Below are 61,465 nucleotides of genomic sequence, written 5' to 3'. Positions count from 1 at the left end.
GGCATGCTCCAACCAAAACTGGACCACCTGTTGGCTAAGTGGGCCCTGTGGCTCCAGAGACACGGACTGGTCCTAATGCACGTCTGTACTACAGTCCAGATCTAGACCTGCAGGTGATATTGATCTTATATGGTGTATAGACCTAAATTATTTGTGTTTAATCAAATTACTTGACATTAAACCTGGAGAATTACAGTGGTCCCACATTTAAAACTGCACACACTGATCATAGAGATGAACTGGGGGGTTAATAGGGGCCTAGTAGTATCTATTTGCTCTTGGCTCCAGAGAAGTTTAATCTGGCCATAAACTGGGAGCTATAGTGATTGGTTTCTCTGTTTTGGATTGGTTTCTTCCTCCTGTTTGAGTAACAGTTGCTACAATTCCCAGATGTTTGAGGAATTGTCAGCCTCTTTCTAAAATCAAGGTTTATATTTGTGATTTATTTCCTTCAGTAGGAACCAATGAATGAATGACACCAAGAGCAGAAGACAATCTGGGAAACCAGAAAGTATTGTGAGCTGGACGAATAGGTTATTAGGTTTGGTCTTTATAGATTTTTGACTATAAGATAAAGATAGAATATCACCAGCCTTTTCCTTTAAGTCATTGCTTGTTTATTGGAAATTTCAAATCAAGATTTTTGCGTAGCTCAGTGCCATAAACAGTTGTCTCACACGTATCCCACGTATCCACTCCTGCACACCAGCAAAATGTGTCATTTATCACATTTTCTCTGTCAGTTACTCAGAAGAAAAATACGGTGTGACGTTGAAACAGTTGCTGGGTGCTGTGTCACTCAGCCGTTTTTTTTTTTTTTTCTGCAACCATGTTCTCAGTGGCAGAAACTATGTATGAACACAGAAACATACAACATGTACAGTGCGATTTTAAGCACTCGTGTGCTCCAGATCAATTAAAACGCGAAACGCTAATGCTTTGTATTTCTGATCAGTCAAATGAGAAGCGTACAAAGAGACTGATTGATGTTTTCTCTGAATCGTCTGTGGACTCAACAGCGTGGGAATGTCCCCCCCTCCTCCATTCCCCCCTCCCCCCTCCCTCTCCAGCCGCTGCTTGGCACTGTAACAAATGTGTCTTCAATTGCTCTGAAGCGAACCTGTCTCCTAAATTAATGATAATGATAACGCTGCATGAAAAATCCATTTGGAGAGGAGAGCCAGAGGAGAAGAGTGGGGACTGTGTGTGTGTGTGTGTGTGTGTGTGTGTGTGTGTGTGTGTGTGTGTGTGTGTGTGTGTGTGTGTGTGTGTGTGTGTGTGTGTGTGTGTGTGTGTGTGTGTGTGTGTGTGTGTGTGTGTGTGTGTGTGCGCACAGTGAGTCCATGTATGTCTGTGGGGAAGTTTGTGTGTGTAGGGATGTGTGTGTGCATTTGAGCGAGGAGAATGAATCTACAGGTTTCTCATTCATTCACTCTCCTTTAAAAACAATATAACAGGAGTATATCAAACCATATTAGGGGCTGATGGACGTGAAGGATTGTAGGTCTGTTTGAAGAGAGACAACAGAAAGTGTGGAAGATCAGGTTATAGCAGTCGTTTCCAAACTGAGGTCCAAAGGCCTCGAAGGGTCCTTACAGTAAACTGATGGGTCCTATTCCAATGCACACACAAATAAAAGACAACATGTATGTATTTTTAGTCTCAAAAATGACTAATATCATTCTCAGTAACAGAATGATGGAAAAGTGTTTCAGTGGTCAGCACTGTGGCTTCATCACAAGAGGATTGGTTTGACTTCTTGCCGTCTCGGGTCCTTTCTTTGTAGTGCTTGCATGTTCTCCCCTGGCTTCCTTCCACCATCAGAGACAAGTGTGTGTTCGGATTAATACTAATAATATTAGTGACCACCTTATTAGCGAGTAGCCCGGTAACACTCCAAAGCATGTGTAGGTTGCCGGTTCGATCCCTGGCTCCTCTTGTCCACATGCCCAAGTGTCCATGGGCATGACACTGAACACCAAGTTGCTCCCAGTGGTGTACGATTGGTGTGTGAATGTATTCCTGATGGCGGGCACGTGGCAGCTCAGCCTCAGTGCCTGAATGGGCAAAGGGGAACAGTGTAAAGAGCTTTGAGACTGCTAACGTGATAAAGTTTTGTATAAATGCAGACCATTGACCATTTACAGGTGTATCAGTGATGGCTGCGTTCCATACAGGGGGAGGTCCTGCCTTTGTGCATGTTGGTTCACTTCATGGTACCGAGACATTTTTAATTCCATCTGTACTTTCCAGATTGAAACAAAATGTCTATTGTGAAAAAGATACATTATTAGTTATGATTTAATCCACACACATTTAATGACTAATGCCGTGAGACTGCAGCCTGGGTAGCAGCTCTATCAGTGGCGCCCTGAGATAGATGTTAACAACAGCAGGGTAACAATGCTGGAAATTGTAATGCTAACAATCAAAGGTTTAGCAGGTATAATGTTTACCATGCTCACCATCTTAACTTATCAAAGTAATATTTGTTAATTAGCACACAAAAAAAAGTGCAGCTGAGGTGGAGGAGGGTGGAATTAATTTTGCAGGTATAAGCAAAGTATTGGACTAATTCAAAATCTGACATGATGATGGTGCTAAAGGGGAAAACTTAATGAATGTGTACCAAATTTCACTCCATCTAATAACTGATGAGATGAATGATACTTTCATGATTTCCATAAAGTCTTGGTATTGTGTAGAAATGCTTTTGAGACTTTTTAATCAGAAACATTACAAATCTTCCCCGAAACCCAAAGTAATTCTATTTTAAAATAGTTTACTGGTCTTTCAGTCGTCCTGATATTTCAGCCATATGAACGACAAATACATGGAGAATGTGCCTACAACCATGGCTTGATTAATCCAGGCCCATTTTAACCTCCTGATCCTTTGAAGCATGAGTAAATCTTCATGTCCCCAAATCTGTAAATTGGTGGTAATTTGAACAATATGAACTATTATTTACTAATATAAACTATACAAGCACCATAAACCTAAAATAGAAAAGGTCATGATTTTTGCTCCTCTACAAGACAGGCCCACAGCATTAGACGATAATGAAAGCCCTTCTTATGCTGACATTGCACTTTTAATGTTGAATTCCCCAAAAAAACTGCAGTAGATCAAAAACCTCACTGATGGTGAAAACGGAAACTCTTCAGGACTCTGGGTGTCAGGGGTCGTGGGGGAGTTTAAGTGGTAACTCAGCCTTGGTCATTTCAAACTGAAGTTTAGACCTCAATGGATTCATATTCATTGTAATGAAGGTCCTCTTCATTACAATGAATGACATTAAAAAATAATTTTAATTGAAAGTTTCATCTCCAGGTGAAACGTTGTGTTAAGCAAGTGCACTTTAGTTTCTTACCTCTGTTGTGTACTTCCTGTCTCAGGTGTTCATGCCAAAAGAGTCCCGGGCAGCTTGAGCCTGGGAGAAACCAAGTGGCTAACTGATGAGGGGTGACATGTTTCTGCTGACTTAAACTTGAAATGATACCTTTATATCTGGAATGTAAAATTGTTTGGATAAAATGATCAATGTAATGTAATGTGTGTATATGCAAATATCTTGATGGCTGTAATGTGTGTAGTTGGTTTTGTTGGATTGTGTGGACCAGTCTACCCTGTGGATTGGTAGGGTCTGTGGTGGTAATTAGTAAGAGCCTATAAAAGGCTGCCAGTTAAGCTCAGGAGGGCTGATGGTGGTGCTGGGACCTTGTGCCACCTGGTCGGCAGTGGTTTTTGGAGCACCATGTTGGTTTTGCTGTATTATATTGTGGGAGAATAAACACTTGCTTGGTCTGCATCTCAATATACCTCAAGCCTTTTGCTTTATTCCAGCTGCTACTGGTAATCTTAACAATTTACCATTATATTGTTCACAGTAAAGAAATCATTAAACATTGGACATGTGTACGGTCCTGCAGTTCTTTGTCAGTGGGCTCTGTTTGATGCACTTGTTCATTCAAACCTTTCTATTTTATTTCTTACAAAACATACATTCCATACATTCATGCTACATGTGATTAAATGCACAACATCAGGAAACAGCATAAACAAGAAATAGTTGAATACTTGAATGCCTTCCAGTGACTCAGCAAATCCATCCAGAAACATCTACCTTTTGGTCCTCCCAGAGATTTTCAGGACATTATTACTTGTACCTGATTGAGGTTAATCCAATTGGACACACTTTTTCTATTAATACAGTGAGAAATTTAGATTAGGGTGATTTTTTGTCTGACAGGGTTATCAGCCATCTGAATAAAGCATTGTCAGCTTATTTCCGGAAACATCCCTCTGGCACTTCTGCTGCTTATCTTTCACATTTTATCCTCCACAGACCAGCTCCAGATTGAACCGTTTGATGAAGTGGTAACGCTGCACGTTGTTAGTTCTCTGGCTCGTAGATTTAAGGGTGAGTCGGTCACTGTAATTTAGCATTCGAATGTAACGTGATGCCTTAAGATGAGTTGACGCTGATGAAGAGTACATTTGAAATGAACGCTGTCGATGAGAGTCTTTAACGACTCATCATTTACTCACCTTTATTTGTCTTTTCAATCTTTGAAGCTTGCTGTATATTTTGGCTTTTTGCAGAGATGAAAGAGAATGTCTAACTTTTCAGGCTTTGTCGAACAGTCAAAGAGCAAAACACAGCAAGTAGAGGAGAAGATTAGCCACAGCATTATCAACCCTGTAGCAGACAAGCTCACGCACTCTCATCTCTCCCCCCTCTGACTGATTTCATTCTTAATTAAACTTCAGAGGGAAGGTGGGGGGCCGGTGGAACTGAGGGAGGAGAGGAGAGCAGGGGTGAGCTGTGAAACAGTGATGAGGCAAAAAAAACAACAACAACAAACAACAGGTATGTGAAAAAAACAGAAAGAAATGTGCAAAAAAAAAAAAATCGACTGAGACAGACATATGACATCAGAGAGGACGAGAGGCACAACACATTTAAATGTATATACTGTATATATATTTATAGATATATATACAGTGAATATATATATAAATATATATATTTTTTATCTCTATCTATATAGATATTTACATGTGTATATATATATTTTCACTGTATATTTATCTATACATAATACATAAACACAGAATCAGTGTATGAAGTGAAGGAGGGCAGGATGAGATGAAGCCAGTCAGCCAGGCTGAGTGGTTCAGTGTGGGGGAGGGCGCTGCAGCAGCAGCCTTGCTGTGACTCAGCACTAAAATCTGCCTCTCTCTCTCTCCTCTCCCTCAAATATCAGTCCTTAGTCATCCTACCAAACACACTGTTAGACCTCTTTTTCATCGTTCTTTGGAGAGCCTGTCAGCAGTGTGTTTCATGTGGTTCGGCTGTTGTGTTGAAATGTTCCATCGGATTAAGGTTACATTTATTTCACGGCGCAGATTCAACCGTGTATAAAGAAGCCATGAGTGCATTTAAAAGTATCTTGGTTTCTGTATTTGTTCTGGATATTTGGTAAAATATACTGGTGCAAATGCAACAGCTTAATTTGTTCTTTCACTTTAAGATTTAAGACACATATTATAGCTTTTAAAATGATTTAATTTGTTGCTTTCCAGCAAATCGCCAAGTGAAATATAAAGATGTAAAACAGTCTAGTTTTGCTACTTTCTGAAGATCTGAATATTCTTTCCCTCAGTTGAAACTTTAGTCACAAAAAGCTTTTTGTACATTATGGGCCTGACTTACTAATGGTTTGCGTGTGTAAAATCACGTGCAAACGCCACACCGCCCGCAAGCAAATCTACTAACGACGTGCAGTGAGGATTGCTTCTTTGAAATGTGCTATTTAACACACGTTGTCCATTTTGCGTGTTTGCCTGCATGCATATGTAATATTGGGCGTGTCTGCTTGAAGGTGCAAAATACTGGGGGTGGGGGCATGCAACATACAACATGCGAATAGAACAATCTAGCACCCGCAACGATATTTACTACACCTGAAAGTAGAAACAGGAGAAGTGTTTGCGTGTGTATTTTAGGACGACTGAATCAGATCCCTCAAATCTGGAGAGACGGCTGCTGTTATTATTGTGGTGAGAAGGAGACGCAGGGAAACTAAAGAATAGGTTGAGAACGTGTTTTACACCCGTGGAAACATTTGAGATGACAGAGGGAGAGATTATTCAGACATATCGTCTGTCCAGCGATGACATTTCTGAGTTATTGTATGAAATGAATGCTGCTTGACAGCCAATAACAAGGAGGAGCCACGAAATACTAGCAATGTCAAAACTTCTTACGACTCAGCATTTTCCTGCCTCTGGGTCATTCCTGCGTATCGCTGCTTGGATATCCCGCCAGTCCTGTTATTCAAGGTGAGCTGTCACAGGTCCTGAATGAAAAGTCACCTGCTCATCACAGAAATATCTAGACCTGCTGATCGGTGTTTGTTAGAGGATCTCATCCACCGTCCCTCCTCTTTTATTGCCGACGTTTTATTATGATGACTTTTTTTTTCGCCTTTTTATTTTTCCCACAGTATTGACTTTCTTGCTAATAATCTCCTTATAGCGTTTTGTTCTTGTTATATTTCTATTTCTTAATTTCAATGGCATCAGATTTCCTTTTGCTTTTGCGATGGCTGTTTTCTATTGCTGGAATCACTTCAACACACGCAAACACCTCATTTAAATACAGCGATTTGCACCTGATTTCAATGACGCAATTACTCTTAGTAAATTACCCGCAAAACGGGTGCAAAAAAAAAAAAAAAAGTGTAAACTTTTAGAAGGAACACGCAATTTATTACCCTTTATTTGAGATCTTAGTAAATCAGTCCCTGAGTGTATGGGTACCTGATTAAATGACACCAAAATAAAAGTTTTGTTCTGTTAAATGTACTTCCTCAGAAGTGTACCTCTATCCTGGCTAACAGCAGAACTCAGAAGAAGTCATCATCCTTTACACAAGATAAACAAAACAAGAGCAAAACCACAACGTACAAATACTCTAAATTAAGATATGAGTGCAGAAATTTAGCAAAAGTAAAACTACCTATAAAGAAGGAAGAATGATATGATATGATGATATGGATATATTAATATTGGGTTTGCATCAACATGCGAGTTAAAATTTGAAAGGAACACTATATATTTTTGACCACTAGCAGTGCTGTGAAGGAATGTTTTTAAGAGTGACCCCCATTTTGGTTGTATTATGCATAAAACTGGTGAAGGTGTCACCGTATTCCTCCAATCAACGATCGGAGGTGGTAATCGCAGAGCAGTGTGTCAGCAGGGCAGGTAGGAAGATGACTGGCAGCAGACGTTTCTGTAAACAGTGCAGGTTTTTCGGAGGAGGAAAAAACAGCCAACACGTTAGATTAGGTACAGCTTATCTGAGCAACTTTTGAGCAGTTTAATGTATTGCATAAACAATCAATCACATTTATTTTTCAATACATTTTGCACATTGCAAGTGTTTTTTTTAATCTAAATCTATAATTTGAATGTAGCTGTAAAATTAATGCAGTACAATAAGAAGTATGATATTTCCTTCTGATAAAATTGAAATACGTAAAAGTAAAAATACTATAAGTAGTGAAGTACAGTACTCAAGAGTAAATGTACTTTACACTGCAGATTAGTGGTGTTTATTTATGTATTTTAACATTAAACTGTTTTATATGTTACAGACTCGATCTCAGCATCGTCCACGGTTCATGTTCAGCGGTTGGATCCTCAGTGCGGTTACCTGTAGGCCTGTTGTGTTGCTTTGTCTTTACAGAGGCGCTGAACTGTGAGCGACTGCACGCCAACAAAGACGTGCATGAAGAATAGCTCTCGGTCTCATCAGGCCCACTGGAGAGAGTGATATTCAATCTGATAATTGAGGTATTGATAGATCGGGAGTGAGTGGTGACATTGATAAGTGTGGGACTGAAGGTCTTGCATGCGACGGTGAGGATGGTTGTCGGAGCCAGAATGGATTTGCATCGACCCGCGGCTCTACGCCTCACTGCCCTCTTTTTTCTTCTCTTTTCCATCTTTGGCTTTTCTATTTTCTTTCTTCTGTTTGCTCCAGTGCTCGCTTACTTTCCCCCTGCTATCAATTTACAGCCCTCCTCTCTCCTCTTCTCCTTTCTGTCTTCCTTCAGTTGTATTTTTTTGTAAGTAGTATTTGTGAATGAAGTGAAGGTTTGATTCATTGAGTGTAAACAGCTGAGCTCAAGAGAGCAGAGGAGAACAGACGATAAGAGGACAGAGCAGAAAAACACAGCTCCAGATGATGCAACAGAAAGGTTACGTAAGTTATCAAGTATCCTCATCCAACACCATAAAACATACACACATCCTGGAGAGTGTCATGTCAAGTAACAAGGTAATGTAACATAATGTAAGTCAAGGTAATGCAACAATAGAGCAGAGAGCAGAGGAGGAAAGGGAAACCAAAACAGAGCAGAAGTGGCGAGTGTGCACTGGCCCAGAACCTAACATCCCTCCTGGCTAGCTCGAAGGAAGTGGAACATTACTGCCGACTGAAATCCAAATGTGCGTACTCCCAATCTCCCGTATGGGCACATGTGCGTAGATAAAGCTCCACATAAATGTGCGTTTGAATGTTTGAACAGCTGACACCGTGCTTCTGCATGACTAGGGTTAAAATGCCCAGTGAGCAGAGAAATGTCATGAGCTTTGTTTCAGGATAAGAGAAATAAGATATTTAGTTTTACTTGTACGGTAATGAGAGATGAATAAACGTGCTAAAAATAAATGAATATTTCCATCATCTCTCCCTCAGAAGGGCCTTTTCCAATTTAATTTGTTTGCTCAAATTTAGGAGACAAAAAGACAAAAGGAGCTGCTTTACAAATGCTAACACTGGAAAATTAGGTCCATGTAAATAAATACATTAAAGCCAATAAATAGTTGGACATCATTTGACTGTCCAACAATCCCACTGATGTCTCAGATATACGCACGCGTTAGGTTTAGGCACCAAAAACCACATGGGGATCATGTTTCGGTTAAAATAAGTTAACTTATGTACATAAGTGGATTACATTTGTTTACTTGCTTGCGTTATAAAAAAAAAAAAAAAAAATCCACATGAATTTTTGTTCTCTCAGACTTGAACACATCTCTCCTGGGGAAAAGTCTGAACCTTTGAATTCCACAGATACTGTCACCATTTCTACTCGGTCACATGACCTCCCTCTGTCTTATGCGATTTTAAAACTAATACTGTATGTTTTGCAATGTAGCGTTTTGGTGTGAGACTGGGCTGCAATGGTTGCATGAAAAGAGACATGAATCGCTCTATAGGTAGGGTAGGATGGAGCGCGAGATTGAGAGGTGGATCAGTTTGGTGTCAGCAGTGGATGTACCAAATTGCAGTTGTTGGAGAGGTGGCTGTCTAAGCTTTTGATTTACTGTTCAATCTACGGTCCGACCCTCACCTCTTGTCATGAGCTTTGGGTCGTGACCGGAAGGAAGAGATTATGGATACAAGTGACTGAAATGAGTTTCTCTTGTAAGATGGCTGTGCTGGGCCTCAGAGGTAGGTTGAGGGGCTCCGACATCCAGATAAAACTCAAAGAGACCCGCTGCTCCTTGAGTTGAGGTGGTTCAGGCATCTGATTAGGATGCTTCCTGGAAGCCTTCCAGTGGAGCTTTTCCGTAGATGTCCAACTGGGAGGAGACCCCAGGATAGACCCAGAACATTCTGGAGAGATTGTATCTCTCATCTGGCCTGGAAGCCCCTCGGGATCTCCCAGGAGGAGCTGGAAAATGTCATCGCTGGGCAGAGGAACATCCGGGCTAACGTGCTCATCCTGCTGCCACCACAACTGGACCTCAGATGAGAAGCAGAAAATGACTGGATATATAACACACTCATTGCCATTAAACTTGCCACAGACATTCATCTTTCTCTCGGGTTAAATTGAATAACTTTAAAAAAAAACTTCACTTTTTCCTCTACTTTGTTTTTGAAACCAAACACTTGAATAATAACAGTACATTCCCACCAGCCACAATGTACTTTGTGTTTAGTGCTAATCAGCACATTTTCCAATGTCAGCATGCTAAATTAAGATGTTGAACAGTAAACATTGTACCTGCTAAAAATCAGCCTTTTAACATTGTTACTGTGAGCACGTTAGCACGCTGATGCTAGCGTTTTGCTAAAAGCGCCGCTGTGCTTCAGATACAACCTCACAGAGCAGCTAGTATGGCTGTAGCTGCCTGCATGCTTCATTGGACCTGCTTGTTTGATGCCTTCAGAAATCCTTCACCTATCTGACCTCTGAATGGATCGTTTTCCCCCAAACTGACATTTATGCAAACTAGATGCAGTGACTGTGTCAGTTCCAGTAGTGGGTAGGTGAGGACATCAGCAGGGCTCAAACGTAGAACTGCAGTTTCATCAAATAACTACTACGTTATTGTTTCATTTCAGCTTAGTTTGAGAGTCGACCATGCATTTCGCCGAGTAGAGAGTTATTTAAATTTGATGACAACGACGCTCGTTATGTAACTGTAAAACTATTTTAAATGCAGCCATGAATGGACAAACTTTGACCGCAAGCTGCTGAAACCAGACAAAAATATTAGCACTTTTCAAACGCACCCTACCTGTATGTACTGAAAATAGTGAGGATACCAACATTACCCCACCTTTAGAAGAACAGCTACTGTAAAAGTGGCTTTAAATCAGAACCAGAAAACATTATATCACCACACAATGAGAGCTGGTAAAATATAAATATTTTTGTCCAATATTTCTGCACCAAACATTGCATATAACTACTTTTACTTTCCTCAACTTTCTGTCCTTCTCACCTCTTCATCACATCACCTCCCTCTCTTCTCAGTTGCTTTCTTCTCCTTCCCTCTCTCCTCACCAGGCAATAACAACCCCACCCCAGCACTCCCCCTCTGTGTCTCTTCCTTCCTCTTCATCATGTAACGCACCTCCAGGGTACAGATCAACACTCCCATCCCTGAGCTCCCCTTCCCCTTTTATCTCTTTCTCCTTCTTCCTCCCTCCTCTCCTCCTCTCCCCTTCGTGTCTTCTCCCCTTTCATCCTCCTCTCATCCCTCCACATCGTCAATGCGTCAGGCGTTTCCTATTATATGTGTATGTAGGGTCAGCAAAGTCAGCGTCCCAGCTGGCCAATCACATCTTCTCTATTTCTGATTCCATGTCACACGTGTGTGTATGTGTCTTCACATCTTGTGTGTGTGTGTGTGTGTGTGTGTGTGTGTGTGTGTGTGTTGTGTGTGTGTGTTTGTGTGTGTGTGTGTGTGTGTGTGTGTGTGTGTGTGTGTGTGTGTGTGTGTGTGTGTGTGTGTGTGTGTGTGTGTGTGTGTGTGTGTGTGTGTGTGTGTGTGTTTTGTGATTCCCCCTACGGATCGAGCTGTGTCTTTGTGTTTGTGTACATTTCGCGTGTGTGTGTGTGTGTGTGTGTGTGTGTGTGTGTGTGTGTGTGTGTGTGTGTGTGTGTGTGTGTGTGTGTGTGTGTGTGTGTGTGTGTGCGAATTGGGCTAATCACACTGTGATGTGCATGCAAATGTTTCACCTCAGCAGATCGAAAAGCGAGCTCCCAGTGTCTTGCACCTGCCTGTTGCTATGGAAACTGGGTATCCTCTGTGCGTCACCTGTGCCCATGTTTGGTCTGGTTTCCTGCTCCTTTCTATCAGCTTCTCACTTGCTCTCTCTCTCGCTCTCGCCATAATTTACTGTCTGTCTCTCTCCCTCTCTCTGGAGTCCAAATCGCGCTCACTGAAAGAGACACACACACACACACACACACACACACACACACACACACACACACACACACACACACACACACACACACACACACACACACACACACACACACACACACACACACACACACACACACACACAACTAAAGTACTGGACTCAAACCACAGCCCTTAAGTCTGTTAACCACATGAATTATTATGATTCGAATAAGCTACACACAGACCACAATTCACGCTGTACACACACAAACAAAACCAGAAACACACCATACACATCACTTTAACACAGACAAGACAAAATAGATTTGAAACTAATGACAACACGTTGCTCTGTGATGCTCTTAAACAGAATTAGCCAAGCTTTGATCAGCGGCTGTTGATGGTTCAAACAGATGTGTCGTTCTTTATGAATCAGCGATGAGCCAGCGTGTGGCTCAGACCAAAAGCAAAGTGATTACTCATCATCAAACCCTGACTGGCACAATACAGCACAGAGAGTGGGGTGCACCTTCAGGATTTGTCTCCCCTGATACCAGTTCTGAAGAACCAGTCTGACATCAGGGCATCTGTCCAAATTTAAAAACATAGAGTTTACTTCTTTCTGAGAAACATCAGAAAGATGCCCTTTTTTTTTTCTCAGGTGAGACTGAAGCTACGTTAGAAAAGAAGATCAACATCACTCTCATATCTCCTTGATGTAAAAGACGACAGCTTGGAGACAGTTAGCATAAAGACAGGGGTTCCTCAGGCTAGCTAGCTGGGCTTCGTCTGAAGGTAAAAATATATTTTTTTAAACAGCAGCATTAAAGCTAGTTATTTTATATGTTATTTATTTTTTTGTTTCATCTACCAAAAAATTTAAAAAAAAGTAAAAATGAGATTTACATATCAGGTGCAGTTTAGGAAGTCATTGCAAAGGTCTGGTCGATGCCAGTCAGCATAGTTAATACGAATGATCAGTTCTCGTTCCCTGAGTCATTCTCCTCTGTCTGGTGTTGCTCCATCACTAACCTCTCACTAACTCGGGTCAATTGAGAATTGTCTATACTTGAGACCAGAGAATTACCTTTTCGTTTCCTCGCGCTGGCAAAGAAAAGAAATGCAGGGGGGAGTGAATGAACAGCGCACTCCTCCAGATGTGTGTTTGTGTTCACTGCTTCCCGATGGATTACATGCGGAGGTTATGCTCGTGTGTGTAAAAGCACGTTACGTGTGCATCCCGGCAACATAAAGTGATTCCTCTTACCTAACTGCAAACATCAAACATTTCACTTTCATAGCATTTATTGTGAAACACAGGAAGAAGTTTAGATTTAAAGGTACGTTGTTTTGGTAGTGGTCCAAATAAGGACATGGACAAATTAGGTCATTTTTGTGTTTTCAGGTTTCAGGTTTCCATGACAGCATCACGAAGGCACAAACCCAACATGGTAAACATTAAAATAAATACTTTGTATTGTTGGGTTTTGCTATTTGTGTTAAAATGACAAAGTTGAGGTTAGGGAACCATCATATTATGCTTGCAATAATAAACATAATGGTGAGGGACCACTGTAGTCATACTTTAAAAAAAAAAAGAGTTGACTTGTTGGCCCTAAAAAAGGAAACAAACAGCCGTGTCCCCTGTTAAAGGTGTGCTGACCCCTCCGTCCACCCTGACCTCCTCCTCAAGCAAACACTGTTGCTCTGTAATAACGTCACCTGCCCTATTTCTTGGCTCCCACCACAACTAATACAGCAAGCTTTGTGAATTGAATGTGAACACAATTTGGTGCACTTTCTAACACGACAGTCTCCCAAACTTGTCTTAAGGTTTGATTAACAGCGCAGTGTGTTTATTGTGTATTATCACATCAAGTCATTTCCCTGTGTTTGTAAATCCCTGCTGAAAGACAACCACCCACCTCCATACACACTGGACCTCATCAAACTGCCTCGTAAACAAACTCAAAACGACTCCGTTTTGTGCAATTGTCCTAAGTTACTATTTGGAAGACGCTGATACAGCTAAAAAGGAAAAGTGTGTTTTGGCGAGCTGTGCACCGTCTGCACACTGCGGGACTCGGGGACAACTTCCGCCAAGGTTGCCAGATCAGTTTTGGACAATGGGGCGCCAGGTATCGGAAAGCAGGGTCTGCCTGGAGGAAAAGGAGGAGAGGGACAGAAAGAGACGGCGTGTCAAGCGAAGGCAGACAGATGAGACATCAGTTAGAATGACAGCAGGGAACAGAGAGAGACAGAGAGACAGAGACGGGGTCTATCAACGTGAGGCAAAGTAAGGGAGGACAGAAAGCCTCCACTGCAGTGAAACAACAGTAGACCAGGCTGACCCTCCTCCCCTTTCTCCTCTCCTCTCTCCTCTCTCCTCTTTCCTCCTCATCGATTCAGTGGTGCAGCAGCATAACAAAACTCTTTCTAAAAAAAAAAAAAAAAAAAAAAAAAACCTCCTCGGCTTCGGGCTCTGCAGTGGCTGCCCGGCTTCGGGAAAACACCCCTGTTATGTCTCCCACTGCCGAGTCCTCGTGTCTTCGCCCTTGTGCTCCAACTATTATGACCTCCAGCTTTCACCTGTATTTGGAAAAACAGCATCACCACTCTGATTGCTCCAGATACAGCAATGACTAGCCAGTTTTTTGGAAGACACCCTTTTACCACTCCTCTCTAACACACACACACACACACACACACACACACACACACACACACACACACACACACACACACACACACACACACACACACACACACACACACACACACACACACACACACACACACACACACACACACACACACACACACACACACACACACACACGCACATTTAAAAAATGTTCCCCTCGGGGATTAGTAAAGTAAATACCTACCTACCTACCATATAAACACAATCTCCCTTCTGAATCTCACCTCATCTTCCACTGCAAACAACACGTTCCTCTTTCTTGACCTACTTTAACCCGGCTGCAGATCTCGTCTTTCCTTCACCTCACTCTCCTCTTTCTGCTCTGTTGCTCACTTTAACTCCTCTTCATCATCCACTGGCTGCTGTGGAACAAACCCTCACCTACTTTCTCCTCTCCCTCCCTGCAGCGTGTTTCTCTTGTACATGATAAAATCAGGATCGTATGAATATTCAGAGGATGTTTGGTGTTCGGTTAAATGTTCTCTCTCGGCATCCTTTCCTCTTCCGGCTACGGCGAACCGCAGCTACAGATACATCATTACTATGGAGTGTGAGAATACACTGACACTGATAAGTTTGCGTTCCGGAGCTTTAAGGGAAATAACGCTAACGAGAAACATAATCACAAGTGACGAAAACTTCTCAGACCCCTCATTATGTCCCATGATATTAAATGCATCACAAAAAAAGAAGTTCTTTTCCCCCAAAATAAAATATGCCTAATTAGATTTTCAGAATGAAATGAATGTTTACATGACGGTAAAACTCTCCAGAGACTTGAGAATGAGTGTTGGAATTATCCTGGAAGTTAAAAGTCGCTACAAGCCACGTCTTGAGTTGTTCTGTCTTCTTGTCACCTTCCGCTTTTACATAACATTATTTTTTTTTTTAAATTTTTTGGTATTTGTAGACTTATCAGAAGGCGCTGCCGACAATTCCTTATATAACATGCATATTTTATGACCGTGTTGCCTGGTTGAAGTTTGATTAAATCGTCCCCCCTTGCTCAGGAATCCAACCATTGCTGAGCAATTGGCCACTGAGGAGGCCTTAATCAGTCGGGAGTGTGTGTGAGAGTGTGTGAGTGTATGAGTGTGACAGTGAGTGTGTCTGTGGCAGTGTGAGTGTGTGTGAGAGAGAGAGAGAGAGAGAGAGAGAGAGAGAGAGAGAGAGAGAGAGAGAGAGAGTGGGAGAGAGAATGTGAGAAAAGACCGAGCCCATCTCTCCTTTCGTTTTTTTTTTTTTTTTCCAAAGGACTGAGGGAGACAGTTTGGGTGGGTGCAGACGATGCTGCAGTATAAAACGGAGCCAAATGCAAAGACATTACAACGGCTTTGAAACTTTTCTGGAACAGTGAACAAAGTCGGTCAAGAGTTTAACAAAACAAAATGAGACCCGCAGGCACCAAATACAACGTCCTAAACTATTTATCTGTTCGGTTCAAACACCACATTGACGTCAGCCCTTTATTAAGTTAAACGTGCCTATATACACAACTACTTTGAAATGGGGTTGTGTTCACTAGGAGAGTCCATATGAACTTCAAAAAGCCTCTAAATTTACCAGGAGGAAAATGCTGACGTTACCAACGTCGTTTCCCTCTGTCATTATTTCGTGCGTTGCGTTGCCGCCTGCTGGCATGCTAAATTTGTAGCCTCTCGTTGCTTAGCGACAGTGTTTACATGACTTACCTACTTGAATGCCGAGCATCAGCTACTGTTCACACGACATGTCATAACCACGTGCTCACCATCTCCACTCGGAGGCAGCAGTGGAGCAACACCACACAGTTAGATTTGGAGTCATGTTATTAGCTATTAAATACGTACATGAACCAGCCAGTTGCAATGATGACAAATTGTAGTCAAGCATGTTTTGACTTAAATGTATTTTCTTCCATTAAACCTCTCATGTCAGCTGGGCTTCCATTTAAGTTTCAGTGTGCCAATTTTTTTTAATTTTTTTTAAATGCTATATTTTAGGTTACAATGGAAAATATAGGATTATTAGCATTTCATTGAAGAATGATCATGCTAACGTGATCAGCTGCACTGATTATTTGTCCTCATCGGTCAACAATCGTTGCTTGTCCACCACTGCTGCCCAGAACTCTCATAACGTTTGCTCCATGTACGTGTTAAGTATAACTTCACTGTTTTATTTCTAATTTAGAAATTTATAAAAATGTTTAAATTAGGTGATACTTCTTCACTTTGTGAGTGTGTTTCTTAAATGTTATTTGTGTTGTATCTGAGATTTGGATCTTTGTATTGATGTTGTAGGAAGATACTGAAACAATTTCTCCACCAAAAGAAAAAGTAGAATGAGGCAGAAACTCCCGAAGTCTCATTCTGATGCCCCCCTCTGGTTTTCATGAAGCCAGCAACACTGATGAGATGGTATTAGGGCAGAGGAAATGTATGTTCCTACAATTAGAGGGAAGCAAGTGAAGGAAAGCTCAGGAATGGCAATGCACAGAAAACACTGTAATATACGACCACATGAAGGGCAAATATAGGGCTGGGAAATATATAAATATTGTGATATAAAACTAGATATCGATATCTTTTTCTGGTTTTAAAGGCTGAATTACAGTTAGCAGACTGTTCTTTTCTATTATTTGGTGCTTTTTTTTCTTCCATAAAGTCATTTCAGAATATCCACAACAAATCTCAGTGTACAAATATTTTGTGGAAGCACCAATAGTCACCCCTCAAATACAGTTGCAATACAAATATTGAGCTGTTTGGTCAAAAATACTGCGATAATTGCATTTGTCCATATGGTCCAGCCGTAAGAGGAGGGGGTTCAGTATCGTACGTGCGATGCTGCTTCTGGAATATGTATTAAAATCACATGATGGATTTTGGAGATCATGTGATGCTTGACATTCTTGTGGTTTGATTCTTATTCTTTTAGAGACATTTCTTGAGTCACTTCAAAGCAAAACAGATAAAGTCAAACTAAATGCATTCACTGATCTTTAAAAAGGAATGGCTCTTTAAATCTTTCTTTTTTTTTTTTTTTAACAGAGGAAGTGTAGTCAGTAAAACGCTGCAGCTGTAGCCTTTCCTCAGAGGTATTTATTATATCGGTTTTTGGTCGCTTTCCTAGGAATTGCTGTGTTTATGTGAGCCGAGGGCCAGTCCTCTGTTTACCATCCGGCATTATTGGTCTCACTATGAAATTCAAATCAATATCTTCATAATAAAAGTTGCAGTCCTGCAGCATATTGGAATCTATAGCTTAGAAAGCTAAAGAGATCTATGGCACTGCCACGGCTGCACTAATGAATGATGAATCACTGCAACACACACGCACGCACACACACACACACACACACTTAAGTATTTCACCCACTGCTTAACCCTGTGCAGGTACTTAACATAAACACAGATAAAAAAAATGCTTACACACACACACACACACACACACACACACACACACACACACACACACACACACACACACACACACACACACACACACACACACACACACACACACACACACACACACACACTTTCTCCTGGTGTCACACACGGTCAGTCAGACTAGCTTGAAACTTGACTCCCTTATTAATTATGGATGGTAAACCAGGAACTGTACAATGCTGCCATTGTTTTGCTAGACACAGCATTTCCATACCGCTGCTACTGTGTTTACAGTTAGTGGCTCTTTTGGAAACAGACACTGAATCCATCACAGCATGAAATTACAGGACATTGATTTTCTAAAACTTGTGAAAAATATTTTGTCATCTGACTTTTAAAGGTGTAAACATTCTAGATAATTTTAATTATTAATTAAAGTAATTCAAATTCAAAGGGAATAAGCTGTACCTTTGGGACTTCTGTAATCTAGAAATCACTCATGTTCTGCATAATGAATGTCTGCATATATTCATGTTATTTATGGGCTCAGGAAGCTGCAGGCAGAAGCACACAATGTGTTTATCCCGGTGTATGTGTGTGTGTGTGTGTGTGTGTGTGTGTGTGTGTGTGTGTGTGCGTGCGTGCGTGCGTGCGTGCGTGTGTCCGTGTGTGTGTGTGATGTCCAGAGTGTCTGTCTGTGTATGCTTCCTCGGCTCAAGTACGTCATTATTGGATTAAATGCATGTTTGAGCACATCTGTGTCTGGGTGAGTGCATGTTTAATGTAAGTAATGCTAAAACAGATGAAGTAATAACACCAAACTATAATGTGGTAAACAACAATAATATATTGTGTGTGCGTGTGTGCGTGTCCCAGAGGGATGTTTTGGGAAGTGAAGGGTTGGAGTGCTGAGTAAGCAGTGCAGGGACAGAGCTGGGAGACTGCAGTGCTGCTGGCTGCAACACACACTGATTGGAGCTCAGACTGATACACAGCGGGGGGGAGGGGGGCGGGGGGAGGAGAGGACGGGAGAGGAGAGGAGAGGAGAGGAGAGGAGAGGAGAGGAGAGAGGAGAGGAGAGGAGAGGAGAGGAGAGGAGAGGAGATGACGGGAGAGGAGAGGAGACTGGAAAATACAAAAAAAAAAGGAAGGGGACCCCCCCCCCTCCGCCCCCACTAACACTTATTGCAATGCTTTCCTCATATGAGCCACAGCAGAACCCGTATAACCTCGACTTCCATACATAAATATTCCCTAATTGACAGTCACACAGACCTGCACATGCTCACATGTGATGCATAAACATGCTATATTCATATGGTGTAACAAATATCTCTTTATGTTCAAAAGCATTTATTTTGACATCCTAAATATTTGAATTGCTGCAAGTATAACGTGTTCCATGTGTCTCTGCACAGTTTTAAAATAGACCCATGCTCATATCACAGGAATACACCCCAGCACACACACACACACACACACACACACACACACACACACACACACACACACACACACACACACACACACACACACACACACACACACACACACACACACACACACAAATTGACAAGCACACACTGCATGACCATAAAAGCCGTCGCCCACGCCCTGACAGACACACTGCGTCACGGCCGACAGTCAGAGCCGGCAGCCTTGTTTACTCCCTTTAACCTGTGTGCCACTGATTGTGCTAGAAAAGCCCTCATCTTCTCCACCCGCCCACGCCCCCCTCCCCCCCCCCGCTGTCGTGCTCCCTCTTCTGAGTCACCTTCCGCCGCTCTCTCTCTCGCTCTCTCTCTCCTCCACCTCCGTCTCCTCTTGTCCTTTCGTCTTCCCTCTCCTCACTGTCAGACCCTGATCTTCCTAGGTCTCATTATGAATGACTCTGTTGGGCTTTCAGGGATGTTTTTCACTCTCTATATTCACTGTCTTCATCTCTCTTCTTGTGTATCATCATGTGTGTGTGTGTGTGTGTGTGTGTTTCTGCCTCCTCTCTCTGCTTTCACTGCTCTCTAACCTAATCTGCTTCTCTCTCAGCGCTCTCATCCATTTGCCTCTTTACTCTTCCCGTCCTTGTCTTGGTATTGTGACTGTGTATATTCAAACAATCCCGGCCGTGCATCATGAACCTCAAAGCCGCTGCCCCTCCAACCCCCGACACCCTCTTCCTGTATATTTGATTATATAACTGTGTCCCCGTGGACCTTGAGGACAATCTCATTTTATCTGGCGATGGTTGGTGGTGGTGGTGGTGGTGGTGATGGGAGTGAGCCTCTGCGACATTTAATGCAACAAACGATGTCGTTTTGGTAATTTATTTCTGAGATGAACATCAGAAACTAAAATAAGAGCTCCAGAATCACAGCCGTAATCAAGGGTAAAATAAAGAGGGTGAAGGTGAAGCTCTTGAGCATCTTCATCTTAATCAGTTTTATTAATGTACAATTTGTAAGTTCTTGATGCAAATTGATCTGAGTGGATAATATTAGGACAGTAAATATACATGGCTGCCATTTTGATGTGTTTCTGTGCTAGAAACACAAGAGCTCCCTCCAAGTTTTCTGTTTCTCCCAGCTTCATAATCGACCAAAACCCTTCAGTGCTAAATATGCCAAACAGCGCAGTGTGCTGGTAAAAAAGTGGAATTACACCTGTTTGGGGAGCAAAACATTGTCGGCCAGCAGTTTGATGTTTTGCAGTCAGTTCCAGCAACACGGAGGAGAACCAGTAGTGAAACCAAATACCACAGCATGGAGGAGGCAAGAGGCCAATCACAGACTAACTGAGTATCTGGTTCAGTGGAGGGTGTCTGACTTCTACTCGGAGTTAATTATCTGATGAGTGTTTGTGTGATGGTATATGTGAGTGAGAAAGAAAGAAAAAGAAGGAAGGAAAGAAGAAAAGAAAGATGTAAGAAAAATAAGGAAAGAAAGAAAAAGAAAAAAGAAAGAAAGAAAGAAAGAAAGAAAGAAAGAAAGAAAGAAGGAAAGAAGGAAAGAAAGAAAAAAGAAAGAAAAAGAAAGAAAGAAAGACATAGTGAGAAGCCAGTCTCAGTCATCTTTTTTATTCCTACCAGACTCTTCCTGTCTCTCCCTGTAGCTGCAGACACTGCAGAGTCAGCAGTATTTTAACAAACGACTGCATTATGTACACATCTGCCTCCGTCCCCGGCTGCCAACTGTCTTACTTCAGTTATTAGATAATGCAACTTCCTTTCAGGATGTGATTTCACACAAGCAGAATGTTTCTGGTTGAGAACCAGACTGAATGTAGAGAAACTACAGAACCATTAATTCTGTATTGATTTGTATGTTCCAGTTTATTGACAGACATTTACCTGTTGGATGTGTTTGGCAGTTCCCTGCTGAACATTGTGAATATACAGAAACAGAAAGGTGTGTGCACATTATCTTCAACCGATAATTCATATTATTATTATCTGTGTGGCTTCATCATTCGATTATCAAAAACAAAAACAGATTCTACCGTAACCTCGGGAACTTTACATGATGAAATCATACATGTGCTATTGTATGTGTTTTCTCAAACTGAGCGACAAGATTAAAAAAATGTCACATGATGTCAACGATGCGGACAAAAGAAGCTGATGTGAAAAAATATGAATCTAAATGAAATCCAATCGTTACAGTTTCCAGAACATCTGCGCGTCTCCTCCCGCCTGACCTTCCTCCACTTCACTCAGTGTTTTTTGTGAGCGCGACCGTCGTCCTCTGGATGTTGTGGCTGAAAGGCATCATGAAGTCTTCCGTGTCCAAGCCGAGGGACAAGCGCTCCTTCCGTCTTTCTATCTTTGACATCAGCATGCTGGTGGTGGGCGGCTGCCCCCAAACCTGAGACACAAAGACGGGGCAGGATGAAGACTGCATGTAAGGACCCAGTCAGCTTCTCATAGAACTTAGTGTGCAGCTTCTTGCATGCTGGGACTTCCTACAGCAGCAAAAACATTTACAACTCGTGACGTCAGAATTTCCCCGAGCACTCTTTTGATAGCGTGGTAGCTGGTACGTTATGTCCTCCGTCATATGGGAGATATTTATTGCCGTGTTAAGACACAAAATCGTAACTTGCAAGCAGATGCGGCACGGAGGTAGACGGTGATGAGGCCTACCGTTTTTGGCACGAAGGAGATATCCACAGTGTTGGTTCTCCCTGTGGTGATGCTGGTGTTCTGCAGGATGACGCTCTTTGAGTCCATCTGCGGAGGAGTCCTCCCTGCTGTTAACGTCTCTGAGCGCACTGCAGCTTCTGCAGAGACGCCCTGCGGGGAATACCAACATTTACAAATTCTCTGTATCTTGTCCAAAAACTTTGCACAAACTGAGACAAAGCAAAGTTTCCCCGAGTGTCAGATTCAGTGTGGAAGGGTTGAAGCTGCATGAGGCGGCCAGAGATAACAAGAATAACACAGCAATTTACAAACAGAAACGGTTCCAGTTTGAGGATTAAAACTAACGTTCCAATATCCATAAGACCATTTAGTATGCCGGAAAAAGATTTTGTATGTCTCAATACATAGTATGTGAAGTTTAATGCCAAAATCACCGGTGCTGTGTTCCAGATGTTGTACTTGTGTACTAACACTCACTGTTTTGAGTGCTACAAGTACCAGGATGATGCACTCAAAACAATCCAAAAAAGAAGTGTGAAACTCTGGACACTTTTCACCCTGAGCGGTTGCCATCTTGGCTCCGTAGAGGAAAGGGGCGGGGCCACCGGTGTAAAGGATTTTTTTTTTTTTTTTTTTTTAATTAAGGTGTCTGAGGAAGGAATAACAACAAAAACAATAGAACAAGAAGAAGAAGAAGAAGGAGGAGAACAAGGAGAACAATAAGAAGAAGAAGAAGAACAATAATAATAAGAAGAACAAGAAGAACAAGAAGAACAAGAAGGAGAAGAAGAAGAAGAAGAAGAAGGAGAACAAAAAGAACAAGAAGAACAAGGAAAACAAGAAGAACAAGAACAAGAAGAAGGGGAAAAAGAAGGAGAACAAGAACAAGAAGGAGAAGAAGAAGAACAAGAAGAAGAAGGAAAACAAGAAGAAAAACAAGGAGAACAAGAAGAAGAAGAAGAGGCATTAACTCATTCCAAATCGCATCATTTCTCTTTTTCCTTCAAATACGGATGCTGATGGATCTGACCAAGAGGGTCAAAGTTCAAGGAGCATTTTCATGTTGAATTGGTATGTCTCAATAGTATACAAAGTACATGCAACAGCACATATTTTTTTTAAGGGTAGGTGCAGTACGTACTAAAAGTAAATGGACAAAGTATGTAAGTGAGGTGCAGGACAGAGAGAGAGAGAACTTCCACATGCCACACAGAAGACAGAGAAGCACAGTGTCAATCATTAAAGAACCATGAAAAGCACAAGATTTTTACTTTGGACAAAGAAAATCTTTCCTCTCTGAAGTAATCAATCACAGGATCATGTGTGACTACATTCATTTTGCAGGTTTAAAATACAAGATTTAAAACATACATGGTGTATGCACTGGATATTATAGTTTTCTTGCCGCAGCTGAAGTTTCTGCGAATCTGCAGTTATGTACATTCTCTGCCTGGCTTTCATTATTTTACATCTGTTCCACTGAGCTCTTGTTTCAACTATTCTCTCCTTTAAAATTAATCCATGTGTTCATGCTGACAGCGTCTCCATGCTGAAGAAGGCGACTGACCGCTGAAATCAAATATAAAAGAAATTAAACTTGTGTCTGTCTCATTAACGGGATCCTTTTTTTGACCAACTTATAATAAGTACCCGGTAGGTGTTGATGAGTTTACTGCAGGACTTATTATTTCACTGCGTCACTGACTCGGCTATGAGGGAGTATGACACTGTGAAGAGAAGCACTACTTTGTTGAGGCTGCATGTATTATTTGTAGTGACTGATTAGCTCATAAGTCACAGTAGAAGGAAGTTTGACAGGCTTGAGGGTTATCAGATATTTCAGACACCTGACTGTGACATGCTTGGCAGGAGTAGGAAACAGGAAGTGGGTGTTATTACCTTCATATAAAGCGTTATAAAAGCTCAGTGGTCAATCAGCTCTTTGTTGTGCAATTTATAGTTTTTTTGGACTTTTTCTTGCCTCCAAGAACTGCTGCGTTCCGCTTCACTGAATTATGAATATTCCTGATTAATTTCTGCCACAGGACCACCTGCTGCTTTCAGAGCTTTAATAATGAAATCAATACGTTTTGTTGGATTGCGGCCCGGTTACCAGAAAGGCAAAGCGAAACACCAGCGTGGTCTAGTTGTAACATAATACATCTGGTGTACAAGTTCCTTGCTTACAGTAGTCACATCCTTTTACAGGATTGGGTTTGATTCAGTTTGACTTTAACATGGTTTAAAGGTCACAATATGCTTAATCTTTTTATATAACACTGAACTCTTTAGGAAATGGCCTTTTCATGTTTATAGCTTCAGAAAAAGGCAGCCATGAAAGTTTCCTTCCAATGACAACGGAGGACAGAGTGAAACACACAGTATACACACACGCAAAGAGAGCCGGAAAGGTTTGATACAAAACGTTTTAATATGCAGATATTTGCAGCGGGCTGGTAAAAAGATTTGAAAGAGGTTACTTGACTACCTTCGGTTTCGCAGGTTTAGGTTTTTGACCTTTTCCCCCCTTTCCCTTTCCCTTGTCCTTCGGTTTAGGCAGAGAGTCCATCTTTTCTTTGACCATGTCAATTACTTGGGGGTCTGCGAAAGCTCTGGCAACATCGAGGCAGTTGTTTCCTTCAGGGAAATAAAACACAGTCAGTCAAATAACAGCAGGAACTGCAGTGTATCTGTTCAATTATACCAACAACTTTAATATTTATAACAAACAAATGGTATGAACTTAAACAACATCTATTGGCTCTCATTATTTATCTTATTCCCTTTTGGCTTTTTTTTTAATAAACTGTGAAATATTTCCGATGTACAATCGAACCTTTCTTGTCCTCTGCGTTCACATTGGCTCCTGCCTTGATGAGGAAGTCCACGCAGGAGGGTTTGGAGCTCTCGATGGCCCTCATGAGGGCCGTGCCTCCGCTGAGAGCCGGGGCATCTATGACGGCCCCGGCATCCACCAGAAGTTCGATGATCTCCACCTGCCCGGCGCTCGCCGCGTGGTGGAGGGGTGTCCAGAAGAACTGGTCACACAGGTTCACCTCCGCCCTGTCACAAACAGTTGTTTGTTTGACTCATCGATGGAGAGCTTCTTTTTTTTTTTTTTTGTCACGTTGAATGTCTCAGAGTATATCGGCCTATTCTCTGTCTTCCTGCTTTGAGTTTTGTTATATGGTTTGAAAAAATGCTGAAAACAAGAAGCACACATATTCAAACAAGCCAATGCAGAAATCTAAACTCACAAAGAAAACATGAGCTTTCTCACCCCTTGTTGAGAAGGTAGTGAACCACCTCATAGTTGCCACTGCAGCAGGCCACCATCAGTGGAGTCTTGTAAAACTGATCTTTAACATCCACGGGAACGCCCTGACTGAATGCCAGGTCCAGACTCTCCAGATCGGCACTCTTCACGCAGTAGTTGATACTCATGTAAACCTTCTCCGGCTTCTCCATGTACCATCCTGAGTCGTTCACGATGGGGTGTTCTGGCGGCTGATCGTGGCTGAATCTGCTGGTGTCTGAGCGGTTGGTGTATGTTTCGATCATGAAGTGGGGGGGGCCTCCGTCCTGTCGTCGGGGCATGGACTCCGGTTGGAGGGTGCAAATGGGCAAGGGGATGACAAATTGACCCTTCTTCCGACCGCCTTTGCCTCCCTTTTCCCCCTTCTTCTTTTTAGGCATGTAGGAGGACATGAGGAACGACTCCTTGATATACTTGACACCTTTGATGAACTCATTGACGTTCACATATCCGCTTCGACCCTTTTCGTGGGCTGAGATGACCGCATGGAGCTGGTCCAGTTCAACTGGAGCGTTTAGGTCCTCTAACACGGAGATGAATATCTCTGTGGTAACTGTGTCCAATTCGTCCCCGAAGGCTTTCCGGAGTTCAGTCTGGAACTCGTGTGACCAGTCGTGGAGGGTCATGGCCCAGCCACTCGACAAGTTGGTACGGCTGGACTTATTGCCTTCACCCTGCTGCTTCTCCGCCTTCCTCAGCTCTTTGGTCACTGCCTTGTTGCCAGACTCTTTGGCAATCTGACGTGGCCGCAAACCCTTCAGGTTCTTCAGTTTAGGGTTACAACCTGAACACGGAGCACAGTTTTAGGACAAACATAAACACATGGTAGAATTACCTCATTTGATTTTGCGGCTGCACGTTCTTCCATTTGATTTAATTTACTTGCTCCACATGTATCACGGCATCTTGGCTGTCTTGGCATCATTAGCCCCAAAAACAAGCTGAAATTCCCTGTGCTGACATCAGGATGTCTTGCAGTGTTTGTCTCTCTCACAGTACCTCTCTGTGCCAGGAATTTGCAGCAGTTAGCGTTGCCCGCTGCAGCGGCGTAGTGTAAAGGATTGCAGTTATCATGGTTGATGACGCCCATGTCGGCCGAGCACGCAGACAACACCTGAACCACCTGCAAGAGGCAAAACACCAGAGGAACAGAATCCTAAATCTAGAGGACGGTCTACACTGATTGGAGAAAAACTCTCATTTGAGTGAGTGCTGCCATCACAAATGTAAATAATTCAAAATCACTCTTAAAATGCTTGAATCGAATGGTTCAAACCTTAAATTATCCCAGCATCTCTGTCACTTTAATAACTTTATATATTTAGACACAATTCAAACACAACTTAATTTTTTTCATGAAATAAAAGTTGGATTGTGTGTCTGAGCAGGCACTACACCTCAACAAAGCCTCCCATGGCGGCGTAGTGTACCGCCGTGAAGTGCTTTTGGTCCAGGGCGTTGGGGTTCCCTCCGCTCCTCAGAATGGCTCTGACCAGCTGCAAGGAGCCCGCCTTGGCCGCCTCCATCAACGCTGTGACACCAGTTTTCTAAGGTAAAGAAAGCGTGCTCATACTTCATGTGTTCAAAGTACAGTTCCCATAATTCCTCGGCTTTGTCTCTGAACATATTTTACCTGATTGGTTGCGTTGGGGTCTGCTCCAGCGTCAAGCATCATGAGACAGAGGGAGGTGTACTCCCGGGCTTTTTCACACATCACCTGGAAGACATGAGTCCCATGTGACGACACGTTGTTGACGTCCGCCTGGCACTTCAGCGCCGCCTGCAGGCAGCGGCTGTGGCGCTTGGTGGGGTAGATGCAGTAGAACAGCACGCCTACGTCACAAAACGGAGACGTGCATGGGTACAAACGTTCCTTGAGTGTGTGATGTCTGAGACCTGCCGGTCTGACAGGTGTTGACTGCTTTGTTTCGCTCGTGATATGCAGAGTAACATATGAAAAGCACCGCGTCAACGTGTTACAAGGTTAAAGAGTCTTTAGTAAAACAGGTAGACATAACGATGACAGCAAATGGGAGGGAGCTCTGATATTTAACTTCTGAGTTTCAAGAAAAAAAATCTTAATATGAACATAATCAAAATCATTTTGGACAGGAGTGGTCTGGTAGCTGAGTGGTTAAGACACATGCTATGTAAACAAAACAGTTCCAAGTCTGAATAAGTTGTGGTCAAATCCCGTCCTTGTATCCTGTCTGTCACAGATACAATATAAACTGCCTTATTAATTCAAAATGATCATATCATTTCATACACTCAGACATAGACACTCATAAATTTCAGATACTTTAAGGGAAATTTATGTCTGTCTGTCTGTCTGTCTCTCTATCTCTATCTATCCATCTAGCTCTCTCTATCTATCCATCTAGCTCTCTCTCTCTATCTCTCCATCTATCTCTCTATCTCTCTCTATCTCTGTCTATCCATCTCTCTCTCTCTCTCTATCTATCCATCTATCTCTCTATCTCTACCTCTCCATCTATCTCTCCATCTCTCAATCCATCTATCCATCTATCTCTCTATGGATGGAGGGTCAGATGCTGTCTCCACTAAACCGAATCCCCTTGTACACATCTAACTGGTGTCCTGTAACTTTCAAGCCAACATGGTGGATAATACAAACAAGTGTGTGACTACTGAAGCTGAGCCTGCTGGGGGAAAGGCCTGGCTGTGAGTACTGAGACTAAGCCGAGCAAGTCTTTGTGGAGAGCAGGGTGATATCAGGTTACCCAGCATGCTTCACAGGAGAGGATCGCCTAGAGGACTTGATCTGTAATTAGATGTACCTCTGTGACCTGACATGCACACCCACACACACGTATAGTCATGCACGCATGCATACAACACACAGGACATCAATTATATAAAACCATCTACTATATTCATTCATACAAGCACACAGATATTGTTCTGCCTTCTCTCTCTGTCTCAGTCACTCACTGTCAAAAGAGTGCCAGTTACAGTAATTGCTGCCGGGTACACTGTAATTGAGGTAATTATTACAATTGTTTTCGAAAGGCCCAGAAGATGAACTTCAGACTCTCTGATCGGAGTTGTCTGGGATACCACCTCCTCATCAATATCTAAACAGAAGCACCATGCATTTTCATGAGCTGTAAGACAACGCACGGCATTCAGCAAGTCTAACTTGAGATGGAAATAACCTCTGTTTGGGAAACGGACACTTCGAGCTCAAATGAGAACGCATTAGGTGAAGAGGAGCTGTTCCATCACCTCTCATACCATTAGAATTACTGAACATATGCTTTCTAGATCTCCTAGCAACAGCCGAAGGAAAATGAGGGATTCAGCTTTTGTCAGTTACGCTCCAAAGCTGTGGAACAAAATACATGTAGATATCAGGGAAGTTAGCTCAGTACATACTTAAAAAAGAAAAGCTCAAAACATATCTCTTGACTTTAGCCTTTAACTAGCTACTCTTGAAGCTCTCTTGCACATGCCTGCACTTAACCTACCGCAGCTTTAAAATGCTTTATTTTATACAGTTGTATTTGTGTTAATTTAATGCATTTTATCTGTTCTTATGCATTTCATCTCTTTTCTAGATTTTTAAATGTTCCTTATATCTGTTTTTATGTGAAACACGACATGTCATTTTCTTGCTGTAAAGCACTTTGAGCTGCATTTCTTGTATGAAAGGTGCGATACAAATACACTTTATTATTATTAATATTATTATTAGGTACGTTCCCTTGCATCATATATGTTTTTTTTTAAATAAAGGAACATGATCTTGATTGATAAATTAGAATGTAATTGAAAAAAGGGGAAGAACGGCAATCTATTGGTTTGGATCATACATACATAGAGATAGATTTAAAGAGAATTAACAGACAAATATTCATATCACCAGTTAATACATTACTTTTATTTTCAGTTACTCAATCAATAATTTAGCCAAACAAATGTGTGATGTTATTTCTAATGTTCCTCCAGTCTATTATGAAGCCAAAGAGAAATTCATAGTGACATGAAACCCAGAAAATCAAGGAAATCATCAAATTTTAGAAGTTGCGTAATAAAGGTGATGAATAACAGCTTGACTATTAAATATTTGTAATAAAAAGTTTTGCTAATCGAGCATTCGTTACATGTGTTTTCAGACCTTTCAACCACATCTCACAGTTCTCACCTTCCTGAACGCACCACATGACCTAAACGGTTGAAAATGCTCTAATATCACACGCTCTTGTTGTTTTGATTGCATTTATTTCTGTTACCACCCTGTAACTGTTCCACACAATCGGCTATTTTTGTAAGTGTCAACTGCTATATAGTACTAATCTTTTTCCTGATTTCAAGTAGTTGCCTCAAACAGTTTCTCTGTTCCCTCTGCTTTATACTGCAGTTGGTAATGCCTTGGACTGCTCACCTCTACCTTCAGTGTCCAGGAGGCTAAAGTCGGCTTGTCTCTGGCCCAACAGAGACACAATGGCATCGTTGCCCAGCTCAGCGGCCAACATAACCGGAGTGCGGCCCCTCCGGTCCTGCATATTGGGACTTGCTCCCAGGGAGAGAAGGAAGCTGACGAGGTCTGTGAAGAGACAAGAGGGTAGAGAAACAGTCAGGGGACTGACGCAGCTATGAAAGATTACTTTTCGGGTTGCAGTTAATTCTATGAACTGCTGGATTTTTTTCTTGGATTATTTAGACAGATTTAAAAAGTCTTCTCAAATGGTTTTTTTTTTAAAGCAGCCTACAATACCTAATGTTTAGTTTTAGAATATCCCCTTATTTTGCTATTATATTTCCATTTTCTATGTGTAAGCAAACACACATTTTTTTCTGGACATAATTTCCTATATAGCCAAGAAACAATTCATATAAACAAGAGCTTTTGGAGGTTGTAAATTTAAACACATCACCTTAATGTAAATAGTTTAAGTTGTATAAACATAGTATCTATCTCGGGTGATTGCTTTCAAATGTTTGCCTCTACCAAATGTGACTGAATTTAGAGAGGATCAAATTGCCACACAGCCGCTGGCCACAGCAACTGAGCACCTCGTGCACTTAAAAAAAACACAGTATATAATCTGACGGAGCCAGGAAGAGGCCCATCACCGTGATTGTACTTTGAAACTGCCACGTGAAGCACCCCAATGCCGTCCTGTGGCTCCGTCAGATTGATGAGGTTTTCCACTCCGAGCGTCACCATCTTCTCTATCCCCACTTTATCCGCTTGATGGATGAACTGCAGCAGGCGGTACACCTGCAGGACCTGCAGGCGGTCCTCTGCTACTCTGCTGCTCATCGTGAGGTCACTGAGAGACTGATGGGAAAAGGAGGAAAATGGTGGAAGCAATTTTAAAAGTCAGTTATTTTTTTCAAGTACTTTGTGCAGCTGAAATCATTCTATGATGTCAAATTATCACAGGGTGCTAATGTCGTTAGGTACGCCACTCAGTAGTGAAAGTACTTCAGTAAAGTACCAATGCAGCAGTGTAAAAATACTCCATTACAGGTAAAAGTCCGACATGAGATATCCTGTTCAATAAAAGTACAGGCGTTTTATCAGAAAAAAATTATTTTAGGCATTAAAGTAAAACTACAGTTTTATTAATTGTTGTTTATGACATCATTTGATTATCAATAGAGACATCAGTGTGTTAGCAGCATGTGACTGTTGTTGCTGCTGCAGGTGGAGTTTAAACTACTTTCTATCCAGTTTTATAAACAGTGGCAATAGATTCATGTGGGGGAAGAGGAGGGGGGGATCGTCAGGTGATTTCTGAAACCCATTTTCTGATATAACATTTAAAAATGTGGTATATGTTAAAAGCGTGTTATATTATTGTGTCAAACTTTATCTTAAAAGTAACTAAAACTGTCGAAAAATGAAGTGGAGTTGAAAGTGCAATATTTCCCTCTGAAGTGTGGAGTGGAAGCATAAGGTAGCACTAAAAGAAATACTCAAATAAAGTACAAGTACGTCAAACTTGTACAGTAGTTGAGTAAATGCACTTTTTTTTTTTTATTATTATTACTTCCCCCGCTGATGCCTCTTAACAATAGAGTGGAGCTGCTTTAGTGAACCGGCAGGGTTTTAGCATGTTTCACCACCATTTAACTCAGAAACCTCCTCATTCAGTGGTGTTTCGTCTCCCTGAGAAGCACTACGGCACATTTTAAGTGAGCTACGTCACTTTTTAACTTTTCTTTAACAGCTATAATCGTATACCCTATAATATCTAGCGCTGCCTAAAACATAAAGTGACAAATATAGCTACGTCTCCTATCACTGCTACGGGCCCATAAGACCGATTTTGACGTTTTACAAAACTTGCTAACAAAAATGATGTGAAGGAGAGGCAAAATGTCACCTTCATGAAACTAAAAACACTGTAAAATACAACATATAGAGGTATAAACAGTAAATAAAAGGCACTCTAGGCTGAAAAGCTTTTCATCGTTACACTCACCTGCTGCACGCGGACAGTCGCTCCTTGTTTGGCACGCGCTCGTTACCCGTGCTGGAAAACTTTAATATTTCTCTCTTTTTGTTGTCCGCATCCCTGGTAAGCGAGGACAGTCACATTTGTCCCGTGTTTTTCCCCACGAAGTTTATTTTTTTTTTACTTCACTTTAAAGCACAACCTTTCACTTTGAGTGTGAGCAGGAGGAAGTAAACAAAGTCATCTCCATGGCAACGGAATACGTGAAAAATCCCCGTGCATGACGCGATGTGCTCACAGACATGTGCTTCTGGGGTGTCTTTCAGATGCTGAGGACGAGCTCGACAATACCGATACGACGGCAGCGAGGGGAGGTGTACATTAGCACATCATTTCCACCGAATCAAATAACAAAAATAAACAAAACGAAATGAAATTAAAATAAAACAAAGGATTTAGGACACTTGGCACAGTTTGTCCACTTAACCTCACATAGTCACCCACATTCAGGTGTAATTGAATCCCACATTATTCAGGCCAGTTCACGGTCTGGTATATTTTTACCCCCGTATTTAGACTCCTAAGCCCCCACAAAGTGATGGCAAATCTTCACCGTCTCCAAATAAAATCATCCCAACATAAAAACTGCGTCTACCTATTTACCATCTTGTTATGCATTCTTAAGCGCTTAAGTAGACGAGGTAGAATTACCGGTTCGTTGCCTTTGACCGAGTTCATAGATCAATTTACACAGCATCAGGACTACTTCGTGTGAGTGACAGTGGAATAATGACTATTGAGTACAGAGACGCTTATAAAGAGGCCAGCAATCCCCATTGATAAGTAATGAATGTGCAGAAAATAGAAAACCAGTGTTGCCCTTTCCTGCAAGGGTTTTTTCTGTAAGTCCTCAGTTTCTCAGCAGCAACTCCACAGCTTTTTGGATAATGACCCTGAACACAAGGTGTCACTGCAGTGTAACATAAGACATTACTTTTAAACCATCTCCTTGAAGTTTTCAGCTTAAATTAGCCTGCTGAAATTCCAGACAAAGAGATGAGAGGTTTAAGTAGGAGCCAGAAACAAAAGTCAACCCAGCTGCGTGTATTTGAGAAGGCCAAAAGGGTGCCAGATCAAATATGTGAAGTCCAAAGTGGGCTGAACAGTGTGTAAAAACCAGTGCATGGGTTATTAATAAATGAAAAACGAAAGGATAAAAGTGAGACTGTTGACATGAGCTTTGTTAAACGGGATAAAATCTGTATTTGAGGCACACATTTGTCAAAACTTACAAAACATATACAGTAGCTGGCAAAGGTGAAGTGGTAACTCATACAAATCTTATAAGGGCACATATGCTGAAAAATATTTACAATCCGTCGAGGTTATACAATGCATGGACACATATCAAATTAAATTCCCACACTGAAGACTGAGGACGATCAAGTCTTTCCTGCGCGAAAACAAATCTGCACAATATGTGGATAAAGTATTAAGCCATCATGTGAATAAAATGTAGCCCGATCTGCAGATAATGTGCAATGTTTTTTTTTAAATCCATTCAAGAATATCTACAAACTTGGTATCATGCATACTTAAAGAAAACCAAGGCAGGATGTGTGTGTGTTCATCAAAGAGGTCAGATTTGTAGCATAGAAATACAGATATGTGTAGCTTCATTATTTGTTGTTGTTGGCTTTACATAAAAATTCCACTGTGAGATGGACTGATAGTAACAGCTCCATAACTGTAACTCCTTGATCCTCCACACAGTTTGATGTCCCTTATTAGGACACAGAAAGAAAAAAAATCCCCATTCTTCCCCCCTGGCCAACCTCCTCCTACTCCTTCTCCCCGTGTCTTTCTGGGCAGAGCTGATGTCCTAAAATGGTCTTATTGTTTTGCTGTTGTATGATTTATAAAATCCTGTGGTTTCTGAACTGAACTGTCAGTGACTTCATTTGTGCATTTCCTCCTAAAGAATAGTGGTTTGGACTGTGTCCCCTCCACCTACATCACTCTGCATTTTTTTCCAACACAATTGGCATTCACCATTCTATTTCTGGGAATTTGCTTGTGGTCAGAATGAAGCTGTAAGCAATGTGAAAAGAAAACTACATCAGAATGAACAAAAAAAAAAGATTGTATAATGACCTCTGAACACTTGATAGGCCGTGGGTGGATAACACACACACACACACACACACACACACACACACACACACACACACACACACACACACACACACACACACACACACACACACACACACACACACACACACACACACACACACACACACACATAAAAAAAACCACATCCTTTCTTACCAAAGTGAGACCTGAACTAAATGTTGTTGTAATGAGTAACGAATTCAAGTTTACAGAATGGAAAGAAAATATGGAGATATAAGAAAACCCTGCAGTGGCTTTTTTTCTCAGAAGAAAATAAAAATGTAGAAGAATAAAAAACACAATGGCTCTTTGCACAAATAGTTTTCCTTAAAGCTGTGAAAACAAATCATTGTGGTTGAAAAGGCTTATTCCATCCTTCTTAGCATGTGTAAAATATAAAATATAAAGTATCTTCCTCTTTACTGAATAAATCCAGTCCAGTTATATCAGTCTCCCTGACCGCCCTGCCGATGGCTCTGTCTCTGGAGTCCAACCGACAAATTAGAAACTCTGAAACACTGTAAGTTTAACACTGAAAGTTTAACACGGATCAGATCAGACGGTCTAGTACAGCAGCATCCCACTGAAGATGGTCAGAGGCTCCGAGGAGAAGGCCAGCTTGCCGGTTACGAGGTCGATGCAGACTGTGTCCCCGGCCTCCATGGGCAGGATGATGTTGAAGACGGCCACAGCTCCTGGGATGAGTTTGGCCTCTGCCATCGGCTTCTCCAGGCCTTCGGGCTGATACCCGGCCGAGTCCACGCGGGCGACTCCAGTGTTGGACTTGGACAGCACGGCCTCGATCTTCATGTTTTTGTGGCCCGTCAATATACCACTGAAGAAGTACTTCCCACTCACAGGAGCAGTGAAGTAACCTGCAGGGTGGAAAGAGGGCATAAGGACAACACTGATGGTGTGCATTGGCTGTGTATGATGAGATCAGACTGTGTTTTTAGCATGGTGGATACAATGCTTCCCTCAACTGTGTGAACTTTGGTTCAGCTAAACAATACTTTAAAAGATCGGTAGCCTCTTGGATCGTATTCAGAAACCAATTCATGGGGAAAAACTTTAAAGGGCCACTTCACCCAAATATAAACAATGACCTAAAATGGGTTCTCGCCACAGGAGTGAAATAAACAGATAGTTCTGGTTTGATTTGGCTTGTTTTTTAGATACTCAGCACCACATTTCTGTCAATGTAGTATATCAAAGAATGACATTTGAATTTTCAGCAGGAACCCTTTCACACAGGTTATTCCACACAATTTCCACATTTTACATGAAAATTTGATGACCTCATCAAATTTGTTAAAGATCAAATTTTGCTTGTGACCTCTTAAAAGAAAACATTGTTAGCAATGAGAGCTGACCCTTCAATTCTGCTCATGCTTTCATAAAAAACTTTAGTTTTGATCCAAACCATAATACTTTCCTAAACCTAACTAAATGTTTTTTCTTTTTGCAAACCCACCCCATTGTGTTTAATGGCTCCTTCTACTTCAGACGAGGCAAAACATGACACTAACACTGTATCCTGTAGTGGACTGACAAATGTATTACACACTTTGGCGTGATACTGGGTTGATGTTTCATAAAACCAAGGTTTTCTTTCACAGAAATGCATTTATTTTGTCTTCTAGTCTCTTCTATCAATCATTCCACAACTCAAATTTATCTTGTGACCCTTTGAAGGGGTCCGAACCCTATGTTAGGACCCGCTGGACTAAACTAGCTAACTGTATCTAAAATAGCTTAAAGCTCCAATTTTAGCAGCTATGAAAGTGAAATGCCTTTTACACAATGATGACCAATATTAATCAAATAATCTCATCCTCAGTATCATATCAGTCACAGGTGCTATTTCAATAACCACTAATATTACTTATGATATTTTCAGCACAGTGATAATACGTATGTACTTAAGTAGCCTTCTTGATGCTGGGCTTTTACCTGAAAGGAAGTAGTTTTACCCTGTTCAAGTGGTATGTTTACTTGTATTAAGTACATAAGCATCATACATATAGTATCGAAATATGTGATTCTGGACTACATCATTAAAGTATACTTTATTTATCTATTTTACACTTTTTTCTGTGAGCAAATCCTGTGGTTGAAGCACTTTGAAGACACATTATATTGAAGGATACCTATAATATTTAGATACCTTTTGACTTGACAAGCACCTACTGTAATTCCAGTCGTACTATACCTCACCTGTTTTGGGATCGTAGACATTGTTTTCATTGGCAAAGACTTCGTTGAACACTATGGTTCCTGTGCTTCTCATCGGGCGAGTCAATGCAGCAGAGAAAGAAAGGCGTGGCACGTGGGCATCAGACCCTGCAGGACCTGATGACAGACCAGAGACAGAGAGTGGGAGTTAGTGTGAATTAAAGATCAAAGACTGATGAGTGCTTTCATCTGTTGTTTAGTAAGAACAAAACATACCCTGTTCACCTCTGAGACCTGCAAGATAAAAACAGAGTTCATCATCCAACAATACAATTTCATGCAGTTTATTTTCTATTCTTATCACATTTTATTTATGCTCGATGTGAAGACAGATCAAAGATACAACTTGTAAATCTTTAAACGTTCCTATATTCTGCAAAAGTTTGATGTTATTACCTGGAACTCCCCCTGGTCCCTGCTTGCCCTCTCTGCCTGGAGGTCCCACCCTCCCTACGGGTCCCATAGGACCATGGATTCCTTGTTCCCCTTTCTCTCCATGGAGCCCCGGTAGACCAGGTGGACCTGAAGGAGAGGAATGTTTGGTGAGACAGCACAGCTGGAAAACAACTGACTGAGAATCGTCTTTACCAGAAATTGTATCCCTGAGGAGGATTCCAAAAACATGTAGAATATGCCAAGAAAGTCAAGACATTTAACCTGGTTTGACTCACAGCATGACTTTCACTTTCAAGTTGACTAAAACTTCTCCTTCAGCCAGACTTGATAGGCTTTTAAGTGAATTATTTTAAAGATGACAGCCTAAATTCTTTCTTTGGGCTATTTTTCCCCCCACCACCACCACCGAGTCTCCCTTCCAGTGAATCCTATCTCTAGACAAAAAGTCAGATCCCATGCCCTCTGTCCTCTGTGACTCACCCATAAAGTCCTCTACTGTGAATTTATGGAACTGTCGGACCAAGTCCACCAGTGACGAGTTCAGCCTGTGTATCTTGGAGTGAACACTCTCCAGCTGGACGTTCTGGATATCGTCGATAACCTCTCCTTGAGATGTGACAGTGACATTGAGTCCATTAACGCAGCTCCATAGCCCGGACACATGTCGGTTCAGGCCGTCCTTGATCTTCTCCAGGCTGTCTGAGAAGGAGTCGAAGCGTCCACAAATGCCCTCCAGCTTGGAGAGCCTTCGGTCCAGACCATCGCTGGACCGCCGGCACTCCCCCACCTCCGTCACATAGTTGTTCCTAATTATTTGGATCTCTTCGCCCAGGCTGCCGAATTGTATCTTCGAGTCGTCCACATGCTCAATCAGCTCCTTCTGCAAGTGGTTCACCTTGAAGAGAATGTAGAAATGTGTTAATGTCTGTGTTTCGGGTGAGTTTCTTTTGACAAAGTTTGACTAAAAATATACTTTTTTTTTCCCGTCTTTGTTACAGTTTATTTTCCAATGGTCTCTTATACACACAAAAATATGCAAGAAAACTCAAATATTTATGGTATGTTTAAATATTTTCATAACTGCAATAATATTATGTGAAGACACTGTTGCCAAGATAACCATGATGTATGTTTGACTGGCATAATATTGTTTTTACAGAACATAAAGAAAAGTGATGTTTCAGTTTAAAAAGACAACACATAGATCATCAGTGCTGTTACCAACCATGCCACCATGTTTTCTGCCTAATACAAGGGGCAAGTTTAAAATGCAGCCCAAGAATGTAGATCCCAACCTTGGGACCTAAATGGGTCTCAAGATAAATCTGTGGCGTGACAAAAATGTTCATTAAAATAAGAAAGATGGGGGAAATGATTTATTTAAGTAAAATTATGATTACTTTTTCATTTTTAGGCCCCTTTGCATCACGGAAGGACGCAAATTTGGTCTAGACTCAAATACTGTATCTTCTGTTGCCACGAGCTTGACATGAAATGTCTCATCGGCTGCTGGATAAGTTATCAGAACATTTTATACAGATGAAGCCTAGTGATATTGGCAATCCCTTAGTTTCTCATGCAACATGTTTCAGTGTGTCAAGAAGCTTCTAGCCAAATACCTGCAACATATCTGTAGTTTATTGTTATGTAGCAAATGTAACCATGCTGGCACCTTAAACAATGATGGTGAACTCTGCAAACATCATAGTTTCTGCCAGTTAAATCAAATATATTAACGTTGTCACTGAGAGGGTGTTAGCATAGCAACTAATGCTTTGCTTTTAGGTCAAAGCACAGAGGCGATCGCAACTCTTGGACTTGTTAGTAGAATCTTAGTCCATGAACTCAGTGCCTCTAAAAGCCTGACCAGAAGCCCCCACTCTTCACTAAAATTATACATTCTGATAAGGGTCTTTGGCTTTGAACATACGAGGGTCAGTGCCGATAGGTTAAAGGTTGCTACAATATTTTCTAAATTTACTTGAGGTTAATCTACCCATTAAAATGCAACGACCGGAAATGATCCCCTATGGAGAGTGCTCAGATCTTTTTACACTGTGAATTTGGGTCTGGGAACACCAGGCTGGTGCTGAGTAGGCATTGCTTTAACACACAGAGTCACAAAGGTCAAATATACAATAACACACAGGGGTTAGTATCTGTAGTATGTCTTCATCATCACCTCATCTTACCTCAGAGATGATGTCATCCTTGCTGTTGGTCAGATCAGTCAGCGTGTTGCCGTGTGTCTGTATAGTCCTCCCCAGGCCCTTCAGAGTGTCATTAATGGAGTTGAATGTGAACATGACCCCAGCCAGCTCTCCTTGGATGGACTTCAGATCGCCTCCTAATCTTCCACTATGGACAGAATGACCGTCCAGACGTTTCTTCAGATCGTTTATGTTGGTTTTACACTGGCCTGTACATTCCTCCACCTCCTCCCTGAGTCGTCCCACCTCCTCCTGCAGGTTGGAGCAAATCTGAGAGCACACAGATTCTCCGGAGTCCACTTTTCTCCGCAGATCTGTCAGCTCTGTCTGGCACCTGTTAAGGCCATCCATTGTGGAGTTGGTAAGCAGGCGCAGGTCCAGTTCTACAGAGCTGCAAATAGAACAGTCCTCAAAATCATTTCCCAATGTCTCAATCTCATTAACAATTCGGTTGAAGTTCTCTCCATTCTCTCCTGTTACAGCTATTATCTTTTTGACATCATCTGTTAAGTTGATCACTTTGTCAATCAGTGAGTCTCCTGACACAGACAGATCGTTCAGTTTGGTGTTAAACTTCTGGATCTCTTCTTGGTTGGCCACAACCCTCCACTGTAAGGTTTTCACAGTGTCATCAGTGATGTGACCTTTTCCATTAGGCCCGCAGCTCTCATTGCACATTTTTGTGGTTGATGTGAGCCTTCTGTCGAGGAAGGTCGTACTGTTCTCCAGCTTGCTTAAACGTCTACTATGGTCTGTCACTGTGTCTCCAAGGACAGCCACATCCAGCTCTATTTTATCGATCTTGAAGCTGTGGTCGTCCAGCCGACTGACGACCATGTTGCGCAGCTGGGTGAAATCTCTCTGAACGGTGTCTTTAATGTTGTTCCCGGTGTTAGTGCACCTCTGTTCAGTCTTCCTCACTGTGTTATTCAACTTCTTTTCCAGTTCTCTCAGCCTACCATTGAACCGGTCCTCTGTCACTCTTCCCTTCCCTCCTCCTGTCCCAGCTAGCTCCTTGTCCAGCCGCCCTTTGATGGTGTCACACTTGTTTGCAGTTGAGGTGACACGGCTGTCTACATCAGACAACCTCTTTTCCAGCTCGGTGACTGTGTTACAGCAGGCCTGGGAGCGCTCCGTCTCCTTGCGGGAGATTTCCAAGCTTTGCCTCAAGTGCTGATCCATGGAGTTGATCAGCTTCTCCACGGCTCTGATCCTGTCCCGGTCCTCCTGCTGCTGGCGCCTCAGGTCCTCCACACCGGCCTTGAGGAGAAAGGCATCATGAGGACATTAAGTTGTACAGCTCGTATCAGTTGTGACTTTTGTTTTTTGATCTGAGGATTCACATGAAAAGCATTCTGACCACGTTCAACATTGGGAAAACTTTCTTATTAAAGTGTTGTGTACCTTATTTTCTAAGTTTTCAGATTGCCCCTTTATCAGAGTCAGGTGTGCACCTATGATGCTTTGTTTGTTCAGAGACCATTAATATCTGAAGAGCTTTGCTTCTTGATAGGTGCAATTTCATCGAGAGTAAAACAATACTGTATATATTACTTATGCATATTGCATTGCACTGTATAATGTATCAGCCTGGTATCACGCCAATGCAATGTCATACACTCATCAGTCCACTAAAAGATACCGTGTCAGTGTCATGTTTTGCACACACACATATGACTGAGTTTTAAGAAGGAGGTGGTAGGATGGGGCACAAAGAGTGATAAAGTCCATGTAGTAATGAGTTCAGAGGAGGTTTTGATGGAACAAGCCGAGAGACCAGCGTTTGAGTTTGTGACAAAGCAAAAGTTAACGTGAGTTTCTTTTAAGTTACTTATATAATGTATGTTTCATTTCCTACATAAAATAATAAATTTCATCCCTGACCAAGAAGGTTTTGTGCCAAAACTTAACTAAATCGCGACCATGTCATATTTAACCCAAACTATGCTCTTTTGTGTTTATTTTGGGCCTAAAATTAAGGCTCCCTACTGTTTACTCCCAGATGAGGCCAAACGTGACAGACATGGTATTCTATATTGGACTGATGGGTATTTTACATACTTTGGCATGATACTGGGTTAAATATATTGTATTGTATTCATTGATAATTACTGCAAGAGTCTGCAAGGCACAGGCTAAAGGAGTGATGGTGTCCCAAGGTCAGACAAGTGTTTAAAGATAGCTTTTCTTGCTAAAAAAAAAACTTACAGAGCTCAGTTCAAAGTAAGGGTGTCTTGATCACACGGTTTTGTTCCTGATATGTTGATATTGAGTATTTGCCAAAATGCCAAATTCATTTTTAATAAATATTTTCCAACATAACACAGCTACAAAGTGCATACTGAGGCTTCAGTTATGCAGTTATATAAAAAAAAATTTGCTCAGCTTTAGGAAAGTAGAAGTTTAACAGGCTTTTCTTTAAAGCTTTTCTATATTGCTCTTCATAGTGTACTGGTATTTTATGGTATTTGTTGTCAGCAGTGACAGTGTAGGTCTGATTAAAATTTTGAAAGGCTTAATACCACGTCTCTTTATTAAGTTCAGACACAGTTTTCAACCAACAGAATAAAAACAAAAATATTAAATATTTGTGGGTAACGGGGGGGAGATGGGAGAGGAGGGCCTTTTATGTGTCTATGCCTAGAGGCCCATGACTGCACTTTAATGTGAGGACAATAAAAACCCGATTTATACAAATAAAATCTGCTTGATGAATAATCCTAGGTCTCTAATTTTTCCAAACAGCTGGAAAACTGTCCGGCCTTATTTTCATTTTTCTTTTTAATCTTTCTTTAACTGCGTGATTATGGGCTTCTTTTTTTTTCGAAGTCATATTTTATAGTTTTATTATTTGTTTGTACAGTGGTTTATGCTGGAGTGCTGATTTATTGTATTACTGCCTGCATGTGGTCATTAGTTTTTACTGCTTTAGCGCCTCACAGGGAGAGATGGGAAATAAGTGCAACAAATTACATTAAATGTTTTTTGCCATGTTGATGTGATTATGACATATTGAGTTTCACCTGGCAGGCAGAGCAGGACAGAGACACACGTCTCTCCAGCTCCGTCAGTATCTCCTCCTTCAGAGAGTTCAGCTGGTTCCCCCCTCTCCTCCTCCTCCTCCTCCTCCTCCTCCTCCTCCACCTTCACCTCCGCCTCCTCCTCCTCTCGCTTCTCCATCCAGTTCGTTGCTGCCTCCGTTCACCAGGTGGTTGTTGATGTTTAGCAGGGTTTGATCATGGACCTGAACAACCCAATATTCATATGAATGAATGTGGTCTATCATTGCTTTTAAATTACAGACATCTACCCAGCCAGAGTATGACATGTGGATTACCTGTGTCCTGTTATAGAGATGGTCAAGTTTGTTCTGGATGTTGTTGATGGTTTCCTTCATGTATGGCTGCGCTGAGTCAGCAGGAACGATGACTCCATTTAGTCCAGGTCTGGACGAAAGAAAAGTTTACATTTCTTCCAGCCAAGATTTGTTATAAACAGTGTTGGAGGTTATGTTTAACAAAGTAATGCATTACTGTAATCATATTATGTTTAAAGCATTATTGTAACGTGATACTAATTAAACAATTATGTTGCTAATTAGGTGACATAAGTTCTTTGAACTGATTCTGCTTATGCACATGTAAGTCTGTGTATTTACACAGTATCCTAAACTCTAGATGAAAACTACTTCTTTATGTCTACCTATCCATACATTTGAATAAACAAGCATAGTCAACTGTCCTGACACAATAACCAATCATAAACAGGAAGTGACATACCGTGCGCTGTACGTCTTCTGTGATAAGAAGACTAGCAAATTTGAATTTGCTGAACTTCCTTAAACAGAATTTCAGTGAGCAGATGAACTCCCTCTATGAAGTAACACATATACATGATGTATTGAAAACAACAAATACATACAGCCTCTGGTTTATGCCGTGGATGGTGGTCTGCATGTTGTGGAGGTCTTTGGTCAGACCACGGATGGTGTCCTCCAGCTTTAGGATCTTCTCTGAGTCACCTGGACAAAAGGAGACAGAGAAGAGGGAACAGACAAAATGAAAGTGGAGCGCAAAATGTCCAGTTATATTTTATATTTACTGCTTACAAAAGAAAACTTTATGAGGCATTACAATGTAACCTTCTGCTTCTCACTGTGAGCGATGGGATCCTACATGAACAGTTTAAACTGTGTTGGTAATTTCAATTGAAATATTTCTGTAATTGTGCTTCTTTTCTTACTGGAAAACTGTCCAGAACGCAGTGGAGCTCAGTTGGGAAAAATGTATGTCATTTACTTCCAAGCACCAGTCAGAGTTAGCAACAAAGTCTGAAGAAAATTTTGGAGTTATTTACTCGTGTTGCCAGCACTGTCAAGCCGATCTGATCACAGCACACACACACCATCCTGATGGAGCAGATATGCTGGATTGTAGAGTGTTAATCTCTTCAGAAATAATAACTGAGCATGTTTTTCTCCCAAACTTGACCTTTGATGGCTTCTTATTAAGTTTTCAAGGGCTTCTAATGCAGCAGACTTTTACAGTGATGTATCATATAATGGTGCTTATCAAAACATCTTAAGCACGTGAAAGTTTTGATACTAGTTCACAAAAGTAAGTTCATGGCATTAACATAAAACATTATTTTAATGACATTCACTTTAGACTCCAGGGAACCCTCCCTACCTTCTCCCCCTCGCTGTCCACCGCCTGTGTTGTGGCTCGTCTGAGTGACGCGAGGTCGCCCTCCGCTGACCTGAGTGTCAGCGGTCCCCTGGGGCCCGTTGTGGCAGTCTTCCCCTGAGTAACCGTGGCAACACTTCCACTCCATTTCCGTCACCATCTTGTAAGCAACCTTATACCTCGGCCTCCTGTACGTCCGGTAGCTGAGGATGAAACACACAGTGAAATGTTAACTAAATTTTCATTTGTTCGGACTTGACGTTCATTTTTTCAGCCATGATAGTCCAAACAGATGAATCCTACTGACGGATCCCTTTACTTCTCCTCTAGATCCACTGTCTTGCTTTATGACCAAATTCCTGTAAAAATCCACCTGACATTCACACCAGTTTTAGCTATACCTTTTGTTTCGAGCAAATTTATATCCACATGCTTGCTCTGACGCTAATCTAACATGATAGTTATAGACATCAGAACTGTCCTTTTCAGCCTGTTAGCATGCTGACATTAGCATTTAGCTCAAAGTGATGCATTGCTTACAAATAGCCTCACAGAGCCTCTAGCAAGGCTGTAGACTATTAGCCTTGTAGATCTGTGTCTTAAACTCATGACAATATAAGAGTTAAAATTTGCAGTGTGATCCTGATGACCAAGTCAATGACCTGTAATGTTTCTGAACCCTAAACTGAATACCACCGCTGTTTCATGGGTTCATTAAATGTCAGGAAATGGTTGCAAATCATCTCCTGCTGATGGATGGGATTCTGAATGCTTTGTAAACTTTCCTGTCTCATTTTCCAAAAGAAATCCATTACATTTACAGTAGCCAGTACTTAATCTTCATTTCCTATTCATCTTCCTTTGAAATAATATCCATGTCTTATTTGGAAAGCTCTGCTGTAGTTTTATTATTAATGTGTCATTCAGTGCGACTGAGGAGACTCCCTGTTTTAGGAACAATGCAAAAAATAGACTGGAATTGGACAGAACTCTCAATAAAGATTTAAAGCAGCGTCACAGGCATCTTAACAAGCCCTCAATGTGAGTTCAGCAGGTTTCTCCCTTTTATGCCAATCCACAAACATCACAGTAGGTATCGCAGAGTATTTTCTGTGCCATAAAAAAGATTTCATCTTCCAGGTTTCTCCCCCTAAAGGCTGAGAAAAATAGAGTCCTCTCCGATTAAAAACAAAACAGGGCTCAGAGAAATGGAGGCAGAGTTATAGAAAGAGAAGAGAAAAGAGGAGAATCATAAAAAGAAAGAAAGACAGAGTAAGAAGAAGAGATTGTTTTTACAGGGTAGGAGACTAGACTGTGGTGCCTGGAACCCCTGTTGGCTTCATTCTTAGCATAGCCCAGGTTTAGGCCGAGGCCCCTGGCAGACACAGGGATCAAGCAGCCAGGCCAGGGTCGCACAACATAGTGAACACTTCAAAAGAGGAAAAACATCAGCGGCACTTGATTAATGTTTTCTTGCAACCATGACATGCACATTTGGAAAAATCTTTGAGTCAATCCCATTTCTTGTAAATTTGCTCCAATATTTGCAATACTGGATATTCCCATGTCGGCACCAGAGAGACTGGAGCTGCACCACCGCAAAACGTGAGACTTTGAGACCAGCAGTTTATCACTGAACCAGTCAAATATGGAGCCGTAATCATGTCTGCAGTGATGTTCTGGATACACACAGAGGGACAGTTACAACCTTCCTGTGCAGACTCAAGAGACAGCAACAGAAAAGAGTGGAGAAAATGGACTGTCTACATATAGGACAGAGGGAGAGACGACAGATGAGAAGGGGATACAGACTTTTGTGGATCTGAGGACAGGAAGTTCAAGGAGCAGGACTGAATACAGATTAGACTCCGGCGGCAGAGATGGTGAATTAGAGGGGATGTGAAGCACTGAGAAGAATGGATACTCACGCCACTCGAGGACACTGGCCCCAGGTGCAGCGCTGATAGTCGGGTTTGATGTACGTCTCCACCCCGTCCTCCATCACACAGCTAACCGTGCGTGTCACCACATAAGCACACCAGTTCCTATGAGATCACACACACAGGAAAGGAAATTTAAAATGAATGGCTGTGACGGCTGAGAGTTTAAGTTTAGAGCCAGGCGTTGACACAAACATAGCAGCTCACTCGGTATACACACTTCGGTTCTGTTCTTTGTTTGTCACACAAAGATTTGAAAAAATAATAATGAAAAAATGTGTTCACTTTTTGATTGTGAGGCTCCACTGATAGTTTTGAGATCAATATCTCAAACCCAGGAATCGTTTATTATTCTGTACAACACTCAAGAGAAATTGGTGCAAATGTCAGATCAGTTCAGGATAACTGCACGACTTTAATAATGGTTGCCATTGTATTGCCTCTCTGACTCCAGCCCACACAAACGCACACACACGCACACACACACACACACACACACACACACACACACACACACACACACACACACACACACACACACACACACACACACACACACACACACACACACACACACACACACACACACACACACACACACACACACACACACACACACACAGGCACATCTGGCATTGTAGTGTTTATACAGAATATCTCTGTAAAAACCTACCAGTGGTAACAATCATTCCCCAAACACTCGATAAAAATATTTATAACTAAAATACTATATTATCCAAATATTAATCTGAAAACAGATTTATTTTCTCACTACAAGTCAGTTTAAGATCTACTCAGTTCCCTTATGTAGGCTACATTTAAAGAGTTACTGTTGTGAAGTGGTACCAAGTTCATTGGAAAAGATGAAAGATGAAATTCAGTTGTCATTCTGTACAAAAATGCATTTTAAGCTTCAGCTACAATAACTCCTACATGAGTCTGGAAGTTGGTATCCTCCAAAGTTAAGTCTCTCTTGGTGTTTCACACTTTAGAGGCACCTTAATACAGCACAGGAATAACAATAATAACAAGGGCAAGGGTCAGAAAATGGTTAGCTTAGCTTAACACTGACTGGAAACAATTATCTGTCCAACATAAAAACATTGGATTTAGGTAACCTGTTAGTAAACGCTTGCTTTTTTTAAACATCCAGCAGACAGAGAATATTAGCTTTTATTTGCAGTCATATTTGTAGCCAGCTGGCAAATGTGAGACAAATATTCACTCAAATGATTTACTTTTTACATTATGTACTATGTCACTGAGACATTAGGGGAAGATTTTTCTCTTTAGCTCCAAAATGCTTCATAATCACAAACTCACTATATCTGCTATTTGGCTCTGGGCGAGTCCTGTACAGTGGTTTAGAGATTTCTCACTGAAAACAGCTGCCTGCTGTGGTTGAAATAACAAAAGTGCTTCACCATGAAGAACTCTTCACACTACATTTAATCCATTGTTAGTAAAATAATACTCATTATAGTTGCTTCAGGTTCAGGTTTAACCTTAAGCCATACTTTTGAAGCCAACTCAAATATTGATTTTAAAATAACTCCCATTAAAAGGTTGTTAAAAATGAGTTAACGTGACAAAAATGTCCCCATTAACATGCTTTTAGGCTCAAAGTCAGAGACAGGTTTACAAGTAACCCCCACACTCCCTCACACTCCAACAGTCAGTTTGTTTTCGTCGCCCTGACCTCCCCTGACCCTCAGATGTCTCTAGTGATAACAACTGCAGATAAATTTAAGACACAGACGTCCTTCAGTCACTTTCTATCATCATTTTCATATTACCCAGAATCCCCATCCACTGCTATTTCTCTGGTGGTTATTATGGCCAATTACTGTCACTCTCAGATTCATCAGAGGAGAACTATGAAGGGTTTACAGATAAAAGTTGGAGCATACAAGGAGTTCCTTCATGCTGGGAAGTCATTCAGCAGCTTTCGTCTCTCTGTCGTTTTGTCCGTCACTCTTTCTCTCTTGCTTTATGTCCTCCTGTGTGTAACTCCTTTTTTAATCTTTTTATCCTTGCCCACATTTTCTTCCTATCATCCTCTCTCCCTGTCCACCTCTGTTTATTATCTGCCTCTTATCTTTCTTTCTGTTTTCTCTCTATCTCTTCCTCTGTGTTGCTCACTCTGACTACACTTCTCCCCTCTGCCCTCCGAGACCGCGATTCTCCCCTTCATTCCTGAGCTAGTCTCCCTGACACGGAGCGTTTATCATGGTTTGATCCTCCCAACCCCCTCATGGCCTCCTCCTCATGCTACTGTACGTGGGAAAGTGAACACGATTAATTAGCTGCCAGGCTCTATAGTAAAGGTTCTTCTTCAATGTACACGAGTAACATATATCAAGGGCAGGTTGACCTTTATCATATTCATATTGTATATGGACAGGAGGCTGTGGCTCAGACGGTAGAGTGGGTTGAACACTAATCGGAAGGCTGGTGGCTCGATCCCCAGCTCCTCCTGTCCACATGCCTAAGTGTCCTTGAGCAAGACACTGAACCCTAAATTGCTCCCGATGTTGTACCATCGGTGTGTGAATGTTCTCCTGATGGCAGCACCCTGCATGGTGATCTGTCTCATTAGTGGGTGAATGGGAAAACATGTTAAAGTGCTTTGAGACCGAAAGGTGATAAAGCGCTATACAAGTACAGACCATTTACCATATAAATAGAACATCCCTAGCCATACAAACACTGTTTGTGAAGGTGTCAATGATTTCTGCCGCTACACCGGTACATAAAGATGGATGGTGGTTTGGTGCTAAAAGCAATCAATAATTACATTTGTCAGTATCAATGTTCAAAAATTATTCAATTATCAATCACAATTAATTATCAAACATCAATTATTGGTGTTTTCTAGAATAATAAAGAAATGTTTGTGAAAATACAAGAACATGCAGTTCATTTTTAAAATGTATTATTTCAATGCTAAGAGCAGTACAAGCAAATGTCCGTTAGCCTCGCTGTATCAGGGTTGAGGTAAATATCTGAGACAAAATTTGGGTTGAGTAAGCTGAAAAATCACCTGAGCCAATATTACCGTATACTGTATACCTCTACAGAAATCCAAGTTAATAGTTATGTTTTTATTTAAAAATAACGTCAATATGAGCCACCATTCCCCAGTAATGGTGAGGTTATACTCAAGGTAAGGAATAAAATATATTTTTACAAATATTTGGTGAATAAACCCTTTTAAATGAAAAAAGGGTCAAAAACGGAAAAGAAAATGTCAATAGCACTGTACTGTACAATTTCAAAGTACTTCTGCTGAGTATTTCCATTTCGTGTGATGTTATTCGTGTATACACCACAACATTTCAGAGGAAAATATTGTTCTTTTAAGTCCAATACTTTGATTGATATTTGACAGTTAGGTTACTCATTACTTTGCAGATTAAGTCTTCACCATGGTCCACTTGATGCAGGTACCTATTAAGATTAATTAAAATAAAAGAAGTTGAAATGATCTCCACCAAAGACCACTTACATGTTAATCAATATGTAACAATAACTGAATAATATAACAAATACCTTTCACTTGAATAAACTGAGTAGATTTTAAGAGGGCAGGACTTGAGTACTTTTGCAGTACTTTATTCGAGTAAAGAATCTGAATACCTCTTTCACCACATGTATAATGTATTCCACGATCTCATGTAGTATCTCAGTTGGATTTTAAAAACTATGTCATAACCTTAAATATGTTTTAATTAGCATAATTATTCCATCTGCTCTTTAAATCAATATCAGAACATGCAAATTAAAGAATAACTTTTTTTTTCAATGTTAATAATTTCTGATATGGTCCTCATTCTTGAAGGTCAACGCTGTGTGTGATGTGTTTTTTTTTGTTGCCAAATAAGACATACAGAACATCAGTATGGATTACAGATAAACGACATTGTACAGAAACTCTTCAATATGTGAATCTAGTTTATTTGCTACATTCACTGTTTATATTATGTTGCCTTGAACTTTTGGGAATTTTGGAGTATTCAGCTGCGCCTGAAGTGAACACCAGATCGAGTATAAGTGAATGTGACTCGGCTGAAATGGTTCAGTGCTCATTCGTACAAACTTTGCTGTAGCTCCTTCTGAGTATTTCCACAAAATTGCAGTTGCTTACAGCAATCCATGTGTGAATTGTTTGTATTACACTCTGCTTTGCTGTTCTGGTGAACGGTTGGCAGCACGGATGATGAGCAAGCTATAACATTCGTGAGCGAGTATTCCAAGTTATGTCGTTTCATCGATTTAAACAAGGACCTGAAACTTTTGTTTTGTTTGTTCAAATTTTGTGTAAATCTTTTGTGCCCCGTTCACACGCAACAGGAGCCGTCTTGGAACTTCTTGTTCACCTCCTCGTATTGATGTTCTTATCAGAGCTTCAGAGCCCTGAGTGATTATTCAGAGAAAACTCTGCCATCATACACAACATCTCAAACCAGCAGCCGCCAGAGCTTCCAAACACAGCTTCTCTCCCCTCATGTCCTTCCAGACACTTGCGGTTCATCGCACTCTTCCTTATTGCATTATGATGTGTGAGGGTTTACTGGGTTATCTTGTTCTGGTCTTGCTTTGTTGAACAATGTATTTTGAACTCAACATTTTTGAGAATTGTAACATCTCTATCAGGAGTTGGACAAACACAAGAGGAAGGGAACGAGACAGCGGTGATAACGCAGAGCAGCTCAGTCTTTTCGGCCTGTAGTTCCACTGTGTTGTTTTTGTCACGGTGATTCAGTGGGACAGCACTGCCAATCTATTATCTTGACTTACTGACTGTCGGTGTCACAGACAGGAGATAAAGCATAAAGTTGGCAACTCTCACACCCTATCGGCTGATGGAGAACAGCTCTGTGTCTCGTATAAATAAACTTAACTATCTCTCACTTTTTCACTAGTGAGCAAACACAGATGTGCATACATACACGCACATATACATACATAATAGCATCCATCTCTGCAGCTTCCAGACTAACTGCATACACCACCCTCCCTGTGGCTTCAGTTTCCATCTTTCCATCACTGGATTTTCACTTCACTGAAATACATGAGAGAAGTCTTTATGCTTGTTGGAGGATGACGAAGTGTAAAACTGAATAAGTGTGTGTGTTGGCAAGTGTGTGTGTCTGTGTTTATAGGCAATGCTCTTCACACAAAAAACCAAATAAAACCAGTGGATTTGTTTATGTTTGTCCCAGCATGTGCTAAACTTCTGCTGCATGGGTGACACTTCCCAAACATTTCAGCTCCAAACCCACAGGCCTTTTCTTCTCCCACTCTAATCAGCGTGAAGTTAAGCATTCCAAACAGTAATCCAATAAAGTCGCATTAATCCTAATGGCCGCAGAGAAGTCGCGGAGATGAAAGTCCGCTAACTAGACTTGGCATCTTTTCCATAAATTTAAAATACAATCGTAAGGACACACACACACACACACACACACACACACACACACACACACACACACACACACACACACACACACACACACACACACACACACACACACACACACACACACACACACAAAGCCAAACATTCCCAAGAGTCCCTCACAGCCAACAGAAAACACTCACACAGCAATTTTGAATCTAACCTGATTATCTTTCCTCCTTACGACACTTAAATATCACACGATATGCAATTATGAACTGACATTAATGACATCAACTATCAAAGTCTCAAACTCACAGCATAACAGGGTGTTAAAAGAAGGCGTAAGACAAGGAACATGCATGGGTGTGTGTGTTTCCCTCCCTTCAGTGGGATATTTAGCAGCCAATCTTCCTGTTTCCTTTATGATATCAGCACCACAGGAAAACACAAATACACACGCCAGTTCCAGCACATATCACGGAATGCTTATGACTACAATATGTATTTCAGAGTGTTTGTCAGATAGCACTAGATAAAGGCAGAAATGCAAAATTAGAGTACAATACTGTCCTCAAAAACATTCAAGTTGTTTAAACCCTTGAACCTCAATAACCTGCTAGCGGAACAATCATCACAGAATTGTGCTGTAAAGCCAAAAATTATTTAAGCCTACAGAACTTTATGTGAAGTTCTCAATGTGAAGGCTGAATTTGTAGCCATGTCATGCTTCCCTTAGAAAGGCTTATGGAAGCTGCAGTCTGCTGCTCATAGCGGGAGGAAAGGTTGTTGTGAAAGCTATTGTAATGTAAAGTAAAGTAAAACGTTTACGTGGATTTGGCAAACCAAAGAGTCAGGCAATATTACAAATTGCCATGTTTTAATTTTTACAAGTGGATAGACTTGAAGAGTGAGGACTAACTGGTTGGATTGGCAAGTAGTATAGAAAGACGTTGCAGTTGGGGCCACGGTTAAGTCTATGAAACTGTACAAAACGTACAAGACATCTAGAACATTTGTGAATGCTGCAGGCATTTTAAAAAAGTGTTGACCATTTAGCCTCAAACCACTTCAAACCAAAGATTGTTCGCATCTGTTTTTGCTAGAAAGTCATCCTCGTCTTCCCCACCTTTGTTAGCACATTCCTGCATTTCTTGGCACATTTTCACAGCCAACTGTAGATCAGTGAAAAAGTGTTAGACCAACAGCAGTAATGTTTTTAAACAAACAAATCCCCCCATAACAAGAGCAGGTCAAAAACGTGTACAATGCTGAACCAGGTATGACATGTTAATATAAAACAAGGGGTTTTGATTTAAAATGGATACAGGAAGTCGCATTATTTGGCCAACCAATGGTGACTTTCTCTGTCAATCACACGGTATTCGCTATATCACTCAGTCAGTGACAGGCATGAGCACTTATAGAGCTGGCCTCACTGTAGCGGCCCTGCCAAAAAACTACTGGCAAAAACTGGGAATCAGAAACTCCTTTGTATACCTTTAACCCTGTTTTCTTGGCAAAATGGAGGCAGCAGAAAAAAAAGCTGTAAACACATATCAATTACATATCATGACCTTCAAGCTGATATGGTAAATGTGTTGCTTATTTACACATCCAAAGAGCATGGAGCAACATTTGCATTTATTTATAGCTGTGTTTGTGTCTATTTATCAAATGTAAGTAAAATATTTACTGACATGTTGCACTTTTTTGTGCCCTGCTCTTTAAGCTGCTAAATGTCCGAAAGCTTTTACAAGCTAGTTGCTAACTCTGTCTAGTATTTATTTCTGAACTGATTCAGTACAATGGGCTTTTAAAGCTGTCAGCTACATGTGAAAACAACACTGTGAAGAAAAACAGTAAAACTGTGGGCCGTAAAACTAAAACAATGAGCTGAAAGACATTAAAATGCTTGGTAGAGTTGAGAGGGACTAAAATCGGATGTTAACTCTTTCTGAGTTTGTTGGTGAGATTTTCTCCTTTCACATTAGATACTATTATATAGTCCAATTTTAACATGCAAATGTTGATGAAAGCAGCTTTAACGTGCATAGGATCATCAATAAGAAGGTATACAGAGTTAGTAGCTACCATCAAATCTAAATATTCCTTAAATCAACTAAGCAGTCCCTTCTCAGTACACATAGTCACATGATCTGTTATTAATATTACATTTTCAATTACAAGAGCTTTAAGACAACGAGAATGGGAAAACATACAACTATGTCTTCATTTCTTCTCTGCCAAGCACAGAGCAGTGAAACCTCCATTGTACGTGTCTTATTTTTATTTACAGAGCCACAACTCAGCATGAGTGGAACTCACACCTGTCTTAGCATTGCTTTATTCCCCAATAAATATCACCTCTTACAAAACAGCAGACTTCACCATCCAGCAGGAAGTGGAGGTCTGACATCCCAACCCACATCAAGGTTTATTTGATTCAATAGCAGCTCTGCATGAGTCCTACACAGAAGAATGCAGGTTAAACTAGAATATTCCGTGACAAAGGTGGCACAGAGAGTAAGTAGGAGGAAGAGGGAATGAAAGAAGAAAAAAAAAGGGGGGCGTAGTTTAATACTTTAAAAAAGAAATCACTTGGTGGTGCCTATTGTTGAGGGATCTTTCATTTAGCTTCAAGGGAAGGCTTCGACAGGGACCTGAATGAGTGGATGGAAAGGGGTGTGTCTCAGTGTTTGAACTGTGACCCTGAGGTCAAGAGCCCCCTACAACGCCCTTGTAAAGACACACCTCTGTACCAACACCGAAAGGCACACAGGCTGTCACAGACAACAACACACACTCGAGTGCACTCACTCATGCTTGAGTGATCACACTGGGACAGACAAACATACAGAAAGGCAGACACACACATTCTTTCTACTCTGTCCTAAAAATGCAGTTTTACTTACACACACACACACACACACACACACACACACACACACACACACACACACACACACACACACACACACACACACACACACACACACACACACACACACACACACACACACCGTGTTTCCCTTTGGACCTGCTCCAACATCAAAGGACAGCGTGGCTGTGTAAACTTCTCTCTGATTGTTTAGCCTGACGGTCACGAAGATATACAGAGAATTTCCACGATACTGCCATTTGCTTTAGCATTATAGCCCAGATACGTCAGTGTTCGGAGGTCTGCGGGATTTTTCTGTGGCTCTCTCGAATTTTAGCCATTTATGGAGGCGTGTGTGTTGGAAACTCAAGTCTGCTTAAAGCCTTGAAATCACAGTCGCCCAAAATAGTCCCGATTTTTAGCTTAGTAAATCTTTATAGCTCCTCTGAAGTACAAATGTCTTGTCATGTTATTTATTCAGGGACTTTAGAAGAGGTTTATGGTTTCAATTGTTGAGTGGTGTGGTGGGATGTGATGAGTGTTGGGCAGAAATCCAAGACTCTTATAATGTTCTGTAAGTTCATCTAAACAAAGTAAAGAAGGCTTTCTCAAATGCAGTCCATGCTGGAAACGATGGTAATTTGGTTACAATGACTGTGTCTGCAAAGCATCCCTTTTCCCACATTTGTATTACCATATGTAAGGAGATGTTTTTAAGTACCTAATTAGCAGAAAGCAGAAAATCACACAGATAAAGTGAATTTGGATCCGTTCCAAGTTTTGTCTAAGAAGAGGACAATCCTCTTAGTGTAATTGCCTGGCTACATAGTGGTGCGTTTTGGCATGTTGTAACTGTGTGAACATTTTTCTTTCGCTATAATGCAGTGCATTGTGGGAAACATTTTAGTTCTCTAAAAGGGTCACAATAGCCTCTTTAAGATTCAGATGTTAAGAAACAACTTAAGAACCTGCTTAGCGGCTCATAAGGCTGCGCATACTTGAGCTGCTTGGGTTTGATGCTGACATCAGCATGCTAATATTCTCACAGTTACAATGCTAACATGTTAATGCTCAGCTGGTATAAGGCTGTCATTGAATCGAGGTCATGGTTACAACATGGGAAATTGTGTGCGTGAAGTGTTTGACACTTAAGTGGTTAAGTTGTTCGTGTTTGCCGAGCGAACAAGAACTCCGCCATTTCTGAAAATGTCAGCAAACACGTCACAACCAAGCGACAACCCACCGTGATTTCAGCCGTTGGTTTGTGAACGGCCATTATGAGCCTTCAAGTTTGGACTTTGGCTGTCAGCATCTTGCTAGTTCAGAGCGATTTGGAGCCAGAAGTGACCATATTTAGATGAGCCGGGGAGGCGTAGGTGGTAGATCTGACTCGATCAGATTGGGGACCCGACGATACTACGTCCCACCCACCGATAGCGGAAACCTAATGCTAGGCTAAGATAATGCTTCAGTGCAACTGTTTCCATTTTGACTGACCCAAGGGAAATGTGCAGGCTTTGTCACAGACAAGCATTAAGTTGTTCATGCACTGATGCTAAAATCCTGAGCGACCACAACAGAGAACTGAAACCACAGTCTACTTCTGCCCCGCTGGAGCCACTGGGGTTGATTAACTTGCTTTGAGGCAATTATTAAGAGGAACTAAATTACAGACAGTTGTTCCCGTCTCATGCCCAGATTGGTAAACTCTGTCGCATTCTCAAGAGTAATTGTTGCTCCTAAAGCTCCCTAAATTATTTTCAACAACGTCAATTTAGTGGCTGTGGTGCTGTATGTAGGCAGGGAGAGCAATATCTGTGGAAAAAGAAAGTGAGAAGAGTAGAACTGAAGAAGAGAGAGTGTCTTGTGGCTGCATTACAGCATGTATGAGGCATCTTTTGGTCGTGGAACGGGTATCAATGTCTTGGAATTAGTTTTCCTTGTGATCCGCACATGTTGGAGCCAAATGGTGGCAGAACAAAGAGGTGCTTGTCATTTAATCATGAAGGAACAAATCTTTAGGTTTACAATCAACGTTTCAGCGGAATAAGAAAAATAAACAACAACTCAGGTCTCTTCATGCATTTTTCTTTTTTACTAGAGCCTGAGTGAAACAGAATTTTTGGGGCCCAGCTTAGATGCCAATATTAAGTAGTAAAAAAAATTAAATACTGATGTGTAAACTCAAATGTGGTTATCAAACACTTCTGACAAAAATATTTACTTCATGTTGCATATTTTACATAAACTTCTATGTCAAAAATGTCAACAGGGCACTTAAACCGTAAACTTCAATGGGGATATAATAAAAAAATAACTATAAATACGTTGTAAATAAAAAAAATTAAAAAACAATCGAAATTACCCCAAGCATCGTTTTTCTGGATTATGCTGTGTAAAAAAAAGTTGTTTTGTAACAGCCAACATATACGTCAATATTGATTTATCTGTGATGGGTCAATATCGGCCAAGCAGTTCATCTGTTGGGTTATTCTTTACAGCTTACTTACATGTATTCCACTTATGGACTGCAGTAGTTTGGTATTATAATATATGGTCAAAAGTATACAGACTGTGTATAAAGACTGTGCTGGTGTTGAAGGATTTCCCTGAGATGTGTAACTCCAATGACTGAATAAGAGCACCGTGCATTTGTCCACCTTCATGACTCCTGTATGTAGCACCCCACTGCTAATTCAGAAAAGTGTAAGGAGAGATAAGTGTGATGGATGAGATCAAAGAGAGACGATGCAGCCTGTCCTGTGTCTGCTCCTCGCTTTCCCTCCTGTGGTAATCTAATGTCCTGTCAATCAAACTGTCAATGAGCCAAAACAGGTCAGCAGTCCACCTGCGTCTAGCCTCAAACACGCTGCTGCTTCCCGCTCTTCCCCCCTCACTGTCTGCAGCTTAAGGAATATCGTGCAGCCCTGATATTTTGGCAGAAGATGTGTCGGACAGCTCGGGGTCCTCCTGATCCCTCCAATAAGATTTCTGCTGGAAGTTTTCAGTTCATTCAGCAGCCTTTACCACTTTTGGGAATACTTCACACATCTGTCAAAACAAATCAATTGAGTTCAAACAGATGTCACAGGGGCAAACCGCATTGAAACGGGTCAGAGCATTCCTCTCCCTGATGCATCACTTTGAATGTGTGTGTGTGTGTGTCGCAGGCCAGCCATGCTGACTCCTTCATAGCCAACTGGTTTCAGCAGGAGGAGGGCGTTGAAGACGCCGGGCCCCCTCTTCTTCCTCTGTCAGTCTGCCCTTTCTCTTGTCGCGTCGCTCCTTCCTGTCTCTCCTCCCTCTTTCATCCTCTCTTGTCACGCCTGCTCGCTCGCTTGCCTCCAGATAGACTGTTTCTTTTCTAAGGTTTTTCTCTTGTCCTGCCAGTTTGTGTTCTCCTCACTGATTCCACCCTCTCCCAATCAGATACCTAATCTATTTCCTTTTCCTCTGTTCGTCTATCCTTCTCTTGACCTCTTATCTCTCACTTCTGTTTCGTCAATCAAGTCTTTCTCCATCGTTGTCCTCCTCTGTCTGCTTCCCACTTCCCATCATTCACAGTAGCCAACACTTCGGCTTCTTCACACACAGACAGTGCGACCATATCTCATCACTTAGGCAGCCAAGGCAGCAGCAGACTGACTGCGCTCTGATGCGGAGAAAACCCTGATAGGAGCTCATATTGCAGCTCAACTCCTAGAAGCTTCGCCTGCCTTCCATACACTCACACACACACTCACACACACACACACACACACACACACACACACACACACACACACACACACACACACACACACACACACACACACACACACACACACACACACACACACACACACACACACACACACACACACACACACACACTCAGGCTAAGTACAAACACATGTAGGCATGCAGGCAGACCCACACCACATGTGAGAGATCTGCCATTCATTCACTCAGACATTCTGTTGTGATTTATTTTATTCACACACATGCATGGACAGCTACAGACACTTCAGAGTATTCAGACCATTTCTCTTTCTGCACTTTATCCTCTTGTAGATTTAATTTTTAATCAGTCTACACTCAAAATAATCATAATAACAAAGTCAAGCAAATTTATTAAAACTCAAAAACAGAATTGTCTCATTTTCAACAGTATTAAGAACCTGAATTTAATCCTCCGTACTGCCCCTCTGACAGTAATTACAGCCTCGAGTCTTCTTGAGTAAGTCTCTGCAGGTTTTTGAACACCTGGATTTGGGCAGTTTATCCCATTCCATTCAGATTCAGATTCAGAAGCCTCTGTGAGCTGCCATTTTCAGATCTCTCCACAGATGTTCTGTGGGGTTTAAGTCCGGGCTTTTCAGGATCACTCTAGGACACCCGAAGACTTCTACTGAAGCCTCTCCAGTGATGTTGTGGCTTTGGTTCACCCTTCTGCTGAAATGTAACCATCGCTCCACTCTCAGGTCGCTGCTTTCTGGAGCAGGTTTTCTTTAAAGATCTCTCTGTTTTTGTCTGCATCCATCCTCCTCTCAGTTCAGACCAGCCTCCCTGCCCCTGCTGCTGAAAACCTGGCCCATAGCATAACCTGGCCCATAGCATGATACTGCCACCACCATGCTTCACTTTAGGGAGAGCGTTGAAGAGCAGTGCCTGGTGTTTGGCAGAAATACCTTCGAGTTCTGTCCAAATAATTCAGGTTCTCTGAGCCCTTTAAAAGCCGTTTGACAAACTGCAAACAGGCATGTGTGTTTTACTCAGAGTGGCTTTCATCTAGCTGCTCTTCCATGAAGGCCTGATTGATGGGGTGCTGCTGAGATGGTCGTCCCTCTGGCATGTTCTCTCATCACCTCAGAGGACTTCCGAAGCTCTGTTAGTGCTAGTATTGCTGGGTCACCTCTCTGGACAAGGTCAGTCTTGCTCGGTTAGTCAGTTTGGTCAGACGTTCAACTTTAAAAAGAATCCTCCTGGTTTTAAACTTCTTCAATTTCATAAGTCCTGAGGCCATTGTGCTTCTGGGGACACTCAGAGCTTTAAAAATTATTTATTGTACCCTTGGTGTTATCTACTGTATGCCTAACCTCAGTTTTATGTGAAGGTCTACAGAGTCTTCACTGCTTAGTTTGTGTCTTGTCATGTAGTGTGGGATCTTAACCCTCCTGTTGTCCTAGGGTCAAAATGACCTGCAGCTGTGTTCAACCAAGTTCTATTTTATTTTATTTTATTTTATTTTATTTTTATATCTTTTATTTTTATTTTTATAGAAGGCTGCCTCCTTGTCACCAAAGATCCCCAAAAAATATAAAAATAAAATAGAACTTGGTTGAACACAGCTGCGGGTCATTTTGACCCTCGGACAACGGGCGGGTTAAACAGGTGTCTCTCTTTATATATCCTCTGTCCAATTCATTCAATCTGCCTCATATCCAGTCAAGTTCTGAAGACACATTTAAGGGATTATTAACCCAAACAGGAAGCATCTGACCACAGTCTGAATACTTTCTGAAGCAACCGGCAGTCATCCAAAAGACTAGAATTTCACTATTAATTTGTTTACAAGCACAAAAACAAGTCTCACACACACACACACACACACACACACACACACACACACACACACACACACACACACACACACACACACACACACACACACACACACACACACACACACACACACACACACACACACACACACACACACTGACATCTGTCTATTGAACAGGCCCTCAAGCAGAAGTTCAATTACATGCTAATAACACACTATGGTGTTGCAACAGCACAATAAAAAACATACACATGTTGGCCCACTGACATTATTAACAGCTTTATGAGCGGGGCCTCCAACAGCCATCACTGATTTACAAGTGACTATTAATCAGCCATCACTGAGATCTGAAGGTAGTAACTCAAACACTGTTCCAAGGTGTCTGGAGTGTGTGATGGTACAAAATGTGGGTGTTTGGGGCATCCTTAGGATTACTCGTGTCAACATATACAGTTACAATATAACTTAACAAAGAATTAAACAGTGTATTCAATATCAGTCTCTGGGATTAATGGTGTCTCAAGTTCAGGGTCCCTGCAACTTGTCACTCCCCCACAGAACCCAGTCACTTCTACTTGACTGCAGGAATCTCCTGGGTAGAATGATAAACTCACTTCTAACAAGCCTGACACTGGGGGCCACTGGTACAGATTGTGGGCCTCCTGGAAACTTTTCACTTGGGACTCTGGAACAGTAAATAGTAAAGTAATCCCTATAAGCCCTGTCTAGCTCTGGGCCCCCTGAATCATCATACCCCCATCCACCCATTACTCCCCATTGAGGGCCCATTCTGAGTCAAAGACCAAATCACCAATAAGATATTTCCTGAAGAAATGAGAATTCAGTCCATGTGTTCTTTTAAAAGGGCACTTTTAGTTGACTTATTGATATTACGGACTGAAAGAAAGAAGCAGAAAAACACAATCCTCAATATTGATCAGATGTGGTCATATGCTACTTCTTTTGGAGAGAGAGGATTATTTTAGCTGAATTATCAATTAACAGTTATATTTTTGGCTGAAAATACCAGAAAAGGTTGAAATAAAATATCCCTGTACAAATTTTACACAATCCAGGGTGATAGCTTCATAGTGAATATTGTGGTAAACCACATATTCAACAACAAACATGCAAGTCACCTTAACATATACAGAAAAAACAGTGAAACAATTTATTGTTCAGTCTGTAAATGGTGTCAAATGTTTCTAAGAAAGACCCTCTGGAAACTCCCCAGGGGCCTCGAACCTTACTTACTAGCTGTTTTGTGGGTGACCCTCACCACCATTTACTCTAAAATAAACACGTTTCCAATAAAGGTTTTGAATTGCAGCTGTTCTTTTTCTGTTACAGAAGCAAACCGGAACTGCAACAGGTTGATCACATTTACGCACAACATTTACGCACGGGTAATTTATTTATAGCTTACCTGTGTCTGCTCGCCGCTCTCTGACCCGTCTGAACACTGGACTCCGCATATCCAAGACCTGAACAAACCCGGGTTAACACGAAGGCGAGCAGGTAATATAAAGTCTCCATCCTTAAATCCATTGCGGATTAAATACAAATGAATATCATTTAGGTCCAAAGTTTGTTCAAGAAAAAGTCTCCCGTTTGTTCCTCACGTTCAGTGACGTGCTGTCGGTAAATGAAAGTGGAGAGCCATGACTTCATAGGATGAGAGAGTCCCACAGAGTCCCGACAAGTGCATTTCTGACAGTAAACTGCGCAGGAGCTGGAGACTGAGTGCTGCTGCTGAGCGCAGGAACCAGCAGAAAGTTTCCTGTCACAGCTCCAAGAGCCGTCATGCCAGCTCTCTCTCTCTCTCTCTCTCTCTCTCTGTGTGTGTGTGTGTGTGTGTGTGTGTGTGTGTGTGTGTGTGTGTGTGTGTGTGTGTGTGTGTGTGTGTGTGTGTGTGTGTGTGTGTGTGTGTATTCCTCTCTCCCTCCCTCTCCTCTCATTTTGTTCTATTTCCTTCAAATCTCAAACACATTCAGCTGAAACATTCATTGGCAGTGTGAATCATTTCCATCCTTGCCAAGGCAGTTTTACATTGAAACAACAACGTTAAAGAAATCAAACTCCAGAGTTTTTCAATTCGCAAGCAGGAGCAGAGTTTTACAGTCATGAACACACGTGTTCAGAAGCATAAGAACATTCATCAAACGTATATTTGAAGTGGCTGGATTTTTTTTTGTCGAGCTGTAGCTCATGTAATAGCAGGAAAATAAACATTTCTGGCAAAGCAATGAATGCTGCCTTAAAGAAGCAACATGTAAGACGTTTAAAACATTCAGAAACAAAATAAAAGTA

The 61,465-nt window shown here is 41.5% G+C and overlaps 2 protein-coding genes across 2 annotated transcripts; both read right to left on the bottom strand.

Moving 5' to 3' along the window:
* Window positions 1-21,506: 21,506 nt before the first annotated feature.
* Window positions 21,507-30,546, bottom strand: ankef1a (ankyrin repeat and EF-hand domain containing 1a). Its single transcript, XM_069703038.1, has 10 exons — window positions 30,357-30,546; window positions 29,665-29,826; window positions 26,890-27,089; window positions 26,654-26,803; window positions 26,256-26,379; window positions 25,221-26,040; window positions 24,777-25,003; window positions 24,429-24,577; window positions 21,941-22,090; window positions 21,507-21,662 (listed from the first exon to the last, which is right to left on the bottom strand). Exons 1-10 carry the CDS (start codon window positions 30,544-30,546, stop codon window positions 21,507-21,509), a joined length of 2,328 nt encoding a protein of 775 aa, XP_069559139.1.
* A 2,380-nt stretch (window positions 30,547-32,926) lies between these two features.
* On the bottom strand, window positions 32,927-60,878 carry emilin1a (elastin microfibril interfacer 1a). Its single transcript, XM_069703090.1, is given in 13 exon segments — window positions 32,927-34,737; window positions 36,080-36,214; window positions 36,314-36,331; window positions 36,494-36,619; window positions 36,974-37,388; window positions 38,686-39,963; window positions 41,727-41,822; window positions 41,825-41,947; window positions 42,041-42,149; window positions 42,625-42,724; window positions 43,392-43,591; window positions 45,317-45,433; window positions 60,582-60,878. Coding segments are annotated over 13 exon segments (3,150 nt in total). The 5' UTR covers window positions 60,704-60,878; the 3' UTR covers window positions 32,927-34,426.
* Between the last annotated feature and the right edge of the window lie 587 nt (window positions 60,879-61,465).

The sequence above is a fragment of the Brachyistius frenatus genome, unplaced genomic scaffold (genome assembly GCF_029030835.1).
Source record: "Brachyistius frenatus isolate BFR_SWC_R1_liver_20210118 unplaced genomic scaffold, ASM2903083v1 Contig_44, whole genome shotgun sequence".
Classification (NCBI taxonomy): Eukaryota; Metazoa; Chordata; class Actinopteri; family Embiotocidae; genus Brachyistius; species Brachyistius frenatus.
This window is presented reverse-complemented; position numbering and strand designations above follow the sequence as displayed.

Excerpts from the sequence above, each read along its gene's own strand:
- ankef1a (XM_069703038.1), bottom strand. The coding sequence starts at position 30,546 with ATGAGCAGCAGAGTAGCAGAGGACCGCCTGCAGGTCCTGCAGGTGTAC. Across the intron at positions 27,090-29,664 it reads CCTGGACACTGAAGGTAGAG|GCGTGCTGTTCTACTGCATC; the intron begins GTGAGCAGTCCA and ends TTTGTGACGTAG. Across the intron at positions 22,091-24,428 it reads CTAAACCTGCGAAACCGAAG|GGCGTCTCTGCAGAAGCTGC; the intron begins GTAGTCAAGTAA and ends TATTCCCCGCAG.